This window comes from Punica granatum, chromosome 3 (assembly GCF_007655135.1).
Source record: "Punica granatum isolate Tunisia-2019 chromosome 3, ASM765513v2, whole genome shotgun sequence".
NCBI lineage: Eukaryota > Viridiplantae > Streptophyta > Magnoliopsida > Myrtales > Lythraceae > Punica > Punica granatum.
The window spans coordinates 31,072,720-31,133,639 of record NC_045129.1 but is presented as its reverse complement, the minus strand read 5'-3'; the positions used below and the strand labels follow the sequence as shown (position 1 = coordinate 31,133,639).

Here is a 60,920-nt window from a genome sequence, read left to right as displayed (position 1 = left end):
TGGGTCAGTACTAAGTCAGTACATTCGAGGTCACTAACGTAAGTATATAAAGGCTGTGGATTTATTTACAATAACCAATAAGTTCATGACTCAAATTTCCCATGTCGTTCAACGTAGAAAGATGATACTTTGCGTTTTGGAATATGGACCGAATGATATGCTCGGTCGAATCACTCACGAATGAAAGATGCCCTTCGGTCTAATCATTATGAGTAGGAGAAGAACGGTTTGACGAGAATTCCGCGAGGATAAAAGCGAAGACACGACCCTCAAGGATAAGATCACGTGAAAAATATGCATGGAAGACATGACCTAGATGGTTACTAACGGAGTTGCTTGGAATGGGGAGCACGCAAATACTTTCCTTAATCATCAAGGAGGTTCGCTTTAGCCACTTTGTCCATGATTTCCACCTCAGAGCAACCAGCATAACAATATGGGGAGCTTGGAGGCCTATAGATACTAGCTGATCTCCTGGGACGACAACAACAACTCCTCAACACACAACTATCGACATATTGCAACTTAGCTTAGATCAAGAACATCCTCCCTCTTATTTTAGGAGTAAGGTAATTTATATAACCGAACTTGTAGCGGCATGGCTTATCCCTGAACGATTCAAGTTCAAAGTCTGTGACGGTAGGAATATTCCTCAACGACACGGTCACTACTTCATTAGTTCTTATTCAGGAAGGTTGTCACCATCCCACAGCTTTTGCTTTCGAGTATCTCAACGTGGTTACAATTCTTCCAAATTATTGAACTTAGGCGAGTTTGAGGCAAGGTTTTTCAGAGCCTAAACTATCTCTGTCGATGAAAAATAGAGTAAGTCATCCCCTATAACTTTATTTTGATTATGTTATCTTTTAATAATTATCATATTATTATTAAATATCGTAATTCATTTTTATTCCATTTTCTTTGCACTTGTGTGTTTTTCTCTATTGTCACGAAGTTCTTGTACGCAAGGCATTACCTAAAAGAATTTATGAGGTTTGGACCGGAAAGAAGTTCTCCAAAAAACTGCAAATTAGAAATTGCCTTCTCTATTCTGTCAAAATCTGCAAACAATATGGTATCTCTTATATCTTGTTCTTTCATTTTTTTTCCATGTCGACAAACGTACATCCCGTGATCGGTTAGCATGCTTAACAATGGAAATTTATATATTTGTCAATTGTCACGACTTTATTTGTTGGGCCGACATCCCATGTATATAAATAGAGCAAACTGCAATGGCGCATCCACGGTTGTGTATTCACGAGAGGTATAGTCAATACGCCTTGAAATGAATTATTTATTGCTGTGTATTATGTATACATCATTTGTATGAACATCAATCCTCGTAACAGATGTGATGTTTTTAATAATTGTCCTTTTTCTCTCTCTTTTTAATCGCAATGTTAGACTTACGAGGACTCTTTTTCATCGCGACGTTAGGCTTATAGGCCTCCTTATTCCGGATAGAGAAAAAGCAAGAAAATGGCGGATGAGCGAAGGCATTGGGTTTCTCTTTCTCTATGTTGGTTGCAATCTGCATGCATGTGAGCAACCCTCTGTCTTTGGTGGCTTATACATTATTTCTGTCACTTCACAGTTTGTCCGAAACTGTAAATGGAATCCGATGCATTTAACCTATATCGAGCCAATCACACTTAGAATGACTTAGAGTGCGTTTAGATTTAGAGTTGAATTGAGTTGAATTTTGGTTTTAATTGGTTTGTAATGATTGTACTGTTGAATTATGAGAAAAAGTGTGAAAAAGTAACAAATAATTGAGAGAAAGTAATGACTAATTAATGATTATATTGTTGAATTGTGAAAAAATAATGAATAATTGAGAGAATTTAATATTAAAAATTGAATCGAATGGTTAAAAAAATTTTAAAAATGAAAAAAAGTAATGATTGTGATGTTTTTAAAAAAACAAACACCCTAAATTATTGGAAGATACATTGCATTTCCTTTCTTGCAATTACACATTGTTGTTGTAATTAAGCATAAAAACAATGTATGTTTACTTCAGGATATTACGAAATATTTATATTTCTTTTTCAATTATAAAAGACGTATATGAATCTAGTATAATGAAATAAAAATTTTAATAACTAATAAAGAGGCATAGGTACTTCCAGTACAAGTTGGTTATCAAGCAAGATTGTACATATTGCGATATACCCTCTTTGATCTTTTTTTTTTAGTTACAAAAGAGACCTTAAATCTAGTATAATGAAATAGAAATCTTAATAATTAATAAATGAGTGCAGACAGTATCATCGAGTATCGAACCTAAAATTTCGTGGTCACCAAGTAAGAGCATACGCCACTGTGATATATCATCTTTTGATTATCTATTTGAATATTTATACTTCTGAATACGTATAATCGTATAACCGATATTATGAAGTAAATGTATCCAAAAGTGCATCCGAAAAATGAAAAGAGGAAAAACGGCCTGAACTATTATAAAAGTAAGCCCTCGTCACCCCTTTCTCCTGCAATTCTTCTTCCTCATCATCAGCATCCTCCATAGCCATAACTCCCAAAGCTTAAGCTCAAGCCCGTTATGGTCAGTTGTCACTTGAAGCTCTGTGTGTGCTTTGTTTGTTGTTCTACCTTCAATGTCGGCGAAGACCATGTGGTCGCTCTCACTGTCGGCAAAGCTGGTGGCATTCATGGTGCCCTTTATCCTGGTTTCGGTTAGGTAGACACAATCAGAGCAAGATTTAGGAGCATGATTTTACGTATGTGCTCGTGACAAAATTTGCTGTTGATACATGGTTAGGTATTATTGTCTAGTTAGATTATGTTTGCTAGGGATTGGATTTGCTCTGTATAATAATTGAAACAGGACTTGTAATTAAGGCAAGAAAACGTATATAGACATTGAAGGGACTTGTCCTAGGCTACCGACACTTTCCTTTCCCCATCCCAATATCGTGTCGACCTTCGAGGAATGGGGGTCCCCTTAATAAGCGCACATCTAATTCATATTTGATTAAAGTTTCACCAGACTACCATATCAGTTATTTAATAATACATAGAAAGAAAGAGAGTCGTGTATGATTGACAATAAGTGAGTTCAATGTAAAGACAATGGACTTGCATTTACTAAAAGAGGGTGGATATATAATTATAACCATTGGAATTTTTACACCATTGTCGCATTAAAAAGAAAAAAAAAACTACTATTAACATGAGTTGGTTCAGATGATTTAGAATGTGTTTGGTTTTTTAGTTGAGTTGAGTTGAGTTTTGATTTTAATTGGTTTGTAATGATTGTATTGTTGAATTATGAGAAAAAAGTGTGAAAAAGTAATGAATAATTGAGAGAAAGTAATGATTAAGTAACGATTGTGTTATTGAATTGTGAAAAAAGTAATAAATAGTTGAAAGAATTTAATATTAAAAATTGAATTGAATTGTTAAAAAAATTTTAAAAATGAAAAAAAAAATAATGATTATGTTATTGAATTGAAGATGAGTGGAGTTGAGTTAAATAGAGTTAAAAACCAAACACACTTAGTGCCTATTATTACTACCGTATTAGGTTTATATTTTGTAAATAGAGAAAATTCATGATTAAAAAAGTTATACCCCTTATTAGGGCAATTTGACTCGAATTTAGACTATTTAGACTAGTCGGGACCTTTAGAGATTTCTGAATATGAAGTGAAATATCGAGGGAAAAAAGAAGAAGAAGTCAATGCTCATTGTTGCTCAGGCGTCCGATTTTTAATCGAGTGGGGAGAAACATAACGACTTTGAAGTGGGCCGAAGTTCATGAGCCGTTACTTTATTAAGTTATATATACATACAGGCCGGTTTGAATTGTCTTGAACTTGATTGATTTGGGTCCTCAATTGCAGACCCACTGGGCCAAGTATATATCTCAACTCACTCATAGGGAGATATCTCTTTGGAACTCTATTAGATTTTCCATAGTAATTTAGATCTTCGACTGCTTCGATTGCCAATTATGATGCCAGATTGAATTAGGTACTCAAGAATCAATTGGTTCTAGGGTGATGATCTGGGTCCGCCCCTTCATGGCCGTTGCCATCGTAGGATATGTATCTGCGAATTCTAAGGCCCCTTGTTGATCTTGCATTAGATGCTAAAAAGAGTATATCTGTACTATCTATAAAGTAAAAGGTGGGAGTTTCGTCTCACTTTTACTTTTTAAAATTACCCTTCATAAAATTATTCTTATTCATAAGGATCACAAGGTTATGATTAAAACTATAAAAATGACTAATAACCGTCAACTTACCCACTCCTATTTTATCTCCTCCACTTTCCTATTCTCACCTCATCCACGTGAGAAAATCCCCTCCTCTCCCACAAATTTCAATCATCAATTAATAAAAAATAAAAAAGGAATAATATTTGATTAGAGAATCACTTATTTAGGTAAATAATGACTTATTTCACTAAGGAGTTTACAATATCACTTCTAATTTTTGTCTCTTTCTCCTATTCATTTTCTCTTATAACTAAGTATGTCTTTATTTGGACTTAAAATTTGAACACTTAAATTAAGGTTAATAACAAAAAAAAAGTACAAACTTTTCACATTTTAATAATTCTAGCACGAATTTTTTTCCTTAACCTAAAAATGCACAAAGTTTCAATTTGATAACAATTCTAGCATTGTGTCAATTTTTCTATTAATTTGGACAAAATTGCTGATGTGTAGGTCGATTGGAACCCCCATATTTTCTTTATAATAAAATTATTTTAGAAAATTTAAATAGAAATTTAAAAGAAAAAAAAAAAGCAAAACCAAAGTCTTGGAGAGTATGGGCCTCGTCTCTGGCCGCCACCCCCATGGGTTGGGGTTGTTGGCGACCACAAAGGACACCACTTGCCCTATATGTAAGTAATTTTTTCCGTTCAAATTAATGAAAAAGTTGACGCCATACTAGAATGGTTATCAAATTGAAAGTTTGCGTATTTTTAGATTAAGGAAAAAAGTTCATACTAAAATTGTTAAAATGTGAAAAGTTTGTGTTTTTTTATTAACCCCTTCAAATTAAGTACTGAAATTATCAACAATTAATAGAATAAGTGTTTAATTAATTGAATCCAAATTATTTAGTAAAATAAGTAGTTAAGTGCTTAACTAATTGAATCCAAATTGTTTAGTAAATAAGTAGTCAAAAATTAACATTCCTTTGATAGCATATTGTTTAAGAGCCCAATATTTTGTTTATTTGTACTTTGACCCCACTCATATATTTTTTTGTTTCCATAAAATAAAAATAGAAATGAAAAAAAGAGCAGATCTACAATCTTATCTATGGGCAAGGTGCAATGGTGGGTGGTCGGCTGGCCACCACTGCCATAGACGAGGTCACCAGCGAGCAAAAAGCCCACTAGTGATGTCGTCATGGGTGGCAGCGCCTAGAGTGCTTGTCGGTGACATCGCCTATAACGGTAGTGGCCGGAGATGAGCCATGGTCTCGCCTCCACTCTCTGTCCATTGAGAGGGAGTAGATTCGGGAAAATCGTGGCGATGGTGTCCCAATCAATGGCCACCACCCTTCTGACTAGGTTGTCGTAAGGGTGGTAGTCGGAAGGGTGGTGGCCAACGATTGGGCCACCACCGCGCGGAATTGACGACAACAAGGTAGGGGGCATTGAGTCGCCTCTCCCCTTTCTCTCTTTATCGAGTCTAGGTTCACATGAGTAATATGATTTGAAAATAAAGAAAAACTTTGAGAGCACTAGTGTAATGAATGAAGAAAAGCCCCCTGAGTGAAAAAATGATTGCATGATTAAGTAGGTCCCCATTCACTTAATCATTTAGTACTTTTTTTACTTAAGTCTATTAAGTTAAGTCATTTTTTTAGTATTTATACAAACTTAATTTCATTAAGTGTTGAATGATTAAATTCAACTCTTATTTTGTATTATCAAATACATGCTAACTTATATTTAACTTTTGAATACTTATTTAATTAAGGTGAAATAAACACACTTGAAACCGATATAATAAGTGGCACATCCGTAACGAGTGGATTGGTCGTGTATTTTGCTATATTAATACCAGCAGTTAAAGATGAGTATGATACAAGTTCGTTACCTTTCGAACAAGAAGAAAAAACAAAGTATAACCATGATACAACGAATCCACTCATTATGGATGCGCAACTTATTATACCAAATTCATTTTAGGAATGGCGTAGATGCAAGAAATAATCCTCGATATAAAGTTACATGTATTCCCAGCATATTATTTTGATAATTCCATTTCTATTATCATGTAATACAATTTTTTTGAAAGGTCACACACCTTAAAATTCTTGTCATTTTAACACATTCATGTATTTAATGATCACTCATCCCGATTCAATCTTCCAAACTATGTAACCGTTTGTATGTTCGGAATTGTTCTGAAAGGAGATTTTCTATAGCTCGAGAAACTGGAAAATAACAAATTTGAGCAATATTTATGTTATTATTCCTGCGATTGAGAGGCCTTTTCCTCTCTTGTAATGGATTCAAATTTGTCTGCACTTGGGCTGCTTTGAGAATATAATCAAACTACTGGGGGCGGAAAAATAAAATAAGAATATATAACAAAGGACCAAAATGATTAAAGTTATGGTTTTCCAGTCCATCTTGATGCTAAAAGGTTGGTCGGTAATGGAAATCAACTTTTCCTCTTCCTGATTTCGTCAATCAGGTCAAAGATCGAAGTTCCCAAATCCCCGAAAACCGAATCCCCGATCGCCGCACTTCAGATCTCTCCGGTGCAAAGCAGGGCAGCTCTCGATCCACCTGAACAATCCCGCCCAATTCCAGTATTAGTCATCGCCGTGTTCTCGAATTTTGCCCTCGAGGAATCTTGGCAGAGGGGGACGAAGATGGAGAAAGTGATGAACATGATAAAGCCGAAATCCAACCCCCAGCAGCAATTGAGGGACTGGCAGCGTCGCCTCCGCCAAGAGTGTCGCAACATCGAACGCCAAATCCGGGGTAATTTTTTATTAGAAATGGATAAAGGGTAGCCTTTTTTTTTTTTTTGAGAATTTGCTTTGATGGGATGCTGAGCAGATTGTTGCGTGTTTATTGTTGGGTTTGGCCTTTAGATATACAGAGAGAAGAGAAGAATGTGCAGAAGGCAATAAAAGAAGCTGCTAAGAGGAACGACATGGTCTCTGCAAAGGTTTGCCCTTTGACTCCCTGCTGTTCTCATTCCTCGTACTTAGCTTCCACATCCTCATGCTTCTCATCTTTGTTGTTTCTTCTTACTGGGATTTTATTTTCAGGCTCTTGCCAAGGAGGTTGTATTATCGAGGAGAACGGTGAACCGGCTCTATGAAAACAAGGCGCAAATGAACTCGATCTCGATGCATCTCGGCGAGAGTGTGGGTATGTCTTTCAGTGTCCAAAATGAATGCATTATGCTTTCAATACACCGAGTTATATCACTGCTCTGTGTGACTTAGGTTGGTTAAGTTGCTTGCGGTTGATTTGAGGATGAATTTTGTTCATGATGGATTAGGAAAAGCTCTTTTGTTTATTGATAATGAGTAGTATTAGGCGGGGGACCAATTAATGATAACGTCACCCTTAAACTCATCTTTTAAAACTCCATTATGGAGTTTTGAATCTTTTGATTGCCCGAATCATTTGTGTCACTGTCACCTATCTTACATCCTTGCTTGGCTGGGTTTACAGCAATTGCTCGGACTGTTGGCCACCTGTCTAAGAGTGCAGAGGTGATGAAGCTTGTCAATAATCTTATGAAAGCTCCAGAAATGGCCGTTACTATGCAAGAGTTCAGCAAAGAAATGACAAAGGTATTGCCATTCATGATGTAGCTCCTGTATTTCAAGCCAATGTGGCTTGAATCGAGAATGAGCTAATATATTTTATCGAAAACTGTTCCATGTGTGCTCTTTGTATGTTCATCCTAGTGACTTGCTTCCGCATGCGACCTCTGCTTGGTGATGTCTAGGAATGAGATAGGCTGTTTATTATGCCGAACAGCTAGTAAAAAGAATCAAGTCCTTATCTTTCATCTCGTTATTTTTCTTATACATTATTGACTTGATGGTGTTTGTCTTCTTTTATGGAGCTCTAAACCAACCAATTGATCCACATTTACAATGATGGGTTTGTGGTTGATTGATATATTCATCAATTATGAGAATTGAAGAAAACAGAGTTTATCACTTGCTGATATAATTATTCAAGCAACAAAAACGGTTTCATTTTCTTCCCCACAATTAACTTTGCTTCTTCATGCCTATGTGCAGGCAGGGGTTATCGAAGAGTTTGTCAATGATGCCGTGGACACTGCCCTAGACTCGGAGGACATTGAAGAGGAGATTGACGAGGAAGTTGATAAGGTCTTGACCGCCATAGCCGGGGAGACAGCTGCACAGCTTCCAGAAGCAGTAAGGAAGGAGAAGGTGAAGCAATCTGCTCCTACCGCAGAAGAGGTACACTTGAGAGTGGAATTACTTCCACCCTTATCTCCATCAATTCTTATAAACCTTCTTGCGGAGTGAATTAATGGTTAAATTTATCTGATTTGTATAGGATGAAGCCATAGCTGAGGGCGCCGACGATGAGGAAGAGATGGAAGCAATAAGGGCACGCCTTGCCAAAGTTAGGTCGTAATGTCACCGAGTTTGCATTGGCTTATTTAAGTTATAAATCTCAAGGCATTAATCCTCTAACCCAGTTGAGATTATTGATGTAATGATATGAAGGAGGTTGCCATATCCGAGTTGCTGTCTCTTTGTATAAAATACAGACGAATATGTAAGCATGGAGCTTTTAATTGTAATCAGGAAGCACTTCAATTCTTATCCAATAGTCGAGATGTCGGGGGAACTGAAGTTGAAGCGAAGAAGATACAGATATGTACCGCAATAATGTAAGCTCTTAGAAACAATGTACTATGTAGAAGCTGAAGCTGAGGGCCATGTCATTGTCTTCTTGCTGATATTAACAGAAGTTTTAAGAATGGCTTCTCGTGCCGTATCGCTCTCTCAGACACTTGAACACTGGCTGATACTCTGATCTCAGGGGGACAACCGATGCTATTCGCAGGTGCTGCGCGTTCCCAGTTTTCGGCGTTGACAGGGTCATCCTGAACAGCTCTCCCTCCAAGACCCTACTTGCTGCAGCAGCTGCACAAAAATCCCGAGGGCCGAATTAAGACTTTGGCTATGGAGCGAGAACTGATCATGAAAAACAAAAATCGGTCATTTTAAGAACGATCCTTTTTAAGAAATCTTTCCCTCGGAAACTACGGGTTATATATGAACGAACTCGACTGGAGGGAACCACTGCACGGCTACTGTAAGTATCTCTCAAAAGTATATCAATGCCATCAATCTTATGTGAATGTGAAGTACTATAGTGGAGGAGAAAGAGGTCCTACGGGCAAACGGATGAAGCTTGGCAAATTCGAAGAACTCGTCCGCGGAACACCCGAAGATAACCCTAGCAGTCCTGTCGAAGCATACTGCCGTGAAGACCTTCTCGTCCGTTGCTACAGACATCTGCAACCAACAGTCAGAGGACCATCGAAGCGATTGAAACGGTGAGAAGAATCCCCAAATGGGGAGCATCTAACACTCACAAGGACGCGGAAGAGGCGCTTAGCACCGGTGGAGGCGGCAGCGTTGCGAGCGGCACAGTGGTGGCAGCGGGGGGCGGGGGGATTTTCCGGAAAAGTCCTTTCACAGATTGAGCAGGCTCTGTAGAAGAGGCTCGAGGTGTCGATACAGAGGATCGCGCAGATCTCCGTGAAGTTCGGCTTGCCGGCGTCCATGGCAGCTCCGTCAGGATGATCCTCTGTTCGGTGGCCCCAGGTACCAGGAGAGCGCGGGAGGAAGGCACTCTTCGGCAAATGAATCACACTCCCTTTTCTTTACCAAAATATAGCTCCATTTTATTGTTAAGCCCCTTAGTTTTGAATATTTAACATAATTTCCCACCTTTCATAGTTTCTTCTATATGAAAAAATTGTTTTTGGCCCCTAAACTTTGACCGGGGTCTGTTTTAGGATTTTTGCGCCCTAAATTCCAGATATCCTACTTTGCATCCCGTAGTTTAGGTGTTAGTCCCACGATGACCCATTCTAAAATATTTGACCGAAAAAGGGTCATTTTGGGCAATATAAGGTGTTCTTTTTCTTTTTTTTGGCCACTAATATAGGGTATTCACTCCTTCTAGTTTTACTGGAAAATTCTTTATTGACTCATGTCTCCCTTCGTGTTTTATTGGGTCTTCACTAACGTCACGAAATTAGAAAAATTACATGTAAAACCATCTTAAAAGATTTTGACGCTGGCAATTGAAGGGAGCATAGATCTTCTGTCGATTGCCCGGAGTCCACAACATGGGTTAATGACATTTTCTGCTAATGGAGCGAAACTGACAAACTATGGGGGTGTAAAATCAACACTTCCCAATTTTCCTTAGTTCTCAAAAAGGCCCAAACTCGAGAATAATCATATTATGCACCCCCCCTAGGGGTGTAACACAAACCGAGCCGAGTAAAGCACCGGGAAACTTAGTACTCAAGCACGGCTTACCTTAAAAAAAAGTCGAGTTTGGGCTTGCTCATGAGTTTAGTCGAGTATTGAATGCAATACAAGTATTGAACTTAAAATCGCACTTATGCGATACAAAAGGAAATTAGAATTGAAAACTAAATAGACGAACAATGAGATTCGTGAGATCAAATGGATTATCAACCATGGAGGAGGGTAAGGAGAAATTTGCTTTTAATTCTAACTCACTCATCAGCCATGTAAATGTGATTTGCTTAATTAGCAGTGGCATATTTGCAAATTCAAGCAAACTCATTCAAGCTCGCGACTTTATCGAGTCAAGAATTAGTAAGCTCTTCTCGAGTATTTATCGAGCCGAGTCTGAACAGCTTACAAGTAGCTCATCTTACTCATTCAAGCTCGCGACTTTATCGAGTCGAGAATTACTAAGCTCTTCTCGAGTATTTATCGAGCCGAGCCCGAGCAGCTTACGAGTAGCTCATCTTGTATACGCCCCTAGACCCGCCCGCTCAAGGCCCATTTGCCTCTGGGCCTACGTGCACTGTTTTCACTGAGCGGGAGGGGCAGGGAAGGGAAGGGAATAACTTGCTATGGTAAGCTTCGTCGTGACCGGAGAAATAAGATCGACGGTCCCTTCTGAAATCAGGTTCTGGCGGGCGGCTCTCTCGTCAAGCTTCAGTCTTTGTAACTTCCCACTGGGGACTTCACTGGTTACCTCTTTCCACCATCTGCAGAAGAAATTTGGCGTGTTCTTGGAAATCTTTCTCCTTCAATGGAGGCTGATAGGTGACTTTTTGAACTAGTGTCTTCATTTGATCGCTCAAATGGGTGAATTCGAAAGGAAAAACTTGAGTTTGACTGCTCCTTACTGATTTTCTTTGTGATTGGGTGTGGTGGTGGGGGGTTCAGGTTGAATTCTCCGGACACCTCTGTGATCACTCTCGAGCTGTTGGGACATCAACTCCAGTTCTCTCAGGCAAATGATGCTCTTTCCCATGTTCTGCTCCTTACTTGTTCTAATTTGAATCTTAGCGTTCATTTGATTGAAGTTTGTGGCGTCATCTTTCGATTTGCTGCAGGATCCTAATTCCAAGCATCATGGAACTACAGTGTGGGATGCATCCCTGGTGCTCGTTAAATTCTTGGTAATACATATGTATGTGTGTGTATACTCTTCTATAAGTTGTTTGCTAAGTTTAGCCTTTAGGAGAAAACTTGTTGCCGAGGATTTCGAGGCTTTCATTTTGTGGGCATCCTTCGTCGCTGGTTTTCTTGATCTTAGCTGTGGTGGATCAATAAACGTTTGGTTTGGGATGGCTTACGCCCTTCTGAGCCCTGTATTGGAGGGATTAATCGCTTTCTTGTTTGCCTGCTTATTCTTAGTTTATAGAGGAGATCCCACTTTTAAGCACTGAAATGTGGAACTGACTGAACCTCGTCAATCTTCTGGGAGGAATGAGGATTCTTGGCATTCTGTTAAATAACAGAGTTTGACCCTCTGTTGCTTTATTACTGTATCTAGTGCAGGTAATTTTGATAATGAATTTTAAACCAGATCAAGAAATGAAAATCAAATTTCCCGACACGGATTTGAGTTTATAGCTTTTGTACCGCTCTTATTACGATTATACTTTAGCTTTCTGATGTTATTATAGTTGGTTCTTCTGATCATTGTTGCGTGTATCATGGTAGATTACTTTGCTCTCATTTAACATGTTAGATTTTTGGTACCTGTTTGTTATTACAATAGCCCACTTGATTCTCTTTGTCACTCTTATATATATTCTAGAGAGGTAATTCTTATTGCAGGAGAAGAATTCAAGAAAAGGAAGATTTTGCCCTTCCAAGCTCAAAGGGAAGCGTGTCATTGAGCTCGGAGCTGGTTGTGGAGTTGCTGGATTCGGTGAGTTTATTGTTACTGTAAATTCTGTTTTGATGCAAGAGACTTTAAAATAGGCAGATTTTTGTTTCTAAGGAAAAAGGGGTATTCATATAATAGGAGAACAAAAGAGAAAGTAGAAGAAGAGACTAGCTGAGAATGCATACACAAAAGACGCAAAAGTCTTGCGAGATAAAAATAATGGATTGTACATAGAGTTCAGATTCGAATTCCTAAGATAATGTGGATGTCGTTGCTTATAGATAATAGACAAATGGATGACTTTTTGAAGCTCCAGATTCATATTTGACTAATTGGTATTTTGAAAATGAGGTGGTTGACATTACTGCATTTGGTTGTAACTTCTTCCTAAATCAGCTTTATTTTACATCATTGACCATTCATTGCTTTTTACATACTGATCTAATTTTTTTTTCTTTTTTCAGGCATGGCATTGCTTGGATGTGATGTTGTTGCAACGGACCAGGCCGAGGTTTTACCTCTTCTAAGAAGAAATGTTGAACGCAATACTTCAAGAATCCTCCAGACAAATCCAGGTTTGTGTACCCTCAGGAAATTATTGTTAGTTTGGCATTGATTTTGTTCATTATTATCTTCCTTTTTCTTCTAGAGATTAAAGTGTTTGGGTGTAACTGCCTCTTGTCATCAAATCAAATTGTTATGGCATAATATTTGTCACTTGTTGGGGTTTATGTGAAATTTGCATTCCTTGTAGATTCATTAGGTTCAATCCAGGTAGCTGAGTTGGACTGGGGAAATGGTGATCATATTAAGGCGATTCATCCTCCATTTGACTACATTATTGGCACAGACATTGTAAGTCTTATTTGTCTCTGAGTCCAAAGAATTTTCTGCTTAAAACACTTGAACCAATTCTCCCTTGTGGGATAATAGAGATCACAGATCTACCCAACATTCTGTTTTATCCTCTTCTTATTTATTTAGTTTTCTTTGGCTATTGAATTCATTTTGTTGTATCTAGGTTTATGCAGAGCAGCTCCTGGAACCACTCCTGCGGACAATGACTGCACTGTCAGGATCTAAAACCACTATTTTGGTGCATACAAACTCCTATTCTTTTAGCTTCTTTCCTCCAATAAGAGAGTTAATGATGTTGATTGCTTTTTGTATTTAGTTGGGCTATGAGGTCCGATCCACTGGAGTGCACCAGCAGATGCTAAACTTGTGGAAGAGAAACTTTGATTTCAAAACTGTTCCTTTATCAAAGGTAATGTGATATTACACTCGAAAATGTATGTTAGTAAAAGTTTAGTTTGTATCAGAAGACGTGGCGCACTTCCTGTGATACGCAGATGCACCACAAGTATCAACACCCGAGCATTCAACTCTTCATAATGGGACCAAAGCCTGTAGCCAAGACCGTCGAGGAGACGACCCAAAAAGCCGATGATTTGGATGTGAAGACTTGTTGCGTGAACGAGAAGGCTGATGAAGCCAAGCAAACGGAAGACTCAGAGAGTGGGAGTAGCAGTGGGGTGGATCAGAGAGCTGATTGTGGGGCCGAAGGAGCTGTCAAGAGAGAGTGTTCGATATTGGAAAAACTCAAAACCAGAAAGCTAAGTGAGTGGGAAGCGAGACGATATGGGTCCATAGCTGCTCGGCTTCTTCGAGATATAAATATAAAATAGTTCATATGTCATATCCAGTCATATGGCATCATACGCTTGACACTTCTTTTTGACCTTTTTCACTTGGAGCAATGAGTTCCCCCGTTAATGAAAATCTCGACTTTAACCCGCTTGTGGTTCTTGAGTGATGGTAAGATCTTAGGGTGAATACTGTCGTTTTCCATTAATACTAGTCAAACTAAATGAAGGATAAATAAATCTGCTGGCAAATAAAAGGAATTTATCAGCTTATTCTTTCAGTTAAAAGAAGATACTCATCCCCGTATAAGAACAAGCAAATTAAAATAAAAGAACACAAAAGGATTCATTGAAAAAAAATAAATCCGAGATATCTTGACTTTAGAAGATGATATCTCTCGATGTGATGCAACCGTCTGTCTCACTGCCAAATTAAAATACAAATAATATATACTAGACTATCATTATGTGCGATGCCGTGGACCTAAAAATCTTTTCATTAATTATTTTGCTTTACCATGATAGTTTGCGTAATAACCGATATATATATGTAGAGTATAATTGAAACTAATGATAAAACTATTTACCTGTAACACTTACGAACTCTAGATTGATACTAAATGGTTAATATTTTTCAAAAGAATGTACTAATTAATATTTCATATGGTATGAAAACTAATATTTCTCCGCATTAATCTTAAATTGAATTTTCAATATTTCTAATTAGACCACGATCACAATATAATAGGTCTTGAGTGATCTACTAATTTTAAGTATATAAACTTTACTTGTTGTTGGGTTCGATATTCATTAAAAGCATTTTGTACTCATTGAAATCCTGCATTTCATAGAAAAATAAGGATATTTCTCGAGTGACGGTCTTATTATAAAGAAAAGAAAAGATAAGATAAGGACATTTCTGAAATTCAACGTTAAATAAAGATTACCCAAATTAGTGATAAATTGAAATAGAGTTTTTACTCATGGGTTGATTTTAGGTGATTTGATGATTGTTTCCTTAAAGCGAAGTCTCGAGTATGAGTCTTGTGATTGAAGAAAATCCACTATAACAGAGCTTTATTTCTTAAATGGACCAACTTTGCTTGACGCTAGATTAATCGGATCTCTTGAACTTTCGAGTCGATGCCCTATGCCACTACACTAAAATCCATTCCTCTCTATTTAATTTGGCTTAAAAAGAATAAAAAGAAAAAATATTTTTCCCGCACTTCCCTTTTATTTTTTGGGCAAAAATTATAAAAAAATTTAAATAAAATAAAGAAAAATTATGGGAGTGCCACATGGCATAATATGCAAGAGATTTAATTTATTGAAGGAAAGGATTTCTTTTTTTTTTTGGGGAAAAAATAACCCAAAAAAAGAGAAAATCATGGGAATGCCACATGGCATAATGTGTAAGAGATTTAGTTTATTTAAGAATAGCGCTAGAATATATATTGCAGAACAAAAAATGAACTTTGAAGCTAACTTGTTTTTCACTTTCACAGCAGTGTCATTTGTGACTTTTCTGTTATTATAATAGGTTGTCGCAGTCTCATTTGTTGAATTTTTTTTTGGGATTTTATGAAGTTCAGAACTTGATAGTATCCAATTTAACGGGATTATTATATATGGTGGTAACAATTGTAATAGATGGTGCAGTAGTTTTACCATAGAAGTCAATCAAAACATGAGTTTTCAAATATATTTCGCATTTGAATAAAAAGACAAACTTTGTTTGGTTTTCGAATTATAATCCAACTTTACTCAACTTATTTATATTTTTCTCTAAATTTAATAATAAAATAATTACTATTTTATCCTTTTCTTTCATTTAATATTACATTTTCACTCAATACTTTTCTCTAATCATTTAAAAAATTTTATTTAATAATTATTTATCTATTTTTTCTTAATAATTTTTAAAATTAATTTTTTAGTGATAAATTCTCCATCCACTTTCACATCTATATATACATATATATATTCTCACACATCAGTATATTTATCAACACTTGCAATTATTGCACAAAATCAAGTTGAGTGAAATAATTTATCCAACTCGAAAACCAAACGCAAGCTAACTGACTTATGATCGTAAGGTTATTGACTTTAAGTAGCCATCTTTACAGAGTGCATTTTGTATATATAGTTAGGTATAGTAGAAATTTCGTGCATAACTGGGTAATAAATTTGTGTTTAATTTTAATTATTTATATCTTAAATTACTTCACCGTTGATTTACAAATTGCTTTTCTCTATAATGAAGATTTTTATTTTAACAGAAAATCTATCGGGATAAAGTCAGAGAACAGAAAATCTTTCAAGATAAAGTTACAAACAGTAAAATCTCAAAGATTTGATATTCCTGATCTTTTTTTTTCCTCAGCGATATTTTTAATCAAATTATTATCCATGCATATTTTTCATTTTATACCAAATATTCAAAATAGAGTGTTGTTATGATCAGCCTAAAGACATAGAGTGGCACTTTACACTCAAAACTTGTGGGCGTGTCTTTTATAGAATCTGTCGATCAACATGACGATGGGTCGGGCATTGAACCTACTTCGCCTTATGGCAGCTCTGGCCATCGTTTCAACCTGTACAATTGAGAATGTCTCCACCATGGATATGCCAACATTAGTACCAGTCCTAGCACCGGCCCCGGGCCAAGGGACATTGTGTGAAGACATGGTCATGTCGAACATGCTGGACTGTATCCCATTCATCAGTGTAGGGAACTCATCAGACCGCCCCGTGGGTACGTGCTGCTCAGGACTCAAGGCCGTGATGGATTTTAATGGTGCATGTATCTGTGTCGCCATTAGTATCAGCTCGCAATTTGGGATCGAACTCAATATGACCCGAGTCAAGGAACTTCCTTTGATCTGCAAGCTTAAGCCATATTTTATTTTATTTTTCTGCGCGTTTGCAATCTCGGGTATATCTGGACCCTCCCTTGGTAATTTCTTGATCTCCTTCAACGGAAAGAAAGGCAACATTTTCATGTGTATTGTATAGTGCGCGTACGTACTAATCAGTAAGTACTAAGTATCAAATTATTTCATTTAATGTAGTTGAGCCACCGATATCTCCAGCTCCAACACCACCTAAATCGGGCACTCCAGCACCATTGCCGCCTGAGTCGAAAGCTCCAGCGCCGGGACCTCTTGTTGGAGGGAAGACACCGGCGGAACCCCCTAAAAAGTCAGGATGCCATTCCCTTATTAGTTCTATTTATGCGACTCTCTTTAGCATTTCCCTTGTTATATGTTGCTATCATATGATTGCGTAGCATAGTATTTCAATTATTTGACGTTTCGGGAATAAGTTGTTGTTGTTATTTTTCCCCCCCTTTTAGTCTATGATTATTGTATTTGATGTCTTCTAACTTTATCGTTGTAATTAGTTTGAGTTAGTTTTCAGCATAGAATTATTATTATATACTAGAAACATTTCTGTCTATTACCATTTTGTATTTTCTCAGTTATTTATGATAATAAAAAGAAAACCGGCAGGAACTGAATTAGTTAGGGTCCTGACACAGCGTACACGCAAGTAACCTATCACAGACCCGTTGATTTCGCAAAATACTGTAACTACGACCTTCAATCACTATTGATTCTTCGAATTTTTAGGAAAATGGTATCCAACTCGAATCGAATCCGAGAATGAACAAAAAGCACGGTAGCTCTAAACTTTATTGAATGATCAAAAGACAACTGTCTAAACCCTAGGGTTTTACGGTGCTTAAATAAGATTTAAAACGCCTAAATTACACAAAAAATATAATGCTGCATTTGGATTTAAAGTAACATTTTAAAATAAAATTTTGATTTTGAAAAAGAGTGGTATAAATGGTTATGTATGGGACTCATCATTTGATTTTGTATGAGTTATTTTGTTTTGTTGTGGAAAAAAAGTAGTATAAATGGGGCTCACCTTTTGACTTTGTATGAGTTATTTTGTTTTGTTGTGAGTAGAATTAAATTAAAGTTAGATTTTAAAATGACATTGGGAAATCAAACAAGCAACTTTCCTAAAACTGTAAAAACGCCCAAATAACATAAAAATGCCCGTTTGAGACACTAAACGATGGAATTCGGCATAAATCTCGTCTTTTCACAGCCAAAGGCGGTGAGTTGTGCTCTGAATGTCGTTTCCCTTGAGACAGACATGTTAGAACCTATTTTTCTCGTGGTACCGATTTATCACTTCTTTTGTCGCATCATTCTCCCCTAGGTGGAGAGAATTCGCCTTTGAATCGTCATAATCCGAGCTATCACCTTGATCTTCACGAATAGAGAGATTAATACACTTTTGCTGCTTTCTTACTTTCCACTTGAATGCCTTCTTTTCTTTGTGAACCCTTTTTCTTAATTCTTCGTACATAAAATTCTGTACACCTCTTAGCCAATAAACACTTTCACTGAATCTTTGCTTTCTTGATCGAGTCACGTGCACTTCGACCAACTTTGACAATTGAATAACCTCTGAAATCAGCACCGTAAGTATCCATGCATCTTTCTTTGCATTGGAAATTTCTTCATCTAGAATATCCCCAGTCTGAGCACAATAATGGAAAAGTTTATCACCTCCAATATCCTTTAATACGGATTTGTTGACAACGAACGTTGGTTTTCATTGATCATCAAATACAAATTACGTAACTTCTTCTTGATTTTCATCTGGATATATATCGAAAATTGGATTGGCTTCATCATATGATGTCTTCGACTTGATATTCTAGCATGAAACCAAAACTTCTCATTGGTAGATGTTGATTCCGTCGGTTGACTTGATGCGTAAATCAATGCGCCAGCGAATAGGATTCCTAACATGGCTCTAATACTAACTGACGCGGCAACGTACACGCGAGCAATCTGTCGCAGACCCGTTGATTTCATAGAATACCGGAACTGCGACCTTCAATCCCTATTGATTCTTCGAATTCCTAGGAAATTGACATCCAACTCGAATCGAATCCAAGAATGGACAAAGAGCACTGTAACTCTAAACTTTATTGAATGATCAAAAGACAACTGTCTAAACCCTAGGGTTTTACAGTGCTTAAATAAGATTTAAAACGCCTAAATTACACGAAAAATATAAAAAATTTCTAAAATTGTAAAAACATCAAAATAACATAAAACTGTCCGTTTGAGACTCTAAACGATGAAATTCGGCCTAAATCTCGTCTTTTCACGGCCAAAGGCCGTTTCCCTTGAGACAAACCCGTTAGAATCTATTTTTCTCGAGGTATTGATTTGCCACTTCTTCTACCGTATCAGGTCATTTGTGTTCATGAAAATCAAGGTACACAAAAAAAAAAGGTATGAGTTTTTTTATGGTTAGGGTGGCCTCCGCAAATCAACGGACACTAGACCATGCCATCTTTTTCCATCAAGGGACTGGAAGGAAAGTGGGACAGAAGAACTAATTTGTACAATTGTTTCAAACGACATGACTAATTAGTACGAAAAGAACTTATAGAGACCAAGTTCTTGTTACGTATCTTTTAGGGTTCAAATTGTCAATTTAGTCCATCATTTTTAAAACTTGCTAATGCTACCTAACTTGGCATTTTGTATATTTGATAGTTGAGACTGCTAGTAATTTAAATTTTCATTGAGATAAATTCTCACTTTTAAAAATACGGATAAAAATCATTATCATGTTTGGGATAGACTAGTAGTTTTATACATTACCGGTAATCTTACTAGTAATTTAGATAGTCACCCCATGTTGAGAAATTATATTACTAGTCATATGGGTAATTAATTACCTTGGATATGGAGATCACTAGCAATATACTTCAACTGAACATAGCAATTTAGCCGGTCCATAAAATTTATTAACAGATTCCCCGTAATACAAATGAAGTATCTCGTACCAAACGCTCCCTTAAGGATAAATATTAATAATAGTTAAATATATAAATGCAGTTGGGCTAATATCTAATTTACTAAAACTAGAGAGGCCAAATTGAAATTAACCTTACCAAATGGGTCCACTCTTCTGCTCAGCGGAAGTGCAATAGGATTAACGATATAAGCCCTGAGGGATATGTGACCATACGCTTTTGGAGAGTTTCAACGCCTTTCATGAGCAATATGCTCAAGCCCCTGCGTTTCATAACACATCCTCAGAACTTATACCGTTAATACCACTAATTCCCTAGGATTACCTCGGATCGAATATCTGAGCGATATTATTCTTTCTGAGCAAATATTATATGAGTAATATTTATCCATTTGGATGTTTAACACCTAATTAAGATCTTTGAAAGTGAAAAATTAACCTCACAATGGGCTCACAGATTTTTACTTATAAGCATTTTGATTAATTCTTACTCATTTAAAGTGAATGAGTAATATTTATTAAATATAAACCTTTCAAAATAATTACTGCATTTGTCATGGAGACAATTTGTGGCCATCAAAGAAATTTTTCATAAAAGAAAAATCTTAATTTCAAACACCTGTCCATCAAGAAATGGGATCTGAAACGACAGCGAACATCGTAATCTTAGCAGTAACATGTATTAAATTAGATTTTCGTGAGTAAAACTTCTCACACTTTCCTATTTCAATTTTATTTTCTTTTATTAGTTTCATGATCTTTCTTATAATGAAAAAAAGAAAAAAAGTTGACAATTAAAATTCAAAGTTGTACACCAATTCTCACCAACCAAAGTACTTTAAGAAGAATGCTACACTAAAACAGAATGATGGATTGACTTAGAACTCCCTAAATAGTAGTATATCATTTTGAGTGTTTATTTGAGATAAACTCCATTTAGGTAGTACTTTGATGTTTTTTTTTTATAAGGGACGCTCATAACTTTGCACTTTGAATATATTCATATAAGTTAGTTGATATCCGTGTATTGTGCAATATCTTTATCAATTTTAATGCGATAGAGAACAGGTAATTAATGATCAATATAGATAGAAAAAAGATATACAAAATTGTATATTTACCAAATAGAATTAATAAATATTATAAACAGTGAGTAGACTTAAATAAGTAAAAATTATGATGATAAGTAAATACTTACTCGAGTCTTATGAAAATGCAAATAACACAAATAATAATAGATAATAATCCATATATATTTGTATGTGAAGAGTGGTAGACATCGTAGATAGGTTAAGGTGTTGGAAAACTATAGTGCATTGAAAGACGTGTAAAATGAATTTTCACGTATTCTATTAATTATAGGATATAGAGCATACTGAATTTGAAAAACATCATATATCTCGAAAACTTCTTTTTGGTTTCAGAGAAAATTTAGTTTTTCAAAAAGTTTTTTTCATTGTAAGTTACCCCATATAAATAATACGGACATGTACTCATAATTCATTGAATATAAAACAATTATAGTGAAGATGCATTTTAATTAAAATTGAAAGGTTAATTAATTGTTTGGGTATGCGGGTTATTGAGGGTTATGGAGGGTTATCGTAATTTCTATATAATTATTTGTATATGGTTATAGAGGGTTATTTATATAGAAACTCTCATAACCTTCCATCTCACGTCTCATTTTATATAATATGACTTACGTGACGTGATTACATCTCACGTCTCATTATATATATATATATATATATATATATATATATATATTATAATGATTATACATGCCCAAATATGATAAAAAATCTCGACTAATCCTTCTAGGTTCTAGATCACATTGAGTGATGCCATACCGAAGTGAGAGCTATGGAGGAGGAGGATTAATATGATAAAAAAACCCTCGTCCTTAGTCTAAAATTATGATATTTTGAATTTAATTCTCCCTCATGCACGGAATATCCTTCATCTCTTCCATTTCTCCTCCTATATCCTCTTTTTAATAAAACTCTCCAGGATATGCTAGAAGCGCATGAGTCTATGTCATGATTAATTAGTAAATTAGTCAAACGAAAAACGAAAAACATTTATAAATTGGCAGATTAGTCATGACTAACAATTAGAGTCGTTACATATCGATTGATCCCCAAATAATAAAATATTAATGGCCATTGAGAGTTACCATCGATGTTTCATCTGCATTGATTTTATATGGTGTATTAAAGTTTTCCGTATATAGTTTGGTGACTGAATCTTGACGTAAGTAAGGATTAGCTTAGACAAGCATCTATCTTTGTATGAAAAAATTAGTAATAACGACACTTTTTCTTAATGTTTCTTATTTTGTTATGCATAGAGCATCTTTAAAAAAGTCAAGTGAGGTGGTGGTTGAATTTCGCGGATAAAAACTCAAGTTCAAGTTACCTTGAATTTCGCGGATAAGACTGCTTCTTATCATTTCCATTAGTACCTGACGGCAGGGGATTTTTATCAGACTTCGAATTGGCTGTTGCATTTATTTGTATTGCGGTTATTTGCTTGGTGTTTTTCATCTATTATTTACTATGTAGTTTGCCAAGGAGGACCCCTCCGATTTGTTTCCACTCTTAATTTTCTACTTATTGAGCGTTTCGTCACGTACTCTTTTCAATAATGAATGAATCCTTATTACTTCTGAGAAAAAAAAAGTACCTATGCAGCGCCCTTATGGCAAGACTTATTTGTTTCTTGTGCTATTCATATCAATTGTACTTTCGATGGTTTGTTAACATAAATTTCCACGACTCCAAATTATACACAAGAACAAAATTAAACTCATTTTATTCATGTCCAATGTTTCGGGAACGTTTAGCATTTAGTTCAATGTGGTCTAATTAAGATAATAATGTTAAAAGAAAAAAAAAACAAGAAAATTAAAAAAGGTCAAGTTCATGCATGCTCATTGCTGCAATATTTGGGCATAAAAGCACTTCTTTGTATTGTGGAACCATTTTCATGCACGTAGGTATTTTCCTTGTGGTTTTAAGGAGGCCAATGGGCCTAAGGAAGTTGCCGCACTGGTCAGAATTCAAGACCTCTTATTTTCGAGTCGAGAGCGAGTGTTACGGTACATATCTAACCCCATTTCTCTGCAAGTAAGGCTTCAAATTTCTGTTAAGAACTAGTTCGAGTCTCTAATTAATTTATTTGGCGCCCATGCCCATACAAAACTGATCACGCCCGCTTTCTTACTTTCAAGTGTGCATGGCTACCTTCCTATCTTTGACTTTTGATTTAGGTTATGAAATATGATGGCACGATTAGCGCATTGATTATTTGACTGCTCAAACATTACTATTCACTCACCAATTCTACGTTATTCTTTGAACAACTTTGCTTTAGATGTAACTGCAGCTCAAGATTCGAGATTTGAGAATCGAAATTGAAGAATAACTGAATAGATATTACAAATTCCTACGCCTGCAATGCAAAGCTAACTGTAGTATGAGATTCAGCATATTTCATGATGATTGATTTCACGTACTTCGATGATTTTATTTTCTTCGTGTGAGCTTAGGTGCATGACAAGTTTGGTCGGTCATCTCTTTGCACTGGAATTCCCTTGTCGACGTGTTTTTCCATCATGTAGCCATCTTCAAATCGTATCAGCTAAAATCTAGCCAGCCTGATTGAGAACCATTGGATCATTGAAAGTTAGACTAATCATCGATGTGAAAATCGACCTACTGAGAGGTGCATGCATAAGTGAAGTATATGCCTTGGACATTCATCTATTGTGCTTTGCAAGGAAATACAGTTTTCACGTAGAATCTGAACATAGAGAAAACATTAATGTAATTGTACTATAGGAGCATTATTTCGGAAAACATGACAGAAATTAATGGATGAAAATAGTAAAAAGTCCAAACAAACACAAACAAAAGTCAGTTTTCTCTTTTTAATTGTTTTATCACGAGCCGTGCCCAACCTATTTACTAAGGACTAGTCATGTTTCCACATCGACTTATCTGATTATGAAGTGCTTAAGTCGTATTATTTCTGATCTAGGTAGTGATAATTAGTGAAAACAACTAGCTAGTTACGGACATAGTACCTTTCCCTTATTCGTCGATTAATTTTATTATTGTTATTATTATTCTTCTTCTTCTTTTTGGTGGACGAAAGAGAGAGGTGTTTGTTACATAAACTAAAACAATAAGATGACGACTTTGGTCTGAGGTTGGAAAGTGTCAAGGGTGTCACAATTCAAACTGAGCAGTAGCTGTCATCTTACCTTCCTTTTATTATAACATTTATGCACAAGTACGTTGCGTTTGGTTTCAAAGTATGATTTTAAAATCAGATTTTGATTTTGAAAAAGAGTGATACAAATGTGACATACTCTTTGACTTTGTATGAATTATTTTATTTTATTGTGAAAAAAAAATTGTATAAATGGGGTCCACTCTTTGATTTTGTATGAGTTATTTTGTTTTGTTGTGGTAGAATTAGGTTAAAGTTGTGATTTTAAAATCACATTTGTAAACTAAACAAGTCAGTAAAGACTTTATCGGATCCGAGTTGGAGATCGACATTTCGCTATAAAGTTTGCTCACGAAGAAGGGCCTAAGAGTTATCCAATTGGTGTTTTATATATATGTCCAGCCAAGTTCTCAGAGGTCTTCTCATCATCATATATACTCAAGGAAGAGAGTACAATTGTTGATCAGAGATGGGACGAGCTCCATGCTGCGACAAGTTTAATGTGAAGAGAGGGCGGTGGTCGCCAGAGGAAGATGCGAAGCTCAAGGAGTACATCGACAAATATGGTACTGGCGGGAACTGGATTGCTCTCCCTCATAAAGCCGGTACACCACGAATATATTCATAATTTGTTTGAGCCCAACATACGAAGATGTTTATAGTTATCAACAGTCTCGTGGATAATTAGCGAATCTCAACTTCTGGTCAGGACTCAAGAGGTGTGGGAAGAGTTGCAGGCTTCGATGGCTCAACTATCTCCGGCCTAACATCAAGCATGGTGAATTCTCAGAAGAGGAGGACGGGATAATATGTGCCCTCTATGCTAGCATCAGAAGCAAGTAAATATGTGGATCTAATGGCCGGGCTTTAACAATTCAACCATCACATGCCATATTGTACTCATAGCATTTGTTAGATTGTTGAGACTTTACTGTATCGCAGGTGGTCGATAATAGCCGCTCAACTGCCAGGGCGAACGGACAATGATATAAAGAACTACTGGAACACGAAGCTGAAGAAGAAGCTGATCGGAACCTTGAATATATCTCGACCACATGAACAAAAGATGGTGCAGCCAACACTACCATTGCAATCACTATCCTTATCATCTGTTTGTCACAGTCTCAGTTCATTGATGCAAATGAACTCCTCGACTTGGTATAGTAATTGTAACAGTAACCACCATTTGAATGACGCCAAGTCGTCTCCCACAGCCCTTGACTTCTTCTCCTTCCCTCCAAGCCTTGCAAACGTTGGACCAAATACTCGACTATCCGCAACAGAGAATCCCCCACTCTTCCAAACCCATGATGGACTGAACTCGATGAACTTCCTCGAGTTTGGAAGTGAAAGTGAGTTGCAGCTCCTCCGAGCATAGCTGCAGAGAGCTCAAGCAAGAAGAGATGGGAGGTTTCTGAGATATTCTCTGCACCAATGTTCAAGAGAATGGTTCTCATAAGGCTGGTGCAGGCTCCATATATAGAGCAGATTATGTAAGTAATGACATTTACGGGCATGGTTTGGATTTGGAGGAGAGATTTAAAAATGTGATCGTGACAATAGGAAATTGTATTAGCAGCAATGGTTCTTTCAGTAGTCAGTAAGACACAACTGATGTAGTAACACTAGCAAATTTAGTTCAAATCATCCGATCTTAATTCTGTTACGATTTGGAGACATGAACAACTTCCCAGCATGAATAACGTATTTCGGTCGCCTGAGTAACTACATTGTCATCTAATCTTTGAACACGAAGGGATGTCTAATGTAGCTCCGCATATATTTTCCATAGAAAACTCGTATACATGATCATTTCTTACAACAAAAATCACTTTATTCTGCGGATCTGCTCTTCCAAACAAGTCTTTGTACTCATCCATGAACTGTTAAAAGATGGCATAACAATCTCAGGCAGCCGCTTCAGTGACTTTGCCAATAGTTTTAAGGTCGAAGATCTCAATCCAATAGCCATCAGGATCCTTGATGAATGCGATCCCCTTCATTTTCCCTGCAACAATTCACAAATCTTCAGATCATTCAGGAAAACAAAAAGATTGCTGGGTGCAAAGGACAAAATAAGACGAGAGAATCTCAAAGTTCTGGTACCATCATCTGGCTTCTTCACAAACTCGACCCCGAGCCGCTCAAATCTCTCGCAGGCCTTGTATGTGTCGTCGACCGTGATGCCAATGTGTCCTTGAGTAAGAAAAGGACATGTAAGAGTCATATGAGATAAAGGTTTATTCAAAAGTGGAGCTTCTTGTTAATTTCTTCTAATGGTAACAATTCAGTAAATAATCTCGATCACTTCAAAGGCAAGAGTTTCAGAGCCAAAGAATTGACTTTAACTGGCAATGTTGCAACAGAGTATTTCCATAAGAAAAAGAAAAATAAATAAGACCTCTCTGTTGTTCTCCAGCATGTTTTGATCACTTCTTTCTTGTTCCAAAAGAAACAATTGACAAGAGTACTCGAAATCCCATTCCCATTCATACTGTGAAAGCTTGAATGAAGATAGGCTATGAAACTAACTTCATTAGAAAATTACCCCTTATCAATCTCTTGCACATAGCCATCACCATTATACGTTGAATTATTCATTCTTTACCATTAATGGACAGATGATCCACAAGCAGTTATGAAGGCCAAACCACTCTTCGATGGATGAACCGCAGAAAACCCTAAATGTTCGCACATACATTAAGAGAAAAACAAATGACTCCTAAGTAGTAGTTCTAATATTCCAAAGCCCGCTTCATAGACATAGGTCACCCTCACCCTCCAGCCCTCTCAATTCCCTGTGATCAGTTCTTAGCACTGAGCCCTCAGTCCTTATTCTCTCCTAGTATGGAAGGTCTTTCCGACACCATTGCTCTACAAATGCAAATGACGAAATGTCCACTTACCTATTTCAGTCCCCCCTCCCCTCCACCCAAAAAAAAAAAAAAACAGGAATAGCTAAGAGTCAATTTTTGTGCCCATACCACCAATATAAGATGATGATGACAAAACTAATGAATTGGCTCACCACAATACAATTCCTTTATACCACAACACCAGAGAGCAAGAGTTAAAAAGTGCAATACCAAAGCCGCGAGGATCCGAGTTCCCATTGTGGTACCCTTTGAATTCGGGATCACTTTCAGTTCCCCAGTTGCTGCAACAAAATTTTCAGTTTTTGAGACTTCAATAGACTTTCTTCGCTCTACATTAATGTAGAAAAAGATGGGAGGAGGGAGAGAGAGAGAGATTATAGAAGAGCCAGTCTTAACTGTGTCAGCTCGATCGTAGCCTTCTGACCAAAAGTCCAGACCGTTCTATCAACGGCATTACTCGGAGCAGATGAAGTGTCCTGCACAAATATATAGATATACTTATCCACAGAATAAATTAGTCGCAGAAATACGGAAAATGACAATGAGTACCTCATAACCCAGAAAATACAAGCTGAACTTCATTTCCGGAAAGTCCAACCTCTTCAGCAACCTAATAGAAATATTCAAAATTTACCCAACTTCAGCTCATTTCCTCAATAGATCTCAAAAGGGCATCTATTAACTTAAGATGGCAACGGAAATTATGCATCATTTGCTGCATAATTCAACATAAACAGTGAAATTATAATCATTTCATCGACAGGAACGAGGTCAAAAACAAACGTACGACATTCCCAACACGCGAGAGTAGAAGTCAAGGCTGACTTTGGGATCCTTGATACGGAACATCTGCCAATCACAGTTCGGGAATTCGATAAGCAAAATTGAAGACTGACATGACAAAGAAACACATTCATTGGAAGAAAGGGAAGTCATTTTACGGTTTGCTGCATGAAGTAGCCTTTGGTGGCTTCATCGGCAGTGGAGTGGAGACCGGGGTTGTTGGCGGGAGATTCCTTGGGCTCTGACGCCATCGAGAACAGCCGGAATCTGCTAATCCCCTGGTGAAACCCAAATCGAACAAAGAGAAGAAGAAGAAGAAGAAGAAGAAGAACGAATCAGATTTGAAATGATAAACAACCCATAATCTCGATCATCGAGGACACGGGGACCTTCCGCTTGGTGGTGACCAGATAGAATGGGACAGCGAGAGACGGCCAGGGCCTTGGGGTGAATCGGAACAGAGATAAGCGAGACAACGAGCTGGTTAGGGACGAGGCTGCCATGGAATTACGGCTGTGAAGAAGAAGAAGGACACGACGAAGAGAGCTCACCTTCTAGAAAAGCAACACTCAATCAGGCTTGTGGGGGTGGCTTTGCCTCAGCTGTTTCGCCATGAGATGCACTGTGATTATTTCTCCAAGCTCCACTGAACCGGGTTTACTAGTAAACCGGTCGAGTGAAATGATGGCCGTTGAGATGTCCGGTCCAGGCCCATCGATTTGGGGCTTCCCAAAATCCAAGAGGCTATCAGCTTGGGGCGTTTCAAAGTGATTTATATTTGGTTGGTCCTCGAAATAGATGCAGAATGGGATATAGAGGAGCATTCAAAGACCATAGTGCCGCTCCTTAAGGCATCAAAACTTTAGAGGAGCGACTGCTCCTTTAAATCCCACTCGGTTCTCTCCGGATGGAGGGATTTACATGAGGAAAGGAGGGATATAGTTAAGATGGAGAGTATTACTCTTCCATATTCTTATCTTGAGACAAAATGTCTTATCATGAGAGCCGACCATAAAATGATTTAGTTTGCGCTCTTTCTCCGGATCCTCTCCCTCTCGTCTTCCCTCCAAATCCCTTTTTCCAGACAAGACCAGGTTTTCAACTCGTTAGAACTTATTTTCTAGCAACCAAACATGAAGCTGTCTACGTTTGAATGAAGCGGGAAAATCCTTCACCTTTTTTTTTTGGCCGAATAGAAAATCTTCGCCTAATGGATGGCTTTGTAGCCTTTGCAATCACATCATCTGTACTCCGATTTGCGAGAATGAACTGCTGGTGGGCCAGTTAAGCCCAATAGCCTTGTCTGAGGCCCACTTTGTTGACCACATCCAGCCGGAATCAATAAATACATATATATACATACATATATATATATATAATAATTCATCGGACTGGTGCGTTACACGAATTTTATAAAGAAAAATTTATTATCTAAATTTAAATATAAAAAAAGTAATTTATAATTTATATTGACACGTAAAATTTAAATATTATCAACATAACAAATGTTTTAGAATTAATTTGTACAAACAATATATTCAGAAAATAAATAAATTTATTTTCAGTTTAATGTAATCAGCTAAGCAAATATAAGAAAGGAAAATTAACATATGAAATCATGAATTTCAAGAAAAACTACTACTGTACAAAAAAAATATTAGTATATCTAAAATTAAATGGCATATATGTATTATATATGTGCGTTATATTGGTGATAAATAAGTATGTAATAAACACTAAATAAAATCATTAACAAAATTTTCACTAGATAATATGACTTTTGTAGAAAATAACTAAATGAGCCTATAAAATGTTTTCGAATTAAATATTTATAAATATTAATTTTATGAGATTATGCTCACAAATAAAAAAAGAAAGTTCAACCTTGATAATAAAGATATCACAAAACATTACTTACAAAATTGTCACTTTATTATTTAACATAAGTTTGATTTATTAGAGATTATTATTCAAGATTTGAAGTTAATAGTTTAAAACTTTTATAGTTCATAAAAATTAAGTTTATGTTATTTTATATGATATATAATCCATGTAATGCATGAGATAGGAAGATTAATTCATATGGAAAAAAATCCACTCTTAATCGACTGGTAAAAATTATAATGTCAGTCAATAAAATTATTGCAGTTCAAACATTATTATTGGTCATGTCATGTCCCCATCCTTCTAGAAAACTCGAGGGTTGTGACCCCCACGACTCAACAACCTCATGCCCTTTAGTATTGGCAGATATCACCATCATCACATAGTTTCAACAAATGAATCTCTATCGTCTTCTAAGCTAGTACTTAATGACATTTTTTTTTTCATTTTGAAAATTCAAACGATCCTGTCACGTTTTCAACAACTTTGAATGTTGACAAGAGGAGGAAGGAGAGACAATCAAAGGACCGAAAAACAAAGAAAGAAAACAAAATCAATTCCGTAGCTCGGATGCCGCATGTAGACTGTTGCGACTCGCTAGAAATAAATTGTAGATAATAAAAATGCCCTATAGAATCGTAGAGTTGAGTTCATAAGGCAAAGGAAGGCCAGCCAAAAAATATTATCACAAAAATATAGAGTGGGCCCATGAAGATTTCTTCAGTACCATGGAAGAGGTAAGGGGCTCCGTGGTCCTTTCCCTATCACAACTGCACCCAACTGCCGACTATATGATTGGGCTAATGATCGCTTTAGCTCCGAGAAATGTCAACCGTTGGAATTGGTCCTCTAAAATGATAATTTCTACTCTATTTAAATCGAATTTTAAAATTTTAATTTTAATTTTAATTCTATCAATTACACAATAAAAATTAACTCTTCAAAATAAAAAAGGTGGGATCCAGACATAAATCTATATATACCTCTATTATACTCAAATTAATTTTTAATATTAAATTCTCTTAATTACTTAATACTTTTTCACACTTTTTCTCATAATTCAACAATACTTGTTTGGATTGGAAATATTTTCCAACTCAACTCCATCCATATGGCTATAGGACAAAATTTGGCTTCAATGCAGTCTGCTGTGGGACCCATTTTCGTCTGTCACCGGGTCAAAGTGGCATTTCTAAAATTTCAGTTCAGAAATTACCGTTGGACCGAAGAGAAGAACAACGCCGTGAAGATCCCCTTCCCAGCGTCCTTAGGGTTGCAGAGCAGCAACGGAATTGGCTGCAATAATCTGAAATCGAGCGCGGAAGAAGCCGATTGGTAAGTGGGTTCCTTCAATTTAAGCGATTACGCACCTCAATACCTTCAATTTCATCGATTTCTGACTTCAACTCCATCAATGGCATCGAATCGGACATTGTTCGTCCGTGACGAGCAGAGGATCGTCTTCACAGTGAGCAGATCGAATCTTGTCAGGCATTATTCGATTTTCTTCTGTGCATTATCACGCTTGTCTGAGCTGTCGCGCATCAAGCCGATTGGTAGGGGCCCCTCGCCGTGCTCTGTTCTTGGCTGAATTTGCCGATATAAGCAGCGGCAGACGCGAATCCCAGCCGAAGCATTCCTCAGTTCAGGTATGTTCGCTCGCATTTGTCTCCGAGTGCTTGTACGATTTCGTTCTTCTTCGTTGACTGCTTGTTCGTGGGCTGAGCTGCAATAATCTGAAAATTTCCCGATTGTTGTTTGTTTGCTCATTGCTGCGATGCACTTGATGACTGATTGCCTTTGATTTTGTTATGCCAGTCGGTTTCTGCGATTTTTGAAAGCTGAAAAGAGATTTGTGATTCTGGTTTCTGTCTGCCCTTATATTGATGCCTGTCTGTTCTTATGGGAAATTTCACTCAAAACAAGTTGGAGCATATGGCAGAAGACATGTACGAATCAGTATTTATATTTGAAATTGCATGTTATACTATACTGTCTGTTCTCTACAAGTAATGCGATTAAACTAAACGTTTGATAACTTGCTATGAGGCTCAGACATGTTGATGTGTTTTTGCTGGTTCGAAAAGCTTCTATTCTGCTTATTTTTGTCTGAGATAACGATATGCATGTCAGTGCAATTTCAGTTTGCAAGCTTCAGTCTGAGAACTGAGATTGCGCTGTGGTATGGGGTTATAATACTTGCTAAAATCGTGCTCTTTTTGTGATGAATTTGTTGCGAGAAACACCATAGAAGTTGGTATCTTGACTAATACCCTCAAAGGTGATTGTACCTTTTTAAACAATGAAATAGGCTCATGGATATACGCGAGATGGCAGTCAGTATAAGTGCTCTGTTGCTGCATTTTCTTTCTGATGCAAGCACTAGTTGTTTGGCTGTTATTCATTCTTGTTTTGCATGTTATTTGTTGAGGTCTTGCTACAGCAACTGCATGCAGCATGGCTTAAAAAGGTGAAAATATCATCGAATGGAGTGATGAAATGGACGTAGCTTTCCTAAACGTGCTGCTTGAGATGAAGAGAAGAGCACACACTACAACATGGAAGACTAGCACTTGGAAAGAGATCACACATGAAATGATCAACCTTTATCCCAAAAAGCATCTGTTCTTGCAGAAGGTGAAGGATAAGTATCAAAGAATGAAGACAAATTTCACCCGATTTTCTAAAATAGTAAAGTATACAGGCGTCGGATGGGATGCTGACACAAACACCATAACCGCCGACTCAGATGTTTGGGATATGTTTATAAAGGTACATGCTTGTTTCTTTGTTTGTTCGGCTTCTACTGTTGTTTCCAGCATATGTCACTGATCTCCTTTGATAATGTCGTTGTTCTTGTTACAGAAGAATAGGGCGTACAAGACGTTTCAGAGTAAGCGATGCAAGCACTACGATATGCAGAAGCAACTGTTTAGTTCTTCCGTGGCCACCGGTGTTCTTCGCATATCCTCGACCGATCCACCACCAACTTTAGAGGAAGAACGGCGGTTGAATGCAGAATTCTTATCTAGGGGGAAGGGAAAGCAGAAACACCATGTCGATCTCGAAGAAGGATCCGACGAGAGTGACGACCCCGTCCATGTTGCAGAGCCCATTTTAATCGAGTCTCGACGTCGAGTGCCGAAAAGATCGCAAAGCAAGAGCTCACAAATGCAGGAGTGCATGGACATATTCAGGGGGAATTTCACGAAGAACCAACAGGACACCCTACCGTCAGCAAAGAAAAGCAAGTCCGTATCGAGCCTTGAGAAACCTGAAAAGAATAGCATCGAGGAAGCCCTCAATGAGTTGGCTAAATTGGAATCGAGAATCCCTCAATCCTTGTTTGTGAAAGTGGGCAAAACACTCCTTGATCCGGCCTCCCGAAGGCTATTCATGTGGTTCAAGGAGGAGTTACGAATGGAATGGATATTGCAGCTGGAGCATCCTTGAAGCAAGCGTCATCAGATCTTCCTTTTTTTTTCCACGCATCGAAAAACAACATTTTTTAAAGTTTTCTGACTGAACTCGTACTGCTAATGTTTGTTATGTGTGTTTGGTTATGCTGATGCATTTTTATTTTATGTGTGTGTTGCATGTTATTATGTTATGATTATAATTGAGTTGTTTCACTGTTAACGATTCATTCATGAATTCATTTCCACAGTAAAAGGCGATCATTTGGCGAACAATATGTCTCGTTATCGCACGTCTTCAGACAATGACAATAACCCCGGAGACAACGAGAATGAACGCATGCAACGTATGTTCTACTCCTTGATGATGCAATATGATCAGATGGAAGAGCCCGTTCCACAGAACTTGCCGTGTAGAAATTCTGCACTACAAGGACGACAGTATATTGTTGAACTATTAGGGAGTGACGTCCGGTGCTTCAAAAGCTTCAGAATGGAACCACACGAGTTTAGAAATCTATGCGACACATTGCGGTTGCGCTGTGGCATCAAAGATACTAGAAAAGGTATTACCGTGGAAGAGCAAGTCGACATGTTCATGTTGGTTATTTCACATAGTATGCGATTTTCAATGGTCGCTGAAAGGTTTCAGCATTCGAAGGAAACGGTTTCACGAGTTATCAAACAAATTGCATGCGGAATGCAAGAATTAGCTGACGATTTTATAACACCGCGGAACGTTATTGTCCAGCCGGAAATTGAAAATGATGAAAGGTGGCGCTTCTTTAGGGTATGTTATCTATTAATTTCATATTGTATAGAACTGTATTTGGTATAATATATGAGTTAGATATAATTATGCGTTTTTTCATGCAGCATTGTATTGGAGCTATCGATGGAACTCATGTCGATGCATGCATGCCACATGCGAACAGAGTACCTTATCGCGATCGTAATGCCGATATATCACAAAATGTATTGGCTGCTTGTACACATGACATGATGTTCACATACATGATGACCGGCTGGGAGGGTTCAGCACACGATTCAAGAATATTTGCTGACGCTGCGTCACTTGAACGCTTTCCAGCACCGCACGGTCGTGAGTATTTGCTTTTACCTTTATAATTTTCAACGAAATTGCTTGCCGAAATTCGTTTTCTTTAATTTTCATTTTGTTTTTTTGCAGAATAATATTATGTTGTTGATGCAGGGTTTTCAAATATACCGGGATATTTGGCTCCATACAAGGGAGAACGGTATCACCGGAGCGATTTCCCTAATCATTATCCGCCAACATCGGAAAAAGAGCTATTCAACCAGCGCCATACGTCAGTGCGTAATGTTATCGAACGTTGCTTCGGTATTTTGAAGAAGAGATTCGCAATACTGACTGCCATGATGAACTTCAAACCGTATACTCAAGGACAACTTGTCCTTGCTTGTTTTGTTTTGCATAATTTTATACGCCGTAATAATTATCATGACAGATTATTTATGGAGTACGGCGATGCGTGGGCGGATTACAATGAATATCGCAATCCACCACAACAACACGGAATTAGAGTTGATGTGGACATGAGTAGCGCGGAAATGAATGTTGTACGCGACCGTATCGTTAATCAGTTATGGCGTGCGGAGAGAGGAGGCTGATGATATACACTGAGGTGTTTGTATTTGAAATTAGTAATATTCACTTGTTATGATTCATCGTTGTTGCAGTTTGATTTTTGTATGCATGCGTATTTTTTTCACGCGTATTTTTTCATGTGTATTTTTTCATGCGTACAATTACCCGATTGTTGCGGCACGTTCACTCGGAAAAAGTCAAAGGAAGATAAAGCAAAAAAAAAAATTCCCTCAAAGGAAACCGATTGAAATTATGTGTATGCCGTGGCCTTCTTTACTCAACTCATGTGGAAGAATTCCTTTGATGGAATTGTCAGGGGGTATGGGCCCCACCATATCCATTTATTTCAATCATATTTTGTCCTTTTATGAATTAAGTTGAGTTGAGTTGGACAAAGTTTCGAATTCAAACACACCATATGATTGGGCTAATGATCGCTTTAGCTCCGAGAAATGTCAACCGTTGGAATTGGTCCTCTAAAACGATAATTTCTACTCGATTTAAATCGAATTTTAAAATTTTAATTTTAACTTTAATTCTATCAATTATACAATAAAAATTAACTCTTCAAAATAAAAAAGGTGGGGTCCAGACATAAATCCATATATACCTCTATTATACTCAAATTAATTTTTAATATTAAATTCTCTCAATTACTTAATACTTTTTCACACTTTTTCTCATAATTCAACAACACAATCATTACAACCCAATTAAAATCAAAATTCAACTCTAAAACCAGACACGTTTTAATCTCGGAACAATCTCCGATTCCTCTAAGAAGTCACGTTATTAGTCTAAATTCTCCCGAGTACCAACAAATACCAGGGCCAATTTTGTGATGTGACTCGACATCAGTAGAAAATTGATGTCAGGATATACAGATGCAAAAAATGGCTCGTTTGAGGGATTGTTTCATATTCCAAACCTCCTCACCTCGACTTACCTATCTACTTTGAATACTATAATGGTGTTTTTTTTTCCGGCTGAAGAATACTATAATTGTTTGTTTCATATTAGAATAAACTAAAGAACTAAAATGGCTCGTGCAATTTAAATCAAATGTCCAAAAAAAAAGAAGCAAAAAGAGTAGTGCAGTAACTCATAGAATAATTATCTTAATTTTTACGGTAGATCTACCTTACTAATCCTACTTTTAAAGAATTTAAAAAATATTTGGAAAGGCAAAGATGAGCTTTTAGATACAAAATGAAAAATTCAAATTTGAGAAGTTCTTTTTTTATTTATATTATGTTACTATTATATAAGGAAGAATACCATTTTAAAATTATCTTAATTTTTACTATATATATTTACAATTGATTCTCTTACTTTTTAAGGAATTGAAAAAATGTTCGGAAAAGATAGATTTTCATTTTATTGTGATGCGTGAACTTAAAATAAGTTTTTCTCTCTCTCTCTAAGCCTCACCAAGAAACCTTAAAAACCAAACCCCGCTGTCAGTGCATCCGGCTTCGACCGGGCGTGTTGGGCTCCACCGCCACCGCTGTTGGGATCAGAAAGTCGCGATCATCCTCTATCTCCCGGTTGTCTTCATTCCCGGTGGCTTCTTCTCCCTTTTTCCTCTTCTCCCCACTTTTTCAGATAGCAAAAGATGGGCTATATGGTGCCGCCTTCCACGCCGCTGCCATGGTTCTCGATTGCGGATCCCTCAGGCCGGTTGTCCTTCGATCTAGTTGCCTATCTACGTTCTTCTTGGCGTGGTCGCTTACCGCCTCAACTTAGAGTGGGTCTTGCTGGTCGTTCCCTACCTGCCTTGATATTAGAGGGTTTTGTCGACGCTCAAAACTGGCGCTCCCATAGATTCGGCAACGGGTCTAGTCGGTTACCCCCTATCTACCTCGATTTCAAATCTCCATGCAGACACCTCAGCATCAGTCTCGGACACTCATGGCGACACTCGTGGCGGGCAACTCCTTATCGATGACACTCGTGGCGAGCTTCAGTCTCGGTCTGCTGGCGCCTCGACGTTGCTTGTTGCCAACAGTTGGCAATTGGTGGACTTGAGGTTCGTCTCATACGTCTCCGGCCTCAGGGCTATGTCGGAGGAGGTGTTCGATATCGTCCAGAGATTGCAACGACCTTCTTCCTCTTCCTACTCCTCCTCATCGTCCTCTTTTTCTATATTTTCGATGGTGCATAGCGGTGCTTGATGAAGCAATCTCCCCTTCCCCTACAAGGTTGCGCCTTCTCCCTCTCCGAATAGACCTATAACAGAGAGCGAGGGCGGCCTTCAACACCTTGGTCGTCGATAATAGTGGCGGCAAAAAGGCCTTGTCACCCCCTGCTTAGACTCGGTCGCTTCCTGATCAGCATGTTTTGCCATTCCGTGACCAGACCATCTACCGCTGGCAACCAACCGGCCTTTCGCCCCTGAACAGCGACAATAGCGGCGCCACAACAGTGTCCTCCCTTTCCTGCCTTCCAGTTATCTGACTGATTCTCCCCCTCTCCAATGGCGACTTCTACTATATGAACACTTGCCTTAATCCCGTAACAATATCCTTACCCTCCACTACACGCCCTTCACTACAAAGGATGATACTGTTGGCCCAATCGATCCTACCAACTACTTACGAATATCGACCTTTTATGGTTTGAACCGATCAAGGAAGCTTTGGTGCTTTGATTAGTCTAGATGATTTTGATTAGTTTGATTGTCACTGGTTTGAATCGATTAAGGAAACTTCACTAAATTGATTTGACTTTCCAGGGTTTGGCTATTTAGGAATTGGTTGATTGAATTGGTTTAGGGGTGTAATTCATGAAGGGTTCTTACGCTGGATACCGGTATAAGACTTTTCTTGGCTCCACTTCTCCTTTTTCACATTAGTAACACATGCTTTGTTTTCGGTTTTCACTAGAGTCCATATAGAGTCTAGTCTCAAAGAGATTAAGAACGGATTAGAATAACTGGAAGGATTCTGCAATTGTATCTATGTTTATTTGATGTGTTTCAGTCACATGTATTTTCCTTTGCAATGATTTCAATCAATCTGCTCTTCTTTTTTTTTTTTTTTCTGTAAGTTACCCTCTTGAACATTTTCCTATGTATCCGTTTTTATTATCGATAGACATTCATTACACGTTGAGCAAAAAAAAAAGGAAAAAAGAAAAAAAAGTGCTTTTAAATTATATGATATGATCATATTATATGATATGTTGAGTAAAACTTAGAAGTTCTTTTTTATTTATATCATATGATATAATACTATTATATAAGGAAGGACAACATTTATAATTATCTTCATCTTCTTTATAGTTTTACCTTACTATATAATTATTTTCTAATTTATTCTCCAACTTCAAAAAAAGAAAATTACAAAAAGGCAAGAACGGCCACCCACGCCTAACCAAAAAAAAAAAGAAAAAGAAAAAGAAAGGAATAATAATCAATTATTATCGATTCGTTATAGCATAGCATGTTCCAATTAAATTGTGAGAGTATAAAAAAATTGGAAAGCTACTATTTTATATTTATTAATCTATACAGATATATACATATATATACATATATGAAAACAAAAACCCAAATCAAATTCTTACGATGCCACATCATAAAATAAAAAAAGAAGCTCTCTCACTTTGCCACGTCATCATCATATAGTAAAAAAAATATAGATTGTTTTAAATTTTATTAATTAATTATAAAGCATAATATATGGATTGTATACACAAAGGAAGAAAATATGTGGTAGAATATATAGATATAAATTATATATAATGAAATATAGTCCAATAAAGATATTAAAATAATTTACTTGGCCATATGCATATATGCCTTTCAAATTTTATTGGTTATACCATTTACGTTATATCAATATATATTTGCATTCTCATTATAAATGTTGAGAATTTGGGGGAGTATTATGTGGGCAAGCGACATAAGCTAATATACACAAGGATAAACTAGCCAAGCAGAACAAAGCAGCAACAGATAGAAAGAACAGAGGAGAAAATCGTTTGTCAATGAGCTCTGACCAACACGAGATAAAGCCTCAATTAGGATGACAAACGAACTCCAATTGAGATGAAATTTTGGCAACGACCTCATGACTTATGGGCCTAGGTTTTGAGCAGTCAAAATTTTAATTTTAATTTTGTAGATGTTGTTTTGGTTGAATTGCTAAACCGTTTTTTTTTGTGGCGAATTTTGGTTTTTGTGATCGAAGAGAGTGTGTTTCTTGAGTTTGAATCCAAAAGTTTGTCCTTGACGAAAGCTATGTGTAACCGCTATTATTTTAGTGAAGTTGATTCAGAGTTCGTCCCGTTGGTTTTTCCCCTCGTTGGGTTTTCCACATTAAAAATGTCGATGTTTGTCTATCTTCCTTAAATCGTATTTTGATCACATAATGTAGGAAAAATTAACTCGTTGTATGCAATTATTCGGTGATCCTTTCCCAACAAGTAGTATCAAACTCTACGCAAAAGTTCTTCTCTACATCCAAGCTTTATTGGTTATTTGTTATACACAATCTTATTAACTTTATTTTGATGAGTATTAACATATTTACATTAAAGAGTAGTTTTAAGTAGGCATAATTTTTTATAAATAATATATTTTGTTCGATTGAAATCTGGATGGTTAGCTTTATACTGTTTGATGAACAAAACTACAGTCAGACCTGTATTTTGGGAAGATTAATGGAGTTAGTATTATCTTTTCAATTTTTTTTTAAGAATATTTATTTCAACATTAACTATTTTTGCCCAATTTATATAGCTTTATAATTTCTTTTAGTTGTAATTGCAAAATTTTTATTCAAATGCAGTGAATTCTCTAGAAAATTCTTGGAATGAAGAAATTTGTGATACAATAACTCTTTTGCTATAAAGTTTCAATTCAACAATGATGTACAATATAAACTTTGTGTTAATCTAATCTGACATGATTAATTTTTAATATTATTCTTTGTATTTTCTGTAGAGTTTTGTTTTTATCTCATACTAAGAACTATTTATTAGGCAAATCTTTAAATTATTTTCCTGCAAGATATATTTTATTTTCAGTACTGGTTGGTTATATATGGAATTAAATGGTAATTCCATCTATGAGAAATGTATATTTTCTGATCGTTCTGCTCTCCTAGCAGAATTATCTTAAATAATGTGTATTCCTTTAATATCGAGGAAAGATATTTCATGTATATATGACTTAAATGTTTCTCTATGTTAATAAATATTTAGAAAATAAACTTTTTATGTTCAGATGAAAGATCAGTAGTCTTTTAATAAACTCATTTAATTTTCGAATGAAATAATTTTTAAATCCATCATTTTTTAAAAAAAATTCAAAATATATTTAATTTAAAATATTACTTTCCATTAAAAAATTATTGATCAGCCGCACATTCACGTCTAGTTATGATAAGAAGAAAGGCAAAAGAAGAAAGAGCAATTAAACCTTTCGATAGGGTTGGTTGGTCCGAACCTTTCCTGTCTCTTTCTGCAAAATCATTCAACTTTACACCGAAATTCAGACTCATCCCATCCCCCAACCCCACATTCGCAGCTTCATAGCATCAATCGTGAAGCTTTCCCTGGCCATAAATGGCGGCCCCATACAGTAATGTAACCCTTTGATCTATTACCCTGCAGTGCACCTCTCTGCTTCTGATCAGCTCTCACTCCTTGTCCCTCTTGCTTAGCCTCCGATGGAGAAATCTGGGTATGGTCGGGATGGGATATTCCGATCGCTCCGGCCGCCGCTGGTGCTCCCCAGAGATCCCAACCTCTCGATGGTCTCGTTCCTCTTCAAGAACTCTGCTTCTTACCCCGACAAGCCAGCCCTCATCGACGCCGACTCCGGCGAGACCCTCACCTACTCCCAGTTCAAAGCCACCGTCGTCAAGGTCTCTCACGGACTGGTCCACCTGGGCATCAAGAAAAACGACGTTGTCCTGATCTTCGCCCCGAATTCGATCCAGTTCCCGGTCTGCTTCCTCGGAATCACTGCCGTTGGAGCCGTCGCGACCACCTCGAACCCTCTGTACACCGCAGGTGAGCTGTCGAAGCAGGCGAAGGATTCGAACCCGAAACTGGTCATCACCGTCCCCGAGTTGTGGGACAGGGTGAAGGATTTCAATCTCCCTACAGTGTTTCTGGGCAATAGGGATTTCTCCCACATTAAATCAGGATCAGCAATCCTGGGTTTCCGGGACTTGATCAACCTGTCCCGTGCATCCTCGGACTTTCCGATGCTCAGTGTCGGGCAGGCCGACACCGCCGCGCTCCTCTACTCCTCTGGCACGACGGGGACGAGCAAAGGCGTGGTCTTGACGCACGGGAACTTCATCGCGGCCTCCCTAATGATCAACATGGACCAAGAGCTGGCAGGGGAGACGAACAACGTGTTCCTCTGCGTCCTCCCAATGTTCCACGTGTTCGGCCTCGCGGTCATTTCCTACACGCAGCTAAGGGCGGGGCATGCGATCGTGTCGATGGGGAAGTTCGAGTTTGAACGCGTCCTGATGGCGGTGGAGAAGTATCGGGTCACAAACCTGTGGATTGTGCCCCCCATTATTATTGCCCTGGCAAAGCAGAGCTTAGTGAAGAAGTACGACCTCTCCTCACTGAGCCATATTGGGTCAGGGGCGGCCCCGCTCGGGAAGGACGTGATGGAGGATTGTGCGAAGAACTTCCCTCATGCTGCTGTCTCTCAGGTGATTTGAGCTAACTCCACGGGGTGAATTATGTTGAGCTTTGTACTTTTTGCTTATTTAGAACATGATCTAGATATGGACCATGAAGCACCGATAATGTTGTTCTTCGGGGACGTGTTTTGGACAAGCCAATAGGTGTGCCCATTAATACTGAACAATCGCAATAAAGGAGATAGAACGCGGTTCATATAAGATTCCGTTTGTTCATTTAAGTGCAATTGTATACCATTTTCGGGTAACTTGTATGCTCTTTATGTGATCCTTTTATAGATTTCATAAAGAATTAGGTGTAGGTGGGCATACCTATATCAACAATTTCCATTTTTAGTATAAAGTCATCTGGTATGGGTGTGGTGTTTTTTTTTTTTTTGGCTAACCCGAGGTGTCCGGGCTTCGCCCAACTAATACCCGGGGCTCCGTGAACCCCCGGCGGGGCACGAAGCGAGTAATTACGCCAAAGGCGCTCTGGTGGCCCCAAAGGGATTTGAACTCGGGTCTCGGTGCAAACTTGGGTACACATTAACCATTAGGCCAAACTCTTGAGGTTGTATGGGTGCGGTGTTGATAACCCGTCTAAGTAGCTTGATTGGCCTGTTATAAATTTCAGGGATATGGGATGACAGAAACCTGTGGAATTGTCTCAGTGGAAAATCACAGAGTAGGCACTCGGCACACTGGTTCTGCTGGAACGCTTGTCTCAGGAGTCGAAGCTCAAATTATCAGCGTAGATACGCTGAAGCCTCTTCCTCCGAATCAATTAGGAGAAATAAGGGTCCGTGGGCCCAACATGATGCGAGGTAAAGACCTGGTTACGAATTCGACTTTCATCAAACTACCATGTCAAGAAGTACTCGTGTGAATTACCAGCTTCAAGCTGATTGTTCGGTAATGAAATCCTTGTTTCAGGCTACTACAACAATCCACAAGCGACCAAACTGACCATAGACAGTAAAGGCTGGGTTCATACGGGAGATCTTGGCTATTTCGATGAGGAAGGACAATTATTTGTTGTCGATCGTATCAAAGAGCTCATCAAGTATAAAGGCTTTCAGGTAATGAATCGAGTGATCAGTAAAAACTCAAATGCTGAACAAATGTCCTGTCTTTCAGTAATCTTTCTCACCGTCTCTCTCTCTCATTTGTTCCTGCAAGATTGCTCCTGCGGAGCTGGAAGGCCTCCTTCTATCCCATCCCGAGATATTAGATGCTGTCGTCATCCCGTGAGATTGACCTTTTACTTCTCTTTGACTTCATTGCTTCGACTCTTCCGAAGAAATGTGCATGGAGTTCCATTAATTACCACTGAATTGCTTCTTGTATCAACAGATTTCCTGATGCTGAGGCAGGTGAGGTCCCAATTGCCTATGTTGTTCGGTCACCTAACAGTTCACTGACCGAAGAGGACGTGCAGAATTTCATTGCAAATCAGGTAACGAGATGAAATTTACAATATACTGTATTATCTATCTGATTTTACAAAAGGCACTTTTACCCAAGAAAACGGATATAGCATTTAGATGACAAGTGTGGATGGTTCCATCTTTTCTCAGGTTGCGCCCTTCAAAAGGTTACGAAGGGTGACATTCATTCAAACTGTCCCAAAGTCGGCCTCGGGGAAGATTTTGAGAAGGGAGCTCATAGAGAAAGTCAGGTCAAGAATGTAGATCAGATTGCTTCGAGATGGATCGCCATGTATTACTTCAATCAGCGTAGATAGCTCAAATCCATATTAATTGGCAGAGCCATCAGAATTTGTTCTGCAGTTGCATTTCACGCTACTACTTCAAGATATTCCTGTAAGAATAATCACCCGAATAAATGAAAATAATTTATGCTTTCCTTTTATCCTCCCTCAGAACACGAAAATGGTTATGCTATTGCTGCAAACTGCAAAAATTGTGGAGAAATAAACAGGACCATTTTTCTATATAATTTTATGGTTTTTCTCACCCGAGATTGTCGTGTGATGCCCCTTCAAAGAATCGATGTCGGATTGATTCGTCTGTCGCAGTCCTCTTGGTTTCCTAGCTTTTACAGTTCCAAGAGGAAGCAAAAAGGATAAAGTCGAAAGTGGACATGGTAGTGACCAATTACAGAAGGTAACCCTGTGATCAGAATCAGCTCTGAGAACTTGCTGGGCATCAGAAGGTAAGATTTATATAACAGGATGATTATCACCGACAGATTTACGTTTATTCAGCATTCATATTACAATAACAAATGAACAGATGATCGAGCTTCGCAGTCGGACTGAGAGCACGACAAAATATTTCCCCACCAGAGGGGAGTTTGGTAGGCAATACCTCTACTATTATATAGTTAAGAAGACCTCATTTAGTTTGTGTCTCCCCTTCACTTTCCAATGATAATCTAAGTAGAATTACCCCGCCGAATACCCAAGAACAGAAACTAAGGATATAAAACTGTAAACTAACTCTTACCGCTTGTTTAGATCGCGGGCTAAGGAAGATAACGGAAGTGTGAACTACGAAAAGTTATTATACAAATTTATATGATAACCCTCCAACCCACCACTTTATAACCCTCTCCAATCCGTGATCCAAAACTGCCCCTATTTCTTCTAGCGAGCAAGAAACCGGCCCGGCACAACTCTAGCTGGTACTTTTTTTTGGCGAACTAGGGGGAGAAACCAATTACAAATTAGGAAAAGCACAAACTAGAGCTACCGCAACAATGTCTCCGAACAAGAAGTTGCAAGCCTTAAGCTATTAGAAATAGCATCAAGAACATGGACTTCTAGAGGGGTTAATCGCGCTCATCCAACCAGTCACTCCATGCAGGCATCACCTTCCCAATAAATGTGTAGAATCTCCACTTCCCAATCCTGATCAAGCAAATCCCGAATACGTGCCACGAGACCACGGAGCATTGTGCAGGACCAGCCAGTGTCCGAGATCATTCCCTTAGCGATGTCGGAGTCCATTTCTAGATAAATACATTTGAATCCTAGTGACCAAGCCAGATCAAGGACCCGACTACTTTACGAGTCAAACGTACTGTCTTAGTACCAAATCTCAGATGATCAGAGGCTGTCCGAGTTAAAGGGAAACACTAGCTTAGGATATTTCCTTGGTGCGGTACATATTTATATAGGCATCGGAATCGATAAAATATGTCTACTTCCAGGCTGAAATAAATGCGTTCTTAAATTGCTCTGTGAACCCCGGACTCACTACAACATCTAATAGTCCTCGATTTAGAAGATGATCGGTAAGATAATCGCTTCATTAACATTTTATCTAGGAGATACATTTAAATCTTTTTGACTTTGGTTAGCCCAAAATCTCATTTTAACTCTTGATACGGGAAAGCGGATATAAGATTAGGAAGTAAAGGAGTGGAAAGTCCTACCGGCCATAGAATCGAATACAATTAAACCTCTTACCTTCTGTTTGGATCGAGTGAAATGGATTTTCATACAATCTTCCCCCCTCCTTTGCCCTCTTAGTTTACCCTCCACTTCCCTCATATCCAAACAGAGGAATATGAGTGGCGTCACTATACTATATCCTTGACCTCCTTTTATTTGCTTCCTCCAATACAATTGTTTGTGATAGGAGGGAAGTTTGATACTTTTCCTTCAATTCAATATAGAATTATAAATTTTCTTTTTCTAATTTTCTTCTTGAAAAACAAAGCAATTCTCACAAGAAGAGTGCTTACCTTCAACACAAATGCAACAACACGAAACTAGCTAATCTTATGTAAGTTCTTATGAAGACAAGATAACTATAATGCGAAAGAAACAATCAAGAAATGAGGATTCCCCCAATTTTCTTCTGTGCTCATACTGAAATGAGACCACATTTTTGCAAGCATCGAAACAGTTATCCTTTCACAAATAAAAAGAAAATGAAAATGAAGAGAGCCACAGCAATTAATGGATTTTGTGATCGATAATTGGCAATAAACTTTGAAAATCACCTTATTCATATAGTTGAGAGTTGGCTATAACTGCATATATATAAAGCTGACATTAGGGCAGCCGCAGCTCCCTTGATTCCTCAAAGAAATTAGGGTTTATATATATGTGTATATATATATATGTATATATGTGAAGTTAAAGAATTCAATATTCCAAGTGGGAAAGTGGATAAAGCTCGAAGATTTCATGAAAATTAATTTATATGATGGAAGTTTGTCCAGTATCGTTAATCCAGTTCGACTAATTTGACCACTGTGCTCAGTTCTTCAGAAACCCTAGCTTGAGAAGGGGCCAAGAAAGAGATGGGGAGTGATAGAGAGAGGGAGAGAGGGAAAAAAGGACTTCCCATAAGCATGAATATTTTCCGAGTTCAAGCATTAACTTTTAATTTCCAGAAGCTCATTAATAGCACGGATACTTACTCAGTAGGAAACAACTTTTCGACACCATCTGCATCATATGATATTGAACCTCACCATCTGCGTTGTACAAGATTGAACCCCCGAGGGCATAATGCATGAACCCTAGTCAGGGTCAGGGGATCGGTTCGCTGTTCCATCTGTTGCCATCATTAGAAACTGAGGGGAGATTGAGACATTAGTTATTGATCATGAGAAATACACGAGGGATAACGACCTCTGGGAACACCTCGGGTGGAGAAAAGAAAGCCGAGATAGCATTCGTCTGCACCCGCACCTGCACCTCTCTCAAAGCTTGGATCCTCACAAACCATTTCATGCAACTATCTATTGATACACATACACGTACAACCACGAACGGGTCAGACCTGAATGAAGGACGTACATATTCTAACTTTCTTGAAGTACTGAAGCAGTCATTGAACCTTACGGATATATGAAGACTATTCTCTACCGAATGGACGACAACGATGACAGCTTGTAAGGATTCCAGTTAGAAGCCGGAAAAGCTATGTCATAAGGTGCAGGTGCAAATGCAGAGAAAGGCATCCCGGTGACATTACGTATGCTGCAGAAAATTCAAGAAAAACTGCTGCAAAAGACTACAGAAAGGGCTAGCTAGTGCTGCATGTATATCGATCTGTAATGCTCTTAGGATATATATTTCCGGTGAGAGCTGGGAAGCTCCTTTATATAGGAGGAGAGGGGAGGGAATGCAATGGATACGTCAAACTTCCTGTTAGAGATGCCCGATAGATTTATTCACATCGGCCGAATTTGTATAAAAATAAAAAGGTATTCTATGCTTGCTTCTATACAATAAAGTCAAGTCAATCGAACTAAAAATACGATATGCCTATCAAGAATATGTTCATCAATCTCGGTCTAAGAGTACACAATAATAATTCCCCATTGGGCGTATTCTTCCCGTAGGTTTGGTCCAATTTTGCATTATATATATATATATAGGAATAATTGCACTATATAGCCTAACGTTTGAATGAATTCTTAGTTCTAACTCAAACTCGATTTTTTCTCTGAGATATCTCAATATTGACGTGTTGATTTCACATCTAGCCCGACGCTAACTTTCCATCCAAAATTGACGGAATTGCACACGTGACACGTTAATTTTGTAACGTTGCTTACATATGTTATAAAATTAACGTGTCACGTGTGTAATTCCGTTAATTTTAGACGGAAAGTTAGCGTCGAGATAGATGTGAAACCAATACGTCAACGTTAAAATATCTCATGTAAAAAATCAAGTTTGAGTTAGAATTAATAATTCCTTCGAACGTTAGCCTACGGCGCAATTAACCCTCTATATATATACGCACAAATATGTAACATACATTTATATATGTGTGTGTGTCAGGGGAAAGGGGGGCCATTAAACTGGGCCTGTCTTTAAAGACAGAAATGGTTTAGGCCACGTGACGGTAATGGTGATGAGCACGTGGGGATTGGAGAGGGGACAAATGGCTTGGTGCCACGTGTGACCGTATGCCTGAGGGCCCCACTGCAGGGGCGTGGTTCCTTCTTGGTGGTTGTGGTGTGTGTGGTCTGTGGTGGGTGTGGGGGCCCCAGACCAAAAGGAATTCAAGAACAGATATGCCTTTTTTATTTTATTTTTTCTTTTTATAATTTCCTCTTTATTAATGATAATAATAATCTTTTTCCTAAATATTCTCCCATGATCACTCTCTCTTATCGCAGGCAACAGTGATGTGATTGAGAGGGAAGGGGGGTGCGGGGCGATAGATGAGGAGAGGAATTCAATTTCTAGCCTGTCAATGGGTCCCACTTATTTGAAATACCAAAAAAAGAGAAAATAGAAACATATTTCATAAATTTAATAATCTGAGTGACATATAGAGAAGGGAAGCCTATCTTGTCCGGACATGTACCTGTCCCGGGCTCAAATAAATATAATCGGCTGCTAATATACACGTAGTCAATTACACTCTAAAATCCTTAATTTCAGTCGACTTGTAGTCAATCGTGTTTATTTCAGCACAGTACAGGACTAGACCGAATAAATTTCCGTAGAGAAGAGGGTGCATGCATGATCTCGTTTGGTATCTAAGATATTCTAACTTTTTTTTGAGTGAATTAAGAGATTTCAATTTTGATTTGTGGTGAAATTACACTCCCCTTTATTAATTATTATAATTTTTTTGCAGTATATTTTGATATTCGAAAATTCAACGGTCCCATTAAATAGCCAAACTCGAGACTTTATTTAATGTGATTAATTATTAGAATTTATATTTTTTTGATATCAAGCTTACAAATCTCCTCATAATCGAAAGAATAATATGAGTGACATATAATCTTTGAAGTATCGCCCACAACAAAAGCATAACCCAAATGACTGAAATTATTGATAGTCAAAATATCATAGGTCAATATTAATGATAAAAAATTAAGGACACTTGTGTGGTTATGACTTTTGTCAATAATAAAATAACCGTGATTGTTATTTTTTGATGGCAACCGCTGTAAAACCTCTAATGAATGAACTCAAAAAATAACCATCACGGTTATTTTATTATTGACAAAAGTCATAACCACACACGTGTCCTTTATTTTTTTATCTTGAATATTGACCTATGATATTTTGACTATCAATAATTTCGGCCACTTATCTTGTTGTTGACCGAATCCGGTTTGATATAAAACTGATCGAATTACACCGACTCGATCCAAATTAAAAATAATTTAATCACTTGAAAAAAAAATAAACAATCAAACAAAGGGATTATACTTTAAAAAAAATAAACAATATGCTCCTTGCTTTCCCTACTTTCGAGCTCAATATCATCCGTTGGAGCTCAGGAGAGCAGACCCAGCTTCAGTTCTTGGATCTCGCTTCCCCCGCGAAGTCAAGACTGGCCCATCTACTCAATCTCTCAAGAATCCATCTGGTGCGTTTTGCTCTTCTGGGGTGTTGCCTTTGTTCAATTATTATTTTTAAGTAATTATATCATTTTTAAAATTTGGGTTGAACAGGTGCAATTGGATTGGTTTTGTATCGAACTGAATTCGGTCATTCATGGGTGAGACCGAATCTTGACGACAAGATACCTGACCGACATTATAAATATCAAAATATCATAGGTAAATCTTCAAGATAAAAAATATATGACACTTGTACGGTAATGTTATTATGTCAGGAAATCCGACGATCAAGAATAAAATAATTAGTAGCATCACCCATTGCTTTATTGGCTAATAAATTAGATATATTTGAGTAAATTAGACATATTGAGTAAACTGCACATATTTTGAGTAAATTATCTGAAAGTGAATTGCTTGAATTGCTTAGGTTTAGATTACATAAGATTTTGAAGATTTTTATTTTATTTTATTTTTTTTTCAAATTATTAGGATTTTAAAATTTTCTAATAAGAGTTTTGATAAATTATTTGATATCATTAATATCATTTTTTTTCTTTGTGAAGTAAGGAGTCGGAGCCTAAATACATTAGTAAAATAAAATAGGAAATACAGAAATGGGGTATTATATCTTGTGAATGGACAAGTAAATGAAAAGAAATGAAATGATACGGTAATTAATTTTTTATCAATTATCTCAAGTTGGAAATTTGGCACTTTTTTTTTAAATAGGGAATGCTAATTGATCTATTACAATGGAATAGAAATTTTAATAGCTAATAAAAGGGTTACTAATTGTTTTACTAAGTATTAAACTTGTAATCTCTTAATTATCATATTAGGATATAAGCAAACAAAACATTTTTATATTCGGTGAACAAAGTATGGCACATTCTTCATAGCAAAGGGAAAATAAGGAGAGAGTGGTTTCTTTCCATTTCTTGTAATGAATTTTCCACAAGGAGGAAAGTTCTCTCGCTCTCCAAACCCTTCTCTTCATGTGTTAGCATGACTCGAATAGCCTGCACACAAGAGGAAGAAGACCACATACAAAAGATGATCCTCTCCCCAAGGCAACGGCCGAGCAATAACTTGAAAAGCAACATCCGATATAACTTTCCGATACCCAAGATCCCAAACCATCTCAAAGGTCCATTAAGACATCCCAAAGATCTGCTATCACCGCCGTGGCTCTGATGGTATAATTCTACCAATTTTCATTGATCATAAACTTGTTTTGTCTTTGTTTCCTGTGAAATCATCTAACCATTGATCTAATGAGGCTGGACAAGGAGAAATAAACAACTCCTACACTCATTTCGAATGTTGGTTGATGGCGAATATGTTGCTTAATTCATTCAAGATATATAAATACAAAGATCTTGTTGATCCGATAGAAAGAAACCGGCCAATTATTAGAGAGAGCCAAACAAGCATCAATTATTCTTTATTCTTGGACTGGTGGCCATTGGTTTTTCTTTTATTGTTTTTTATTTTTTATTTTTTGCTCGATTGGTGGCCATCGGTTATGATGGATACACATAGACACGCTGGAGGACCCCGCCATGATTTAAGAATATTATCCAAGATCCAAATCTTGCAAAAAGATAATTCTCATTGGTTGATTTTATTTTGGAATACCAATATTTTAAGAAAGATAAGTCTATTTGGATTCTCGACAAAGGAAGAAGATATAGCGCAGTAGAGCATATTCATACTTATTAATTTGATTATAAGTTATTTTAAAATTACTCATATTTCTTTATTAGTTATTTATTATTTATTATTTTATTATATTAGGCCTATAAATTTATTTTATAACTGAAAAAAGCATATAACTGTTCAGTAAAAGGCTTCTAATTTTAAAATTTTTCTAAAATGGGACTCGCAAATATGCTTTTCTTTTCTTGACCCTTAGATGTCAAATTCAGATGTTTGAAAACTTTGATAGGCCATCTCGGGCAACACCAACTTTTTCGTCAAGATCTACTAATTTGGGGAACCTTTTCTACAGTTTCTAGTAGTCAGTGATTAATTCTACAGCGGTCGATTACAAATAATAGTGTTGAACAGTTCCAATTTTTAAGGGTAAGTTGTACTGATAGTCCAAAATGTTTTATAAATGTTTCATTATGGTCTAAAAAATTTTTTTCGCTACATGATGGTACAAAATGTTTCAAAGTTGTTTCATGATGGTACAAACCGTCAACTCGAACTTGACGCCGTCAAGCCGATACTGACGTGGCTAGTACGTGTCACCTCCTTGCTGACGTGGCCAAAAAATTTTAAATAATTCTAAAAATTTAAAAATTTTAAAACTTCTAAAAATAATTCTAAAATAATTTTAAATTTTTAAAACTTTTAAAAATAATTTTAAACTTTTAATTTAAAATTAAAAATTAAAATTTTAAATGATTTTTATTATTTTTAAATTAAAAATAATTTTAATATTAAATTTAATTTTTTTTAAAATTTATTTTTTTAAAATAAAAAATTATTTAAAAATTATTTTATTTTTTTTCTAAATTTTTACTCTTTTTTTGTATTTTTTTATTATTTTTTGTATTTTTTTGGACTTTTTAAAATTTTATTTTTTTTTAAATGATGTGACGCACTATGATTGGTTCTACGTAACAAAAGTGACACATAGGACGCGCCACGTCAGCAAAATATTAACGGCGTTAGGGCCAATTGACGGTTTGTACCATCATGAAATAATTTTGAAACATTTTGTACCATCATGTAGAGAAAAAAACTTTTTAGACCATAATAAAATATTTGTAAAACATTTTGGACCACCAGTGCAATTTATCCAATTTTCAAAGGTATTCATAATTTTCATATAGCAATAAAATGTATTCGGTTTTAAATTGTTGAAATGTTGAGAAGGGTAGTAAAAATTAACAAAAAGTCAACACAGTCCTATATATGCAAAGATTTGGAATTATAAGTCTTTTTCGCAATAAATGAAACGTTATGATAAATTTTCAATTGAGACCAAATGTAGGGACATTTTATTGTTATTGAAAATAAGGATAATTATGTAGAAAGACCCAATGTTTGCTGCCCATTTCAATTAATTCCAACATGTGAATTGTTACAAAAAATAAAGCCTATGGTTTTAAAGTTTTTTGGTAATATATGGAATTCTGTTGATATTTTGTCAACTTTTACCTATTTTATTCTCATTTTAGTGAATCAGCACGGTAAAAACGTCTAAAAAACATGAAAATTGTTAACATTTTTAAAATTTTACAAATAATTAACCATATTAGCTAATAAAAAGAGCTGCGATCTAAGTCGTCCTTGTCCAATCAGATTGATGGCAAGGTTGTTAGAGGTTTTAGAACCTTGAAAGAGGTCGGGATCGTCAGTTTTGAATCAACGTGACCTTTTAAACGCGAATTTAAAAGATATAAATCAATAAAAGCATATGAAGAAAAAAAATTGCCAAAAGTTTTATATTAACAAAGATTTAAAAGTGGGTATAGATTTGAAATTGACTATAATGGTTGAGTGTTTTTACGCAATTAACCGTTAAAAAGAATACATCAAGTATGAAACAATTAAAATAGCTTAAAGTTCAGAGATTGGCACCCGTTTGGTCTTAGGGTCGATTTTTAAAATTTTAACTCTAAGTTGAACTTTATTCACTACACAACAAAAGTCAACAATACAATTATTTTTTCTTCAATTTTTTTTAACCATTCAATTCAATTTTTAATACTAAATTCTCTCAACTATTCATTACTTTTTCACACTTTTTCTTATAATTTAACAATACAATCATTACAACCCAATTAAAATCAAAACTCAACTCTACTTAATTCTAATACCAAACACATTATGTTTTATATTTCATATAGTTTGGAATATAGTTTTAGTTTTTGATTTCATATTATCTCTCAACACTTTGCATATAATTAATAGTTAAGTTTGTTATTTCCTTGGCCAAGTCTTCACGCCGTCACGTATGTTGTCATGTCCGTTCTTTTCCACCCGCGAAAATACAATACTTGTTAGATTATCATGGGTATCACAAAATTAGATACTACATGTGATAACGAGAGAAAGATATGGCGTACTCATAGTCACACGAACTTAGGACAACCAATGTTGCCTTTTACGGGTCCTCATTAGGGGTGGTCAGTTCCGGGTACCCTATTTTTTTTCACGATACTCAGACCCTACCCTGTTGAATCTTGGACCCGGAACCTACCCGGAACCTGTATTATACCACAGGTTCCGGGTACCCCGTTGGAACTTGTCAATTTTTTTATCTCGCTAAATAAAACTAAAAATATTCCACCCATAATCAGAAATCACGGTAAATATAATATCGACATAGATTTAGATTAATCCACAAGAATAAAAAATAATGTCTCATCAATCCATCCACAAAAGTAAACATCCATAATACGATCTCACACAACAAAATGATGATATCAACTTTTGCTTTGTCAAGATTTTGGGGATATTTTGAGCAAGTTTTCAAATACTTCCATATTGATGAAGTAGCCCAATCAACACAATAAGCAAGAAATGAATTGCAGTAATTACAAATGGAAACATTCTTTCCATTTTTCTCATCTTTGCCCTTATAAAAATGATCCCAAACCTCGGACCTTGACTTCTTAGAGCCCACTTTGGTCGATGATACCCCGCATGTAGACTCATTATCAGCAATGGTATTGTTAGTCGAATTTTCCATATGCAATAAATATTTAAGCAAATAATCATATCAATCATCAATTAATTAGCAATTCCAGTGCAAGAAAAAACAGGAAGCCTAAGATCAGTAATTCATGTAATAATACACATACAAGCAAAGGAAAAGCCCAAGCCAAGCAAAAGCAATCTCTCTTCTCATAGATTTTTCGAAAGAATGATGTCTGTTATGCGATCAATTCAATATATTCCTAGCTTAGCTTTCTGTTTCTTGTATGTTATTAAGAGATATCAACTGCATAATAACCAGATTTATACATTACTATATTGGAATAACGAGAAAGTGTTCAAGCAAAATGGAAAAGAACCATCAAATATTTGTATGGCCCGGTTCGATAAGGGAAACACCCATCCTGAAGCAGTGAAGATATTCATGGCAGTCAGCGAAAATTATAAATCACAAAAATTATTCATGGCAGCAATTGAGCCCCAGTTGGATTCTTATGCGGGTTGGTAATTTGGGAGTTCCTACTCCCTGTGAATGGCTAAATGATGTGCTAGCCCCAACCTGTAGAGTTGGCATTGATCCTGTAACTTACAACTTGCTTCCTTTGTTCTATCTGGTTTTATATTTTCTCGTCCAGCTCAGAGCGCTCAATTTTTAAAGATGGTTGTAGTACTATATTGAATTGCACGAGTTTAAGAACAGGGGGCTCTTTGTTATCATTCGCGGATTTTAAAAGTTTTGGTTAATTTTCTAAAAATTTTACCTTGTACGTTGCTTTGTTTCCTCTTCATCTCTATTATTTTTATTCAAAAATAAGCGACCCATAGCTTCATAGCAGAATCAGATGGTTTTATGAACTATAAATCATTCACATATTCTTGGCAATCAGTGAAGATGTCACAAAAAGTAAAAAAGGAAGAACTTGGCCCTCGAACAATGAACTATAGCACAAACCCACCGCCACCCACAGAGTTACATTCAACCGAAATGAATGAATCCAAATTCAGTTCTACTAAATTATACTGCAAAATCATCCAAGGTCACTGGCATTCTTATTTCTCTCCTACTGACGTCTTACTGACAATCATTAAGAGGTCGATGAAACTCAAACTCTCCCTATGTGCAAAATAGGTTACAAGTTGGCGGCAGATGAATTTATTTGAAGCAAAAAACAGATCTTGCATGGAGTTCCATGATCACAGCTGATATTTGGCATCAATGAACAAAGAAAAACCTAAGCACGTGAATTTCCAAGTAAAAGGAAATGAGAGCAACGGAGAGGAGGCAGAACAGAAGCTCACCGGGAAATGGGATCACGAGCACACTTGGAGACAAGAAGCGAGGCTGGCGAGCGACGGAGAGGAGCTGGAGTGGAGATTCGAAGACGAAAGCCGATTTAGGTTACAGAGTTGGAGACGGAAGTTGAGCAGTGTTCCTTCCTGTCTTCCTGACTCCTGAGACTGACTTTACCTCTTTCTTTTTCTTTTTTTCTTTTTCTTTAGAAATTACCATTCGGTTCCAGATATTGGTTCCGGTTTCGATTTTGGGTACCTTGTATGTTGGAACCAGAAACGGAACCGGATTTCACCGGTTCTTTATTTTGATACCCGGACCCTACCCAATTTTCAATACGAGCTACCCGGACCCTACCCTACCGGGTAGGTTTCGACCGATTCCGGGTATACTTGGTATCCGTGCACACCCCTAATCCTCACTACTTTCTTTTAAATATAATGTCGAATTTATGTAATAATTTTGTGCTCGTCAGAGAAAACAGGACCCCTCCACATTGAATAAAACTAGGCCTATATCCATATTGTCATAAAGACGGCCCCATATTTGAGATACTTGTTTTTAGGCTAAAAAAGAGATTCGCATGTTTATAAAAAAATATATGGGTTAATTGCACCGGTGATCTAAAAGGTTTCATGAATATTTCAAGTTGGTCCAAAATATTTTTTTGGTAACTTGTTGGTACATTAAGTTTCAAAACCGTTTCGATATAGTACATTCCGTCATCTGTGTTTGACGTCATTTCTATTCCAAACTTTTTAAAATTACAAAATGACCCAAAATTTTATAATTTTTCAAAACGCACCCCGCATTCTCTCTCTCTTCCTTTTCGACTTTCTCTCTCTTCTGCAAGTTCTATCTTTCTCTTCCTCCTATTCTCCCGTTCCAGTCTCGATCTGACCCCAAGCTTGAACCTTTCTGGCCCTATATCTACCCTCCCCTGTCGACCCAACTGCTTAATCATTGCCCTTGATCACCTCTACACCGGAAAGCATGGATCTTGATGAGTGGGAGTTGCTCTTGATCGATGGGCTCCTCGATTTCGGGGAGGACTGCGAGAAGAAGGTCTTGTTGGGCAAGATGAGGGCTGTTGATTCCACTCCGACTGTGTTCGAGGTGTATTTGGACTACTTTCGATGCCCTTCACCCCGGTCAAAGCTCTCCTCGCCGAGCCAGCTCGTCCCGGTGAGGATTCAACTCGATCCGCCGCTTGTTGAGAATGGCCCGTGTGAAACGAAGGAGGCGAGGGAGAAGAACAGAGTAGTGAACGTGGAGGAGAGGGTTGTTGCTACTACTGATTAAGACGAGGAGCTCCGTAGTGAGATCGGAGTCGGCAGCGGTGTGACTGAGGAGGATGAAGAGAGAGAGAGAGAGAACTTGCAGAAGAGAGAGAAAGTCGAGAAGGAAGAAAGAGAATGTGGGGTACATTTTGAAAAATTATAAAACTTTGGGTCGTTTTGTAATTTTAAAAAGTTTGGTGTAGAAATGGCGTCAAATATAGATGACGGAATATATTATATCGAAACGGTTTTGAAACTTAATGTACTAACAAGTTACCAAAAAAATATTTTGAACCAACCTGAAACATTTATGAAACATTTTGGATCACCGATACAATTAACTCAATATATATATATATATATATATATAAGAGGAAAAATGTAAGAATATAAAATGCTATTGAGGAGAATTAAATTTAGAATCCATTAGATATAAGATAAGGATAAGATACTATATGTGATAATGAGAGAAAGATATAGCGTACTCATAGTCACACCAATTTAGGACAACCGATGTCGACTTTTACGGGTCCCCATAACGTTCTTTTAGATATAATGTCGAATTCATGCAATAATTTTGTGCTCGTCATTAGGAGAGAAAACACGACACCTCCACATTGAATAAGACCAACCCTCTATCCATAATTTCATAAAGACAGGTCCATATTTAAGATACTTGTTTTTTCGGCTAAAACAGAGATTGGCACATTTTATATTAAAAATATATATAAGAGGAAAAATGTAAGAATATAAAATGCTATTGACGACAATCTAATTTAGAATCTATTAAATATAAGATAAGGATAAGCGTCATTATGTAAAATCAACTTTTTTGACATTAAGTTGTTTACACCAAAGATTATTATTAGCGGTAAACATCACATGAAGCTGACCCCACAGAAAAATCTTTTTTTTTTTTTGGGTGATCAAACAATTGTTTATCCAAGAATTCGTGGGTGTGACATAAATCAGATGTGGCCCAGTTCCTTGCCCCGCGTTTTGAGTACTCAAGATTGTGGCCTTTTTGCTTCTTCCATATATACATACATACATATATATATATATATATATTTTGTACATGATGGAAGAGTGACGTACTCAAAGGAGGAACTGCATCAAATCATATTCATCCCCTCAGGGTAAGATTGCGAACTTACTGACATCATGGATTTTAATTCTTTTCACCACATAAAGACTTGTCACTTTCACCGTTTCTTCATTTTGCTCCAATGGACGTGTCATCGGAAATAAGAAAAGGTCATAAAATGACCATGGAAGTCTCACTCTTGTTGCAATTTTGGTCGCACCAGTATCTCGTGGTACACCAAGAATGTCTAATTGCAGCTCCGAGTCATTCGAGGGAGAGCTCGAAAAGGATCCTCATGACTTGGATGGTTATCGATGCCCTCTAAATTAAAAGAATCGGGGGCACCAACAAAGAGTTGGGCCTGATCCGGCCCTATCACAAAATGCACGGACTCATACTGGGCCGGGCCTGCAGAAGCCCATTATCTCAAGAGCTGCTTGGGCCGAGCTCTGCGCGTACGTTACCATAAGAAGAGGCCCAAATCCACATCTCCGCCAAGTCCCAGACCAAAAGCGTTAGATTCCGGGAAACCATCAGACCGAAGTGCCATCTTATGGCATTCTATTGACGTACGATCTCGTCGCAGTGCAGCCAAAGACGCCAATGGACGATAATTTTGATTGCAGTGCAGGCAAATGCAACTGTTTTATGAATGGCTGACTTGGTAGATTGGCAGGGAGGATGGACCTGCATCAATCTATTATAGGTATTTAATTTTAATTCATTGGTTGAGTGTCTCTTCACTCACTTTATTTAATACAATAACCTATATAAATACATTAAAAATAAATGATGAATTTAAAATTGTAAAAGAAAACAAAACAATTGAGCCCCACAAATTCGCATGTATATTTTCATTCATGAAAATAAGAGAACAATAAAAACGCTGATAATATAAAAATATTGAACATAATTTGCACAAAAATAAGTTCAATATAAAAATCTTAAAAAGAAAAATCTTAAATATTCAAATTCTTTGTTTTTTAAATAATGTTTTATTATAAGCAAATTTTTATTTCATTAATTCCTCACTATCCAGGCATACATGGAGTAAAGCAATTACTCTACTTTATAATTATATGATAAATTTATGATTGATATTGAAATTGTAATATGTTTTATTTATATTAGATGCATTACTACATATTTTGGCCAATACTACATAGTTGAGTAAGTCGTAAGATATATTTCTCAGCTAATTCCTCAAATTGTTAAAATAATTAATTTTTTTTATTCTTCATATGTCTTCTTTTATGTGAAAATAAATTGATTAACCTCCTGCTAACGAGGGTCCTCCATTCGATCCACGAAAACCTTCCACATAGGATTTGCGAGCATTCCCATCAACTCACTCTTCGATTCTATGTTATTTAATACGTAAATGAATTATTTTCACAATTATTTCATTAATTTCAATTTTATATTTTCTATGAAAATCCTCCTCCCATACAAAAATTAGAATTGTGTTCCAGCGGATTGTTAAAAATTTGAACAACCGATAGCGCTTGCGCAATTCGCAAGATTCGAGACTAGTTACACACAGTTTATAAAAGTCCCAATTTTATCACATGATTTAATAAGATTTTCAAACTTATCCAATCGTTTAATAAAATTCTCTGATTTATTATGTAGTTTAAAATTTTTTGGAATAGTTGCCCAAAAAATCCCAATATTTGCAGCAACATAAGAATCTATCCTAAACTTTCAGTTGTTACAAAAGAAGGGAGTTTATCCGATCCCGAGTAGGAACCGATCCAGTTGAACATAGTCAACTACAAAATGAACATAATTGACGGCACCTTTGCTCCAGTCGACCGTGTTATATTTTCAGTCAATTATGTTCAATTGGACTAGTTACGCCCGTGACTAAATAAATTCCTACAAAAGAATGGCCTATTATTTTATATCTTTTTTAAAATGTCATTCTACTTATTTTTCATCAATTTTTGCTTTTTTTTTAATCAATACTTTAACTACACAAGACAATATAAAATTTAAGATAATATGAATATTATAAGCATCATCAATAGTTAGAGCTGTATGTCATCAATGTATGCGATTGAAAATCCATAGTATAACTAATCACCAACCATTTGAATCTACGAAAAAGATTTATGAAAGAAGTAAACCTTAAGAATGACCTCGAGAAAGGTTGGAATACTTGGGGTGATGCATCTCGAGTGTTTGGATATTTGGATTTGACAATCATGCAAACAAATAATATCGGAGAATAACATTTTAGCAAATAATTTTAACCCACAACATAAATTTGGCAATTTTATGAAACCATGTCATAAATCTGAGAATTTTATGGAAATTAGGTGATAAATTTGGAAATTATATTTAAAGGTTTATTGCACCATATAGCCTAACGTTGACAGATATTATTAGATCTATCCTAACGTCGTTATTTTGTCTGAGATATCTCAACGTTACTATTTTTGTTTCACCAATTATTCCCTAGGGCTAGATTGTGACATCAAATTAGCAAAGTTGAGATACCTTAGGTAAAAAATCGACGTTGGGATATATCTAATAATATATGTCAACGTTAAGATATATGGTGCAATATACCCTATATTTAATCATGTCTAAAACAATCCACGTCAACTCTCCACGTCAACCCCGTCTCGTCATCATTTCACATCAAAGCTAATGGATAATATAGTTGTTATACATTTGGAATCAAAATCAAACATCATAATTTTTTTTTTGTTACAAGGAAGGCTCATGGAACTAGTACTAAACCTCATGATTTTACAGTGGTTTTTAATTCACAAGCCAAATTCAGAAAATATAGGAAATCACATAATTTTGCATGATGTTTACCCAATTATTTATAAGATAATGAGCACATGGTGTTATTCAAAAAAAAAGAAAAAGAACAAGGAATGGTGTCCATAGGTCTAAAATCACTGGATTACTAGGATTTCTATTTGATTATACTAGGACATGAGCTCCCTTGTAACCGTAAAATTACAAGAGTAGAGATTTTATTAGGAAAAAGTACAAAAACCCTCTTGTGATTTGGGGTCGGGAAAAATTGCACTACGTGCTTTTGTTATGGACAATTAGTCGCCTTGTGGTGTACTTCGTTAGCCGTAAGGGGATTACGGCGTTAGGTTTTTTACCAGTTTTAGTCTTCAATCTTTAGCCTTTTAATCATTTTGGTTCTAAATTTTTTTTCTTTTATCATTTCTATCCTTAACTTTTCATTTTTTTTCATTTTAGTCCTAGAAAGAAAATCAAAATGGAAGGAGGGGTTAAGGCCACTAATCGGCGACCCCGACCCCTCCACCGAAGTTGCCGACGTCCTCCGTGGGTACCGACGACCTTGGTGGAGAGTCGGCGGCCCTAACCCCCAAATTGACTGAGGACTCCGAGTCGGAGTTCCCGATCGATTCACGGGCTGGGGTCGTTGATTGGTAACCCCAGCCCGCAAATCGATCGAGATCTCCGACTGGGAACCCTTGGTCGATTTGAGAGCTGGGGCTGCCAATCGGCGACCTTGACCCCTCCTCGGAGGTCGCTAGTACCCACGGAGGATGCCGGCGACCTCGGTGGAAGGGTCGGGGTCACCGATTAACGGCTCCAACCCCCCTTCCCTTTCGATTTTCTTTATAGGACTAAAATGAAAAGAATGAAAAATTGAGGATAGAAATGATAAATGAAAAAGATTTAGAACCAAAATGATTAAATGGCTAAAGATTAAGGACTGAAAATGGAAAAAAACTAATGTCGTAACCTCTTATGACTAACGAAGTACACCACAGGAGGACTAATTGTCCCTAACAAAAGTACATGGTGCAATTTGTCTCAATCCCAAACCACAATGTGATTTTTGTACTTTTCCCTTTTTTTTATTATGACTAATTTGGAAAATTACATGGTG

The 60,920-nt window shown here is 36.9% G+C and overlaps 6 protein-coding genes and 1 long non-coding RNA gene across 9 annotated transcripts; 4 read left to right on the top strand and 3 right to left on the bottom strand.

The window, feature by feature from the left end:
• The first annotated feature begins 6,609 nt into the window (after positions 1 to 6,609).
• On the top strand, positions 6,610 to 8,986 carry LOC116201154 (vacuolar protein sorting-associated protein 24 homolog 1). Its single transcript, XM_031532282.1, has 6 exons — positions 6,610 to 6,984; positions 7,098 to 7,174; positions 7,278 to 7,380; positions 7,690 to 7,811; positions 8,271 to 8,456; positions 8,557 to 8,986. Exons 1-6 carry the CDS (start codon positions 6,873 to 6,875, stop codon positions 8,635 to 8,637), a joined length of 681 nt encoding a protein of 226 aa, XP_031388142.1. The 5' UTR covers positions 6,610 to 6,872; the 3' UTR covers positions 8,638 to 8,986.
• LOC116201155 lies at positions 8,804 to 9,836 on the bottom strand. The gene is made up of 3 exons (XM_031532283.1): positions 9,608 to 9,836; positions 9,407 to 9,527; positions 8,804 to 9,152 (listed from the first exon to the last, which is right to left on the bottom strand). Exons 1-3 carry the CDS (start codon positions 9,797 to 9,799, stop codon positions 8,980 to 8,982), a joined length of 486 nt encoding a protein of 161 aa, XP_031388143.1. The 5' UTR covers positions 9,800 to 9,836; the 3' UTR covers positions 8,804 to 8,979.
• Positions 9,837 to 11,124: 1,288 nt separating this feature from the next.
• LOC116202051 (protein-lysine methyltransferase METTL21D) lies at positions 11,125 to 14,205 on the top strand. The gene is made up of 9 exons (XM_031533563.1): positions 11,125 to 11,330; positions 11,454 to 11,520; positions 11,624 to 11,689; positions 12,354 to 12,447; positions 12,870 to 12,980; positions 13,160 to 13,260; positions 13,427 to 13,501; positions 13,580 to 13,672; positions 13,758 to 14,205. The coding sequence occupies exons 1-9, from the start codon at positions 11,317 to 11,319 to the stop codon at positions 14,091 to 14,093; spliced, it is 957 nt and encodes a 318-aa protein (XP_031389423.1). The 5' UTR covers positions 11,125 to 11,316; the 3' UTR covers positions 14,094 to 14,205.
• Positions 14,206 to 24,551: 10,346 nt separating this feature from the next.
• LOC116201831 (transcription factor RAX2-like) lies at positions 24,552 to 25,967 on the top strand. The gene is made up of 3 exons (XM_031533256.1): positions 24,552 to 24,760; positions 24,865 to 24,994; positions 25,098 to 25,967. Exons 1-3 carry the CDS (start codon positions 24,625 to 24,627, stop codon positions 25,531 to 25,533), a joined length of 702 nt encoding a protein of 233 aa, XP_031389116.1. The 5' UTR covers positions 24,552 to 24,624; the 3' UTR covers positions 25,534 to 25,967.
• Positions 25,825 to 28,523, bottom strand: LOC116201832 (lactoylglutathione lyase). 3 transcript variants are annotated; one of them, XM_031533259.1, is made up of 9 exons: positions 28,366 to 28,409; positions 28,204 to 28,255; positions 27,973 to 28,092; positions 27,819 to 27,880; positions 27,581 to 27,641; positions 27,428 to 27,507; positions 27,242 to 27,312; positions 26,262 to 26,351; positions 25,825 to 26,163 (listed from the first exon to the last, which is right to left on the bottom strand). In XM_031533259.1, the coding sequence occupies exons 3-9, from the start codon at positions 28,063 to 28,065 to the stop codon at positions 26,063 to 26,065; spliced, it is 558 nt and encodes a 185-aa protein (XP_031389119.1). In that variant the 5' UTR covers positions 28,066 to 28,092; positions 28,204 to 28,255; positions 28,366 to 28,409; the 3' UTR covers positions 25,825 to 26,062. The 3 variants fall into 3 exon arrangements, with proteins under 3 accessions (XP_031389119.1, XP_031389117.1, XP_031389118.1); XM_031533257.1 differs by lacking the exon at positions 28,366 to 28,409 and having other exon boundaries at positions 28,204 to 28,359; XM_031533258.1 differs by lacking the exon at positions 28,204 to 28,255 and having other exon boundaries at positions 25,843 to 26,163; positions 28,366 to 28,523.
• An 11,641-nt stretch (positions 28,524 to 40,164) lies between these two features.
• LOC116200840 (4-coumarate--CoA ligase-like 7) lies at positions 40,165 to 43,275 on the top strand. The gene is made up of 6 exons (XM_031531771.1): positions 40,165 to 41,427; positions 42,035 to 42,224; positions 42,334 to 42,479; positions 42,580 to 42,647; positions 42,754 to 42,856; positions 42,978 to 43,275. The coding sequence occupies exons 1-6, from the start codon at positions 40,420 to 40,422 to the stop codon at positions 43,089 to 43,091; spliced, it is 1,629 nt and encodes a 542-aa protein (XP_031387631.1). The 5' UTR covers positions 40,165 to 40,419; the 3' UTR covers positions 43,092 to 43,275.
• Positions 43,276 to 53,659: 10,384 nt separating this feature from the next.
• On the bottom strand, positions 53,660 to 55,032 carry LOC116201563. Its single transcript, XR_004155896.1, has 2 exons — positions 54,670 to 55,032; positions 53,660 to 54,570 (listed from the first exon to the last, which is right to left on the bottom strand). It is a non-coding gene; the product is annotated as an uncharacterized LOC116201563 (long non-coding RNA).
• Between the last annotated feature and the right edge of the window lie 5,888 nt (positions 55,033 to 60,920).

Coding starts and splice junctions, on each gene's coding strand:
- LOC116201154 (XM_031532282.1), top strand. CDS start 6,873: ATGGAGAAAGTGATGAACATGATAAAGCCGAAATCCAACCCCCAGCAG. Junction 7,812..8,270: donor TCAGCAAAGAAATGACAAAG/GTATTGCCATTC, acceptor GCCTATGTGCAG/GCAGGGGTTATCGAAGAGTT. Junction 8,457..8,556: donor CTGCTCCTACCGCAGAAGAG/GTACACTTGAGA, acceptor TGATTTGTATAG/GATGAAGCCATAGCTGAGGG.
- LOC116201155 (XM_031532283.1), bottom strand. CDS start 9,799: ATGGACGCCGGCAAGCCGAACTTCACGGAGATCTGCGCGATCCTCTGT. Junction 9,528..9,607: donor AGCGCCTCTTCCGCGTCCTT/GTGAGTGTTAGA, acceptor TGTTGGTTGCAG/ATGTCTGTAGCAACGGACGA. Junction 9,153..9,406: donor CAAGCTTCATCCGTTTGCCC/GTAGGACCTCTT, acceptor ATTTTTGTGCAG/CTGCTGCAGCAAGTAGGGTC.
- LOC116202051 (XM_031533563.1), top strand. Junction 13,261..13,426: donor ACATTATTGGCACAGACATT/GTAAGTCTTATT, acceptor TGTTGTATCTAG/GTTTATGCAGAGCAGCTCCT. Junction 13,502..13,579: donor GATCTAAAACCACTATTTTG/GTGCATACAAAC, acceptor TTTTGTATTTAG/TTGGGCTATGAGGTCCGATC.
- LOC116201831 (XM_031533256.1), top strand. CDS start 24,625: ATGGGACGAGCTCCATGCTGCGACAAGTTTAATGTGAAGAGAGGGCGG. Junction 24,761..24,864: donor TGCTCTCCCTCATAAAGCCG/GTACACCACGAA, acceptor ACTTCTGGTCAG/GACTCAAGAGGTGTGGGAAG. Junction 24,995..25,097: donor TATGCTAGCATCAGAAGCAA/GTAAATATGTGG, acceptor ACTGTATCGCAG/GTGGTCGATAATAGCCGCTC.
- LOC116201832 (XM_031533257.1), bottom strand. CDS start 28,317: ATGGCAGCCTCGTCCCTAACCAGCTCGTTGTCTCGCTTATCTCTGTTC. Junction 27,642..27,818: donor TCTCGCGTGTTGGGAATGTC/GTACGTTTGTTT, acceptor TATTTCTATTAG/GTTGCTGAAGAGGTTGGACT. Junction 26,352..27,241: donor CTCGGATCCTCGCGGCTTTG/GTATTGCACTTT, acceptor TTCTTACTCAAG/GACACATTGGCATCACGGTC.
- LOC116200840 (XM_031531771.1), top strand. CDS start 40,420: ATGGAGAAATCTGGGTATGGTCGGGATGGGATATTCCGATCGCTCCGG. Junction 41,428..42,034: donor CTCATGCTGCTGTCTCTCAG/GTGATTTGAGCT, acceptor TATAAATTTCAG/GGATATGGGATGACAGAAAC. Junction 42,648..42,753: donor TTAGATGCTGTCGTCATCCC/GTGAGATTGACC, acceptor TTGTATCAACAG/ATTTCCTGATGCTGAGGCAG.